General features: G+C 42.1%; 3 protein-coding genes across 3 annotated transcripts; all 3 read right to left on the bottom strand.

Moving 5' to 3' along the window:
- Window positions 1-298: 298 nt before the first annotated feature.
- LOC120066203 (vacuolar protein sorting-associated protein 4A-like) lies at window positions 299-20,029 on the bottom strand. Its single transcript, XM_039017401.1, has 11 exons — window positions 19,741-20,029; window positions 6,629-6,740; window positions 6,324-6,468; window positions 6,077-6,138; window positions 5,850-5,969; window positions 5,558-5,714; window positions 5,262-5,410; window positions 4,969-5,050; window positions 3,986-4,205; window positions 3,727-3,867; window positions 299-1,626 (listed from the first exon to the last, which is right to left on the bottom strand). Exons 1-11 carry the CDS (start codon window positions 19,759-19,761, stop codon window positions 1,525-1,527), a joined length of 1,311 nt encoding a protein of 436 aa, XP_038873329.1. The 5' UTR covers window positions 19,762-20,029; the 3' UTR covers window positions 299-1,524.
- Window positions 20,030-20,302: 273 nt separating this feature from the next.
- Window positions 20,303-31,835, bottom strand: LOC120066202 (beta-2-syntrophin-like). The gene is made up of 7 exons (XM_039017400.1): window positions 30,962-31,835; window positions 25,377-25,587; window positions 24,922-25,129; window positions 24,100-24,242; window positions 23,703-23,899; window positions 22,159-22,349; window positions 20,303-22,053 (listed from the first exon to the last, which is right to left on the bottom strand). Exons 1-7 carry the CDS (start codon window positions 31,677-31,679, stop codon window positions 21,961-21,963), a joined length of 1,761 nt encoding a protein of 586 aa, XP_038873328.1. The 5' UTR covers window positions 31,680-31,835; the 3' UTR covers window positions 20,303-21,960.
- Window positions 31,836-32,896: 1,061 nt separating this feature from the next.
- On the bottom strand, window positions 32,897-50,792 carry LOC120066201 (protein spire homolog 2-like). Its single transcript, XM_039017398.1, has 16 exons — window positions 50,747-50,792; window positions 50,112-50,625; window positions 47,578-47,621; window positions 46,998-47,381; window positions 46,807-46,881; window positions 44,830-44,994; window positions 44,574-44,660; window positions 42,366-42,486; window positions 37,850-38,016; window positions 37,527-37,743; window positions 36,210-36,337; window positions 35,944-36,081; window positions 35,786-35,853; window positions 35,566-35,593; window positions 34,090-34,187; window positions 32,897-33,664 (listed from the first exon to the last, which is right to left on the bottom strand). Exons 2-16 carry the CDS (start codon window positions 50,404-50,406, stop codon window positions 33,421-33,423), a joined length of 2,259 nt encoding a protein of 752 aa, XP_038873326.1. The 5' UTR covers window positions 50,407-50,625; window positions 50,747-50,792; the 3' UTR covers window positions 32,897-33,420.
- Between the last annotated feature and the right edge of the window lie 7,669 nt (window positions 50,793-58,461).

Raw genomic sequence — 58,461 nt, 5'->3', positions numbered from 1 at the left:
AGGATTTGTTATGCTTTATTCATGTGTATATATCCTTTTTTAATCCTTTGAATATTGTAGTTTAATTATAATAAACTTTAAATTAATATTTGTGTGGAATGTTCACATCAATTGGAAAAGCAGTATGTATTTGTTAAATTATTACTTGATTAAAAAGTTGTGGACAAAAATGTGGGTAGAAAATAATAAGGAAAGGGTGTAAATATTAGCCGGTGATCTATATTATAACGGGGATAATAAAAAGTTAAAATTGAATCATGAAAAGCACATCTTGTTCTTTTTTAATTCAGGTTTTATTAAGTCAGGGTAACTTGGTTATCATAGCTACATGTAACAGGAGTGAGATCCCCTTGGGACCAGAACTGACTTAAGTATTACTGAACCGATACCCCCATCTATACAGAGACACAGCAATACTATTATGACAACAGTATTGGAACAATATGATAGTGTCTGTTGTGGAAATATTATTTTCAATGTTCAAATCCAGAAATACAAATATGCTCATCCCCATCTTCACTCACATGTCAACAGAGAAATACTAAAATGTAAACACCTCCCCCACTCAACAACTGACAAGATAAAATATAATAAAATAAATAATCATAAATAGTGTAAGTAACACTACTTGTAACATAGGGACAGCTCTAGTGGGGATTGGGAGAGGTGGCAACACTGGAGCAGCAATGGTCAGTCAATACTCAATAAATTAAAAAGCAAACAGAGAAATCATACACATAAAAGACATACATTAAGACTGACACATTGAATAAAAGACATGTATGCACTTACACACGAGAGACAAGAAAACAATGAAACATGTAATTGTTCAAAAGTGCTTCAATACCTCTCGTTCATAATTATTAACTTCAAATAACTTAAAAAAGTGCAAAATGGCGGAGAAATAAATAGTCTTTCTGTCTTCAGGACTGCAATAGTGAATGATCGGAGGGAAATAATATACTGTACATGAAGTTAAAATGCTCCATCACTCTTGCCAATGCAGGTTAGTCAAACTTGGTCGTTTGAATGGGGCTCGAGAGAAGAATTGGCAGGTGTGGTGGTAATTCTAACCAAAAGGAGAGAGACTGTATTCTTCAACTTCATTATAAGATTAGCCAAAATGAAGCAATCAATAACAACCACTCAATCAGTGCATCGTTAGGAAAGCGCAATGAACAGAGTTGTATCTCTCCTCTTATAGAAAAAGTACAACCTATTTTGTCTACGTGGCAGTTTAGCAGATGTGCAGAAACAGGCCCTGGGAACAGAGATATAAAACGTAATTTAGCTCGTCTGTGTAGATCAAGATAGCTGATATCGCCACCACTCTGTTCCTCCCTGCTCTTCCCACTAAGTCACACAAGACAAGTCTGTATCAGTAAAAAAACTAACATATAACAATAGACAAATCTCGATGTAAAACAGCATAGTATGTCTAATTAAACAGTATAGTATGTAATTCATATTTCATTTCCACCACACAGGGTAAGGAGTTGTTAAGCTCCAGATGACAAGGCTCTCTCAACCCTCCTGTCCAAAGTCCTCTGTGAACTTCCTGACCTTGAACAAGTCCTCCGTGTTGACTGTGGGGCGCGTGGTGGACAGGGACCGCAGCATGTCAGACTGGAGGGCAGAGGACACAAAGCAGATAACAAACCATTAGCACTGTTCACACACAGCGGACAAACATATGAGCATGGTTTAGCATTTGTATAAATGTGTAATACCTCAATGTGTATGTTGAAAAACAGCATGTATGCATGAACAGAATGTGACTGAACATTGTGAGTGGCTCTAAATTATTGTATTTTCTTTTAGATACAGTCAATATTGGGCCTATATTAATTTCCAGCTACATTTGAATCATAGAAACTGATATTTTGAACGCTAGAAACTAACCCTATAAAGACATTTGTTTATTATAAAAAGCAAAAATGTTGATACAAAAACCTGTAATTGAAGTTACGGTCATTTTGTAATATTAGGTTTCTACACTGTGTTAAAGCACTACCACTACCACTACCCATTACATTGTACACTGTTTCTTTAAGAGCTTCAAGTTCATTGCTATAACATGATCAGGGCCAGTTGTTTTGGTTGGTTTTTGTGTTTCTTTTCTTTGACTGGTATTTCCAGCATTATCCACTAGGTTTGCTGCAGGTAGAACATCCTAGGAAATGGACATTAATTAATGGTCAATTAATCAATAAATCGGCCTGCCTGGTTGTGTGTAAATGTTTGGTGGGGGGGGATCACCTAAGCCAGGGGAGGCGTAGCTCTATGAATCTCATATTGCTCAAATGAACAGCAAACCTGGTTTCAAAAAACAGATATAGCAACAACTCAAGGCACAACTCCTCTCCCCTATTTATCAAATATATTTTGTGTGTATGTATTGATATAGTGTATAGGCTATGTGTGCCATTTTTAAATGTATGTAGTTCTGTCCTTGAGCTGTTCTTGTCTATTAATGTTCTGAATTATGTCATGTTTCATGTTTGTGTGGACCCCAGGAAGAGTAGCTGCGGCATTCGCAGCAGCTAATGGGGATCCTAATAAAATACCAAATACCTAAATGTAGACTAGCCTACCGGCACTGTATCTGTGAGCTGTTGGCAAGAGTGCACGTGCCAATACCATAGTAGGCACATTTTATATTTTGGGACAAAACTATCAGAAGACTAGAAAATTCAAATTTTACCTTCGATTGTTATTCAGTACATGAACACTTTACCAAAAAGGACATTTTGTCTGCAATATGTCATAAGGCACTGATTTTTATCCACAACAAGTCTGTTTGGTGGAAACACTACTGGTGGGAACATTTTATTTATGCAGATTTTAGAATATTCGCATGAAAATCCATTGTCAAATGGATAGAAACCTAGCTAATCCCTCTCCCTTTAAACTGCTAATCCCTCTCCCTTTAAACTGCCCCTAATTGACAAATGTTTTACTACAACTTCCAAGTCCATTGGAGAGGATCAGCTTGAGCAAAGTGAGGTGTAGAATCACTGATCTACAAATAATATTCCCTGACAAATAGGCTTTGTGCAATTAAGATTCATAGAGCTCCGCCTTCCCTGGCTTAGGCGATCCCCCACCAAACACTCACGCAATTAAAGAACATTTCTTAAGATTTGTTACCTGCAGCAAACCTAGTGGATAATGCTGGCATTACTGGTAAAAAAAACACAAAAATACAAACTGGCACTAGTTATGATCACTGATTTCCTGAAGAAGATATCTATCCCCTTTCCTTTCTTTCTGTGCCCCCAAATGTATGGATATACTGGAAATTAAGTAACCAGGTTATTAGCTAGCTAATGAGGTTAAAACAAATTCCCGCGAGTGGTTTTGGAACAGCCCGCTAAATGGTTTATGAATGTATAGCCAATTCACGATCGGAAGAAAAAAACATTGCGTTTGTAATATGGATCATATCTTTTTACCTGTTTACCTTTTTACAATCCGTTTTCCCTGTAGCAGTGGTGCAACCGTGACAGTAACAAATCTGCACTCACTCACTTTCTCTCTCGGGCACTCGAAAACAACGGTACAGCAAAGCCTTATCAATACAACAACTATTATCCGGGTGACAATTCATCAAGATGCACATCGCTCCCAAAATAAAATATCAGGTTGCATAGCAAAATATTTAGGAGCATATGTGACCAAAATGGTCACACTTCAGAGCCCTGGTTGTGGATGTGTGCTTGATACCATGCAGACGATGGGCTCCAGCAGCTTGTCGCTAGGCACTTCCATCCAGGTCATCTCTATGGCAGCTGGGTCCCCAGGCGAACACGGGGTCAGAAGGTCATCCACCATCAATTGACTGTTGGCACGGGACGCCCCTCGAACCTAGAATAGCATAACAAACAAACTATCTTAAATAGTCTTAATAGTAGGGAAAGAGATACACCTTTAATGTGGTGTACATGAGTCGACTACAATGGAGTTACTATATCAAGTGTATAACCTTTTTGAAGTGTGTGGCTGACTGCACTTTCCTGACAGGCTGCATGAGGGCATCTCGTACAATGATGCTGATGTCAGCCCCAGAGTAGCCTTCTGTCTTTTTGGCAAGCTGACGAAGGTCTGCGTCACTCAGGCTGTGGGGCGTGTTGCCCAGGTGCAGGCGGAACATCTGGGACCTAGCAGGCTCCTCTGGGAGAGGGATGTAGATACGCTTCTCAAACCTGACGGTGACATAATGTACTGATGAGAATGCTTGATGATTACTTTATTGCATCTGTTAGTATGGTGATTTTTCAGTAGCATATTGTGAAATAATAATGTAATGAAACAGAATACTTATGACTATAGCCTGGTGGGTGCTGATATAATCTATATAATGAATGTACTTGTGACTGCAGCCTGGTAGGGGCCCCCATTATTTTTTTAACCAAACTTTCACAGTTGCACCACAAATATAATAGGTTAAGTGATTTGTAGAGTGTTAAATGATTTGTAGTGGCGGGAAAAAGCCTGCCTCAAAGAAAGAACTTAGGGTGGGAAACAATAGTGGCCAAAGCCAAAAAGAGTTAATTTACATAGAGAGAAGTGACTATGTATGTAATGTAAGGATGAAACTGTATAAAAGGAGTGTGCTGTTGCTGGGAAAAACAGTTGATCCGTGGACCAGCTCGGCTTGTTACATTTGAATTCACAAGTTCCGGTATCTGAGAAATATTATTGGACCAATATTTCTACGACATTAGGAAATTATTTTAGCTTGAACAATACAAAACCAAAAAAATCCAATTTTGGGTGCTTATCTATTGTTCTACAAACATTTCAAGAAAAATCCAGGGCTGGTCTTCCACTCAATGGAATCTACATGAATAGGTACACACAGTTTCAGCAAATATTCAGGCTTTATCATTACTTCTGTGAATATGTTAAACAACAAACCTATGTCCCATCCCAACTTGACCCTGTCCTCCTATTTTGACCACTGACCTTCTGCGGATGGCAGCATCCAGAACCCAGGGAATGTTAGTGGCCCCAAGGGTAAGGATTCCATCATTGTTGTTGCCCACACCTGTCAATCAGAGAGGAGGAATGAGAACTCTATATAAGCCTGTTGCTCATATGGAACGTGCATTGAATCGGAAAGGTTCAAGTCAACTGATGGAGAGGATTAAGTCTGATGGAGAGGATTAAGTCTTCTCTGATGAGGTGTTTGTTTGGTCTGAAGTGTAATAGCTGTCTTGGCAGATGGTGGGGAGTGGGTGTAGTGACTAATCTCTCACCTTGCATCTGTACCAGGAACTCTGTCTTGATCCGCCGGGCTGCCTCACTCTCATTCTCATTCCTGGAGCCACAGAGCGAGTCCACCTCGTCAATAAAGATGATGGAGGGCTTGTGCTGGCGGGCAAGATCAAACAGGTTCTTCACCAGTCTGACGGATGGAGAGAGAAAGAGAGGCACAAACATTTCACAGGACACATGAGTATGAGTGAGAAAAAATGGATCTAATCAGTTGTGGATGCATGCATAATGGGGATTTACACAAACAGTAGAATTACAAATAAAAATTATGTCTCACTTCTCACTCTCTCCAAGCCACTTGGACATGAGGTCTGATGATGACACAGAGAAGAAGGTGGAGTTGTTGGCTTCTGTGGCTACTGCTTTGGCCAGGTAAGACTTTCCTGTCCCAGGGGGTCCAAAGAGTAGAATCCCTCTCCATGGAGTGCGTTTGCCTGCAACCAGAGACAAATTCAAGCATAACGAACAAATAGACAGAATACACATACAGTAGTATATCGTTATGGTGACACGTCCACACAGAAGATAGTGAGAAAGATGATGTTTGGGAGAAATAAAGACATTCTAACCTGTGAAGAGGTGAGGGAATTTAATGGGCAAGATTACGGCTTCCTTCAAGGCCTCCTTAGCTCCCTCTAGTCCAGCCACATCGTTCCACCGGACATTGGGCTTTTCCATTACAATGGCACCTGTACCAGGACAAGAATCAGTGAAGCATCTAAGTTAATTTCCTTCATGTACATGAGAGACACAGTTTAGACAGCCGACATGTGAAAGAGGAGATAAACACACTCACCCATTAGTTGCTCTTGCAGTTTCTTTCTCTCTGGATTTTCACCCTCGCTGTCACTGTCACTCCTAGAAGGAATATACATTTCTAAATGTGAAACAAACTATTTGGTGCTGGTGACTGTGTGGCCCTTGTCATTGTCTGCAATGCATGCATGCACAGTTTTTATGATCTATTTTCAAAGTGTTATTTCCTAGGTATGCTTTTGTTAATGCAGGACAGTGTCTGTGTGAACAAATGTGTGACAACTTACTTATCATTACTCTGTGCTTCCTTGACAGGCTTCTTCCCCGCTTTGTCTTTGTTCTTCAAGTAATCTTTGAGTTTCTCTGCCCGGTCTAGGTACTGCATACACTTCCCACGTATGCTCTCCTTTGCCTTGTCACTGTGTGCATCATCTGTAGAAAATAAATAAAAAAACATTACTTTTTAACCACCTTCCATCCATTAAGTATTTTCTAAATCAATGTTTACCTCCCAAAAACACAAGCTATGTTCCCCTCTGCACACTTAAAAAAATTGGACTGCGGCCAGTAGAAGATGACATTTTACACTCACACTTGACAGCATGCAGGAAGTACTCCACTGCATGCTGGTAAAGGCGCAAAGCCTCCTCATAGTTCTTGTTCTTATCCTCCTCTGTGGCTTTGGTCACAAGATCTATCGCTTTCTGCGTAAAAGAAGAGAAAGGAAGGGATGAAAGATATACATGAAAACATCATGGTAGAGTCCAGTAACTGTGATAAGTAAAAGCTGACATTAACAGACAACAGTGGAGGCTGCTGAGGGGAGGACGGCTCATAATAATGGCCGGTATGGCGTGAATGGAATGGGTTCAAACACATGGTTTTCATGTGTTTGATACCATTCCATTCACGCCATTCCAGCCATTACTTCATTCCAGCCATTATTATGAGCCGTCCTCCCCTCAGCAGCCTCAACTGACAGAGAAGTAATTACCTACCAGCCTAATACTTATAATAAATAGACTTGACAATCCATTAAGGACATCATTGCCTAAGTATCAGTAGCTGAGAAATCCCAACTCTCCATGTACAAGTACAACGCATTTGAGTGGCGACAAGTGTGGGCGGACTGGTGCTCCGACTACATTGAGTCACTGTCAGTCGATACTTACTAGCTGTAAAAATCTTAAAGCCTTACTGTGTACTTATGTTTGTCCTGTGTAAAGAGGCATTTCTATGTTTGCTGAAACCCATACTTTTAATAAATCTTTGGTCAAATAGAACCATTGACTGTTTTCTCATTTCTGTTGCTCCAAGGCTGCATTTACACAGGCAGCCCAATTCAGATTTTCCCCCCACTAATTAGTCTTTTGACCAAGCACATCAGATCTGGGGCGGCAGGTAGCCTGGCGGTTAATTGGGTCAGTAACCGAAAGGTCGCTGATTCGAATCCCTGAGCAAGGTGGAAAGATCTACCGTTCTGCCCTTGAGCAAGGCAGTTAACCCCGACAACATCTGCCTGCGCCGTGGATGTCGATTAAGGCAGCCCCCCGCACCTCTCTGATTAAGAGGGGTTGGGTTAAATGCATTCAGTTGTGCAACTGACTAGGTATCCCCTTTATTTTCACATCAGATCTTTTTCAGAGCTGACCTGATTGGTCAACAGACCAATTAGTGAATAAAAGATCAGAATTTCGCTATCTGTGTAAATGCAGCATAAAATGGCAACTCAGCGCAAATGCATGTGCCAGTTGAATATCAGATTACATAGGCCTACGTCTACAAATACTCATTGTCCAAATGAGGAAACAGTCGGTGGCTGTATTTGACAAACGTTTTATTAAAAAATATGGATTTCAGCAGACAAAAAAAGCCCAGACTTTACACAAAACAAACATAGAAACAATAGTAAGAATTTAAGATTTTGTACTCGTCGCCACTCAACTTCCTTGTACTTGTACAGTGCCTTCAGAAAATATTCATACACCTTGACTTTTTCCACATTTTATTGTGCTACTTTCTGAATTAAAAATGGATTAACTAGACTTTTTTTTATCACCAATTTACACACAACCCCATAATGTCAAAGTAAAAAACATTTTTTAGGGTATACTTGGCCTTGTGTTTTAGGTTATTGTCCTGCTGAAAGGTGACTGTCTCCCAGTGTCTGTTGGAAAGCAGACTGAACCAGGTTTTCCTCTAGGATTTGGCCTGTGTTTAGCTCTATTCCGTTTATTTTTATTTAAAAAAAACCTCCCTAGTGCTAGCCGATGACAAGCATACCCATAACATGATACAACCACTCCCATGCTTGAAAATATGAGAGTGGTACTCAGTGATGTGTTGTGTTGGATTTGCCCCATACATAACGCTTTGTATTCAGTCCATAATAAAGTGAATTTTTTGCAGTTTCACTTTAGTGCTCTATTGCGAACAGGATGCATGTTTTTGAATATTTGTTATTCTGTACAGGCTTCCTTCTTTTCGCTCTGTCATTTAGGTTAGTATTGTGGAGTAACTACACTGTTGTTGATCCATCCTCAGTTTTCTCCTGTCACAGCCATTAAACTCTGTAACTGTTTTAAAGTCACCTGGCCTAATGGTGAAATCTCTGAGCGGTTTCCTTCCTCTCCAGCAACTTAGTTAGGATGGAAGTCTGTATCTTTGTAGTGACTGGGTGTATTGATACACCATCCAAAGTATAATTAATAACTTCACCATGCTCAAAGGGATATTCAATGTCTGCTTTTTTTAACCAATTGGTTCCCTTCTTTGTGAGGCATTGGAAAACCTCCCTGGTCTTTGTGGTTGAATCAGTGTTTGAAATTCCCTGCTCGACTGAGGGACCTTATAGATAATTGTATGTGTGGGGTACAGAGATGAGGTAGTCATTCAAAAATCATGTTAAAACTATTATTACACACACAGAGTGAGTCCATGCAACTTATTATGTGACTTGTTAAGCACATGTTTACTCCTGAAGTTATTTAGGCTTGCAATAACAAAGGGGTTGTATACTTATTGACTCAAGACAGTTCAGCTTTTTTTTTTAAATTATGAATTTGTAAACATCTCTAAAAACATCATTGCACTTTGACATTGTGGGGTATTGTGTGTATGCCTGTGACACAACATCTCAATTTAATACATTTTAAATTCAGGCTGCAATACGATAAAATGTAGAAAAAGTCAAGGGGCGTTAATACATTCTAAAGGCACTGTACGTGGAGAGTTGAGATTTCTCAGCTTAAGTAACAGTTACATGTGTCACCGACAACAAGTGTAGCTAGCTAGTTACCTAGCTAGATTAAACACTCTATGGTTGGTAGCTAATAATGTACAATTCAATAACAGCTAACCCATTCATCGACGCTAACTACCTTTAGCGCCTATTGACGATAGTATCTTCTGGCCGGGGAAGTTTTAATAAGAGCTCCAACGCTCATTCTGAACGTTAAAACGCAGAACTTGCAGTACGGTTTTGGAAACAAGGAATTTATCTTTCACATCAGCAAGAAATTATAATAAAAAATTGTTAAATTACTACACCTTTATAGGGTTAGGGTTCCCACACGCCCGTATTTCCATGTTACGGCGCTTGTTTACGGAAAACAGACGGAAGATAAGAGGCATATCTGTCCTAATTAACGTTAATTATCTGCGTCTCCGAACACCTGTGTTTAAATGGAAGACGGACGCCAAAAACATGTCACTGAAAAATACTGTTGGCTAGAACTAAGTTAAAACCGGTTAAAACAGTGTACATTAAGTGTATATTTTGCATTTGTGACATTATTTTGATGTGATATGTAAGTAGAGGGGTTTATGTTTCCATAACCGTACCAAAAATGAGAATCGATTCACGGTTAGATGCAGTATTCGGCTGTTTTGGCTGCCAGAGCCAATTCGACTCTAAACAGAACATGTAAGGTCCTTGGACTATAAAAAGTTAGGCTACTTTAGTCCATTATTGGGCTAAATAACAGCATACAATTTAACTGGTAACTAACACTAACTATAAGTTTAACTTATGTGGCTAGCAAGCTACACAATACATTGGTATATACAGCCTGAAACTAATGCCTGCAAAATCGTGTTAATATTCCTTACAAGCCAGAATGTTGAATACAATAACATTTTTATTTACTCTTGTTGGTTTTCTGTGCGGTTTGTCCTTCAGCTGTACGAAATTTGAGACTAAAGGTCCACAGGAAAATATTGTTTACCAGACTTTTTAGAGAGCCTGTAGGTACAGTGGGGAGAACAAGTATTTGATACACTGCCGATTTTGCAGGTTTTCCTACTTAAAAAAGCATGTAGAGGTCTGTAATTTTTTATCATATGTACACTTCAACTGTGAGACACGGAATCTAAAACAAAAATCCAGAAAATCACATTTGTATGATTTTTAAGTAATTAATTTGCATTTTATTGCATAACATAAGTATACGTATAAGTATTTGATACATCAGAAAAGCAGAACTTAATATTTGGTACAGAAACCTTTATTTGCAATTACAGAGATCATACGTTTCCTGTAGTTCTTGACCAGGTTTGCACACACTGCAGCAGGGATTTTGGCCCACTCCTCCATACAGACCTTCTCCAGATCCTTCAGGTTTCGGGGCTGTCACTGGGCAATACGGACTTTCAGCTCCCTCCAAAGATTTTCTATTGGGTTCAGGTCTGGAGACTGGCTAGGCCACTCCAGGACCTTGAGATGCTTCTTACGGAGGAACTCCTTAGTTGCCCTGGCTGTGTGTTTCGGGTCGTTGTCATGCTGGAAGACCCAGCCACGACCCATCTTCAATGCTCTTACTGAGGGAAGGAGGTTGTTGGCCAAGATCTCGCGATACATGGCCCCATCCATCCTCCCCTCAATACGGTGCAGTCGTCCTGTCCCCTTTGCAGAAAAGCATCCCCAAAGAATGATGTTTCCACCTCCATGCTTCACGGTTGGGATGGTGTTCTTGGGGATGTACTCATCCTTCTTCTTCCTCCAAACACGGCGAGTGGAGTTTAGACCAAAAAGCTATATTTTTGTCTCATCAGACCACATGACCTTCTCCCATTCCTCCTCTGGATCATCCAGATGGTCATTGGCAAACTTCAGACGGGCCTGGACATGCGCTGGCTTGAGCAGGGGGACCTTGCGTGTGCTGCAGGATTTTAATCCATGACGGCGTAGTGTGTTACTAATGGTTTTCTTTGAGACTGTGGTCCCAGCTCTCTTCAGGTCATTGACCAGGTCCTGCCGTGTAGTTCTGGGCTGATCCCTCACCTTCCTCATGATCATTGATGCCCCACGAGGTGAGATCTTGCATAGAGCCCCAGACCGAGGGTGATTGACCGTCATCTTGAACTTCTTCCATTTTCTAATAATTGTGCCAACAGTTTTATACAGGTAACGAGTTCAAACAGGTGCAGATAATACAGGTAATGAGTGGAGAACAGGAGGGCTTCTTAAAGAAAAACAAACAGGTCTGTGAGAGCCGGAATTCTTACTGGTTGGTAGGTGATCAAATACTTATGTCATGCAATAAAATGCAAATTAATTACTTAATCATACAATGTGATTGTCTGGATTTTTGTTTTAGATTCCGTCTCTCACAGTTGAAGTGTACCTATGATAAAAATTACAGACCTCTACATGCTTTGTAAGTAGGAAAACCTGCAAAATCGGCAGTGTATCAAATACTTGTTCTCCCCACTGTATATGGTTCAATAGCTATTGAACCAAGCATACCATGACAATGAAAATGGTATATTCTGAATCAGGGGATGATGGAGAAGAATCCCAACTTTTTTTGTGGGGGAATTTTAGATTTTTTTGAAAGAAAATTCAAACACAAAAAATGTGCCTTGATTCAGAATTTACCATAAGATAAGATGGCACCGATGGAGATTGTCGAAATCTTACGTGCGCCAACCCGACTTTGTTATTTTGTGACTATTTTTGTGTTTATCCTTACTTTTTTTGTGTAGAAAGCTCACACCATTATCACCTATGACCGCCAAGTACTTTTAAACTACGAATCGACAGCTGCAAACCTCAACTTCGACATTGATTTTGGCTCCTACTTCAACTCAGCTGTTTCGTTGTTTACACCGGACCCTACTCCATTGTTCGGGCTACCCAAGTGACGCAAGCGAGGGCTACAGTCCTTGTTAGACGCAAAAAAAAATCATCCGGCACTCCCCTCTGTTTTATTGGCAAATGTCCAGTCACTTGAGAACAAGATGGATGAGCTCCGTTTGAGAGTTTCCTACCAACGGGACTTGAAAAGCTGTACTATTCTATGCTTTTAAGAAACTTGGCTGACGGGCGATATGGACATAAAAGTCTAGGGTTTCTCCATGCTTTGTCGTGACCAGACAGCGGACTCTGGCAAAATCAAAGGGGGAGAAGTGGGCCTCTTCATAAACAACTGGTGCGCTGCTTCAAGTGTGAAGGAACTCACAAGCTTTTGCTTACGTGAGCTTTCATCTGTAATCATCACTGCTGTCTACTGTCGTGGAAAATTGCAAGATTATGTTATAATGATTGTAAGATTATGTTATAATGCTTCTATTGCATTATAATGGTTGTTTTTATTCGACAGAATAGAGTATTGTGTGTGTGTTCCACTGAGGATGGGCCTCTATGAGATAGCACTGACAGAGGAGACTTACGATGTCTTTGGGTGATAAAACCTAAAGAACATTCCAGAGAACATGAGCTAATGGTTCTGTTCTATGCCGTACCAGGGAGAGACGGTTCCCTTTTGGAGTAAGGGGGCCAGACACTGGTCTTATACAATGAAAACTGTTGACACAGCAGTAACTGTCTGCTATGTTTAATAGATATCTTTCATACAAATCTTAACCTTTGTGAACTGTTCCTAAGATCTGTGGTTCGTTAGTGTAAGTAAGAGAGGGGTGTATCTTGGCTATAAAATATTTTTGTACTTTTCTGTTGGTACTTCTCAACGGTTCATTAGAAATAGTGAATTGTTGAAGGTCAAACGCTATTGCAAAGTTTATTATTATTAAAGATGTAGTTTAAGTATAACTCTGACTGGTGTGTAGTTTGTAACGCTACTCATTTGGTAAAGCAGAAATATGCCACCACACTACATCCCACCACAAAACGAGAATAGCACTAAGTAGGCACTCAAAGAGCTGTACAGGGCCATAAACAAGCAAGAAAACGCACAACCAGAGGCAGTGGGCGGAGACTTTAACATGGGAATCCTAAAATGCATTTTACCCCACTTTTACCAATATGTCTCCTGCGCCACAAGAGGCGCTAACAATCTGGGCAACTTTTACTCTACCTAGAGAAATGTATACAAGGCCCTCCCTCGCCCTCCCTTTGGCAAACCAGGCCATGACTCCATACTCCTTCCTGTTTACAAGCAAAAACTCAAACAGGAAATACCAGTGACGCACTCAGTACGGAATTGGTCCGACAAAAGCTGACGCTAAGGTACAAGACTTCTTCGCTAGCACAGACTGGAATATGTTCAGGGATTCATCCGATAACATTGAGGAGTTTACCATATCAGTCACGGACTTCATCAATAAGTGCATCGACAACGTCGTCCCCACAGTGACCATATGTACGTAAACTCACCAAAAGCAAGGATTACAGGCAGTATTAAGGAAGTTAGAGGTAGTTTTGCCAGCCAATGCTAAATACCGCAATGACTGCACTCACATCTGTAACCATGAAATGCTTTGAAAGGCTGGTCATGGCACACATCAACACCATCATCCCAGACACCCTAGGCCAACTCCAATTTGAATACCGCCCCAACAGATCCACAGATGACACAATCTCTATTGAACACAGAGAAATACCTACAGTACATTCGGAAAGTATTCAGACCACTTCCCTTCTTCCAAACTTTGTTAAGTTACAGCCTTGTTCTAAAACGGATTACATTATATTTTTCCTCGTCACTCTACACACAATGCCCCACAATGACAAAGTGAAAACAGTTTTTTTTTTGTTTTTTTTGTAACGTAAGTATTCAGACCCTTTGCTTTGAGACTCGAAATTGAGCTCAGGTGCATCCTGTTTCCATTGATCATCCTTGAGATGATTCTACAACTTGATTGGAGTCCACCTGTGGTAAATTCAATTGATTTGACATGATTTGGAAAGGCACACACCTGTCTATATTTGTTAGTTAGTTGTTGACAGTGCATGTCAGAGCAAAAACCAAGGCATGAGGTAAAAGGAATTGTCCGTAAGCTTGTGACAGGATTGTGAAAGGATTGTGTCAAGGCACAGATCTGGGGAAGGGTATCCAAACATTTCTGCAGCATTGAAGGTCCCCAAGAACACAGTGGCCTCCATCATTCTTAAATGGAAGAAGTTTGGAAGCACCAAGACTCTTCATAGAGCTGGCCGCCCGGCTAAACTGAGCAACTGTGGTAAAAAGGTGACGAGAACCTGATGGTCACTCTGACAGAGCTCTGGAGTTCCTCTGTGGAGATGGGAGAATCTTGCAGAAGGACAACCATCTCTTCAGCACTCCACCAATCAGGCCTTTCTGGTAGAGTGGCCAGAGGGAAGCCACTCCTCAGTAAAAGGCACATGACAGGCCCGATAGGAGTTTTCCAAAAGGCACCTAAAGGACTCTCAGACCATGAAAAACAAGATTCATTGGTCTGATGAAACCAAGATTGAACGCTTTGGCATGATTGCCAAGCATCACGTCTGGAGGAAACCTGGCTCCATCCCTACGGTGAAGCATGGTGGTGGCAGCATCATGCTGTGGGGATGTTTTACAGCGACAGGAACTGAGAGACTAGTCAGGATCGAGGGAAAGACGAACGGAGCAAAGCACAGAGCGAGATCCTTGATGAAAACCTGCTCCAAAGCACTCAAGACCTCAGACTGGGGCGAAGGTTCACCTTCCAACAGGACAACGACCCTAAGCATACAGCCAAAACAACGCAGGAGTGGCTTCGGGACAAGTCTCAATGTCCTTGAGTGGCCCAGCCAGAGCCTGGACTTGAACCAGATCGAACATCTCTGGAGAGATCTGAAAATAGCTGTGCAGCGACACTCCCCATTCAAACTAACAGAGCTTGAGAGGATCTGCAGAGAAGAATGGGAGAAACTCCCCAAATACAGGTGTGCCACGCTTGTATCATCATACCCAAGAAGACTTGAGGCTGTAATCGCTGCCAAAGGTGATTCAACAAAGTACTGAGTAAAGGGTCCGAATACTTATGTAAATGTGATATTATTATTATATATATTTTTTTTTACATATATATACATTTGCAGACATTTCTAAAAACATGTTTTTGCTTCATCATTATTGGGTATTGTGTGTAAACAATTGAATTAATTTTAGAATAAGGCTGTAACGTAAAACAAAATGTGGAAAAAGTCAAGGGGTCTGAATAGTTTCCGAATGCAATGTATGTGAGAAAAATGTCCATTGAATAATGCACACTGCTCTCTCCCACCTGGACAATAGGAATACCTACTGTACGTGAGAATACTGTTCATTGACTAAAGCTCAGCGTTCAACACCATAGTCTCCTCCAAGCTATCCCCAAGCTCGGGACCCTGGGACTGAACACCTCCCTCTTCAACTGGATCCTGGACTTTCTGACGGCCATCCCCAGGTGGTGAGGGTAGGTAACACCACATCTGCCACGCTGACCCTCAACACGGAGGCCCCTCAGGGGTGTGTGCTTAGGCTCCTCCTGTACTCCCTTTTCACCCACAACTGTGTGGCCACACACAACTCCAACACCATCATCAAGTTTGCTGACAACACGACGGTGGTAGGCCTGATCGCCAACAACAATGTGAGAGCCTACAGGGAGGAAGTCGAAGACCCTGCAGTGTAGTGACAGGACAACAACCTCTCCCTCAGCAAGACAAAGGAGCTGATCGTAGACTACAGGAAACAGAGGGGCGAGCACGACCCCATCCACATCGACAGAGCTGTAGTGGAGCGGGTTGAGAGCTTCAAGTTCCTCCGTGTCCACATCACTAAGGATCTATCATGGTACACACAACACAGTCGTGAAGAAGGCGCGACAGCGCCTCTTTTTCCTTCAGGTGTATGTTAAGATTTGGCATGGCCTCTCAGATCCTCAAAAAGTTATACAGCTGCACCATTGAGAGCATCTCGACTAGCTGCATCACCGCTTGGTATGGCAATTGCACCACCCTTGATCGCAAGGCACTACAGAGAGTGGTGCGGACAGCCCAGTACATCACATGGGCCGATCTCCCTGCCATCCAGGACCTCTATACCAGGAGGTGTCAGAGGAAGGCATGGAAAATTGTCAGGACCCCAGCCACAGCCTGTTCACTCTGCTACCACATGGCAAGTGGTACCGTTGAACCAAGTCTGGACCAAAAGGCACCTGGGGTCGTTCCACCTCAAAAAGCACAAGAAAGAGGATTTCGACACACACCATCTCAGATTGTTCTGAAATGTTTTTTGTTGTTGTTAGAAACAAAAACAAAAACAATTAACATTCCTGCCTAATTTAAAAAATATATATAATTCGATTTCTGAGAAATTAAGCAAATTGATTGCACCCAAATTGTTCATTTTAATTAATAGGATAATATAACAATAATATATTACCTAACATACGATTTGGACCAAACTTTTTTCTAACAATGAGTTAGACATGAGGAATCCAAAGAAACGGCCAAAAGCCACCCACGAACCCTTCACACCCCATGCCAATCCCACCCCACCAATGAGTATACAATCTCAGTTTTCTATGTCTGAAATGTAGTATGGAGCTTCGGCTCGGAATATTGTTTCTTCATCCTATGTAATGTATTTCCAGTGAATTTGGTGAGTTTTTCCCCCCCTGTTCTGAGAAATTAGTCATTGTTAAGTCAGTTAGGTTTTTGTCCCATCCTACATCCGGATATTACCAGGTTCTGACCACTAGATGGTGCTGTTCTAGGCGATTTATTTTTTAAATACCCCCCCCACCCACTTTAAAGGGCTAGTTCACTCAAATTACATATTGCTTTGACAGCAATCCATGCGTTGGTTTTATTGTCCACTGTTTTTCAAATGCTAACTTTTTAGCATTTGTAGCACAAATCCGATGCAAGTCATTAGCTAGGTTTCCATCCAATTGGCGACAGATTTTCATGCGAATATTCTAAAATCTGCATAAAAACAATATGCACATTTTCCCAACAGAGATGTGTTTCCATCAAATTGACTTGTTGCGGATAAAAGGATGTGTGTGATGACATAGTGTACATAAAAATAACTTGCAGTTAAATTCTCATGTACCGAATAAAAACTACAAGTTAAATGGGTTTCCATCATATTTTCAACTGTACTGATTGTTTTGTCATAAAAAACGGTGTGTTATATTATATATTGAATGTGGCCATTCTGGTCTAGGAACGTGTACTCTAGCCACCAGCTCGCAGATACAGTGGGAATAGCGTGCATGATGAGATTATTACGGACAAAAGAGCGAGATTCTTTTTATTTGCCAAACGGCAGCCAAGCATCGATCAGCATGTCACCAGAATAAGACCCTCAATATTTATTGGAAAGGAGCATCAAGCTCATCACCGTGCACTTTCACCACTCTGTGAAGTTCATCATAACTTATTTAATCAGTAGCCTAATAAACTGCATGCTTTCCCCAGTCGTAGTGGGAGGACCACACAACATACATTGCGTGAATCCAAGTTTACTTCGATATGGTTATTATATGAATATTTGCGCATAAAGGTGTTTCCAACGCAATTTCTCACATAAGTAATTTTACCAACACAAAAAGATCCCATCTGGTCTAGCGTATTTTGGAAAGTTTCCTGACAAATTTCCATCAGCCCTGTCCTGACATTTTTTATCCAACATGTACTTTACTCGCATAAAATGGTTGGATGGAAACCTGGTTAATGGTACCTATATAAACTTTTTACACTTCCTGTCCAAATCATCCTGAAGTATCTGAAAATGTATTGTGTTACTCAATTATGTATTTCTGTCTATAATAAAGCCCTTTTGTTGTGAAAAACTCATTCTGATTGGCTGGGCCTGGCTGCCAAGTGGGTGGGCTTATGCCCTCCCAGGCTCACTCATGGTTGCATCCCTGCCCAGTCATGTGAAATCCATAGATTAGGGCCTAATGCATTTATTTATATTGACTGATTTCCTTATATGAACTGTAACTCAGTAAAATCTTTGAAATTGTTGCCTTTTGCGTTTATATTTCTGTTCAGTATATATAGAAAATAAATCTCCTTCTGGTGCTCCTTACATTCTGTTTGTTGCCTAATGTTTTTAAAGTTGGGAGCAGTGTGTGTAGGTCATGTGTTTTTGCAGGAGAAAGTGGTGTGTGTGTGTTTATTTGAGAAAGGGAGACAGAGAGAGTGTGTGAGGGAGGGAGAGTGTGTGTGTTTTAAAGAGTAAAGAAGGTTTCATTCAGTGTTTTCCCCTTACTGCCACAATGACATGCAGATCATTATGCATGTATATTCCTTCCTCCTATTCCTCCAGCCAAATCACAGGTAGGCCTTTGCAAATATGAGCAAATCAGCCATTCTATGCACCATTCTGTTATTGTAAACAGTGTGAAGTTAAATTCAATATGTGCTGTATTGAGTAGAAGTGTGAATATCAGTGACAGGTTTTTTGTGTAGCCTAGCAAATGCGCATAACGTTTCGAAAACGGGAACAAGCATTGGGGCGAACAGAAAGCTAAGTAACTCAATTTTCCCCCCGTGGTATCGCGATACTACTCACTATCGTGATACTACTCGGTATTATGATACTTGGCCTGGTATCAAATCCTTAGGAAAATGTTGGTATTGTGACAACACACACACACTCCCTACATTTGCTGATGCAGCTCTGTTATTATCTATCTTGATTGCCTAGTCATTTTAACCCCTACCTACATATTACCTCAACTACCTTGTACCCCCTGCACATTGACTCGTGACTGGTCAATTGCTATTTACTGTGTTACTATTTTCTATTTATATTTGCCAATTTTCTTACTTTTTAAACTCTGCATTGTTGGGAAAGGACTAAGTAAGCATTTCACGGTAGTCTACACGTGTTGTATTCAACTCCAGAGTGGTGCAGCGGTCTAAGGCACTGCATCTCAATGCTAGAGGCGTCACTACAGACCCTGGTTGGGAGTCCCATAGGGCGGCGCACAATTGGCCCAGCGTTGTCTGGGCTAGGGTTTGGCTGGGGTAGGCCCTCATTTTAAATAAGAATTTATTCTTAACCGACTTGCCTAGTTAAATAAAGGTTAAATGTGACAAATAAAATTGTATTTAATTTAGTGTTTTCATTGTCATGGCATAGTTGGTTCAATAACAATTGACGAGAGAAGACCGAATATCCAATATAAAACTAACTTTACCTGGGTGCTGAACCGTCCATATAACTACCTACCCGCTCTCAGAAAAAGTCGGGTAAACAATATTTTGCTGTAGATATTTTTGTTTAAAATTTCAAGCAGCTGAAAGACAAACCGACAAATGTCATTTTATATAACATTCTGGCTTGTAAGTCTTGTAATTTACACGATTTGCAGACATTAGATTCAGGCTGTATATAACAATTAGTTGTATTACAGCCTGGTTAATCACACTACACATAATGAATGCAGTATTAGCACATCAATGGTGAGAGATTATGTTTACACAGTTATCATTAGATAACTAGCTAGCTAACCTACCTGTAATGTTGACGTTGTCATTTCATCTCACTCTGCACTCCACCCAAATTCCTGTCTCTGATGCTAATTCAAGTTACCTTTCAAAATATGTTTGCAATATTTTCAGAGGGGAGGTTGCTGCATGACTAAGGTTAACTACGCTTGCCTCTTTCTGTGACAGCCGCGGTTTTCACTAGTTACCACAGCCAAAGTCATCATTGGCTATATATCGTAAAAATGCATTTTTGGTCTTAATTTAGGGTTAGGAATAAGGTTAGCAGTGTGGTTAGGTTTAAAATCAGATTTTAAGAAGATACATTGTAGAAATAAACGGGGTTTAGCCATTACTTTGTGGCTGTGGTAACTACTGACGACCCCCCAACAACTACCATAGACATGAGAATGTCTGCATCTCTCGAAAGAGAGAGAAAAAAAGAAGTTCTGCCGCCTAGCGGACATGGAGTCAGGGGAAAAAATGAGGGTAGGAAGGGAACAGTTATTTCGAAATCTTTGTAATTTTTACCCCGTGTGGTTTTCTAAACCAGTTCTTTCCACTGTAATGATCAGACAACAAAACCATCTGTTACAGCTGGGCATTAACAGGTTTTATTCTTATAGATATTTACATTTTATATTATTACATTTTCATACATTGCATATATATTTTAGAGTGCAGGCTTGGAAGTCTAAAATACTTAGCATAACAGGTTTGCCGCAGCAATGTTTCTTCAATGCTGTCCTGCTAAATGATTGTGTCAAACGCAAGCTACCACAGATACATTTGGTTCAACACTCTTTCTTGAATAAGAATGCTTTGCAATAACAGTACATTGCTCAAAACAAAATGGAAGACAAAGATATGATAAACATTTAAAAAACAATGTTTGACAGATCTGTATTGATACCTACCAATTATTAAAAGTACAGAGACTGAAGTGGGATGGAGTTCAGACATACAATTGGCAGCATCAACTAGGCCCCACTTACAGTATCTGCTTACATATTAAGTCAAGCTGGGGGATCATGTGGTCAAGCAGGGTCCGAATAAGAGCCATGACATAATGTAGCAATCAGAGCCAGAGGTAACATACAGCATGATAAGCTTACACAGGGATAAAACAAAAATAATTGCATCCTATTTGTGCTATTAAAAGTATCCAAAGCTTTTACTAACTGGACCTGAAGCCTGTTTTGAAGATGAGACAGAGAGAGAAGGCTTGAGACAAATGAGCCATAATGCAGCTGAAATGACATTTTCCCAGATATAGTGCTGAATGAACATCTTTGAACGTTCTTTAAGTATTTTGCTTATTTTAATTATGTAATATGACCATGATGGAGTATATGGGCAAAAACATGACCCAGACCCCTCAGGGACTTTACTGTGGATGCCTATTGACAGTACATCTGATGTTTGCATGGTGTGTATGAGGGACTTCCACAGGAAACACAGAAAAAGAAGAGAGCAGAACGGCAGAGAAGCTTAGGTATGACCTCATATCATGAACTCTAATAGAAAGACTTGGCTTAAGGCCAATGCAGAACGGAATGGTAAAGGGAAGTGGTGTTCTCAGGCAGCATGGGACAATGGTTTGGCGGTGTGGCTAGCCTACTGGAGGGCAGGGTGACTTTGAGGCAGGTAACATAGGGGTTACTGGTGTCACACCGTGATTTTGTAAATGCTCCAAAATAAGATCACTTTTTCCATAGTCAAGTCATGCTAAACATAGGATATACATACAAAAGAATAAACAATACAGAAATAACATGTTTACAGTATAAGAATAATACTATTGCTGTGCATGTTTAACGCTTACTTTGCTTTAAAACCTATTAGCTTTTGAAGACAAATAACTTTTACACAATAAAAATAGCATTTATGACTACATGTAACAAGGCACAGTTGGCAATCCTGATTATAAGTAATTTTAGATAATGTGCTAGATTATCTGTTTTTGGGTAACATGCACTATAAAGCCAACACAAATGCAAAAGTATAAACCCATTCACACTGGCAGTATGCTCTTGGTCATTTACACTCAATCAACAACTTGCAAACCCAATCGCATTTACACATACTCAGATGAACAAATACATACTCTGTTCTTCACAAAAAGCACTCATTCACCTGACAAGAACATAGTACATGCATAAAAAGAGCACATATACATTGGAATGCTTGTGATGAATGATGCATAGTAAAAAGAGGAATATTTATTGATGTGCCTGACCCCAGCCTCTTCACGTCAGCAGGCCCAGACGAGACAGTTTGGCCGACAGGAAGGAATGAAGAACAAACACCACGGGCTTGGGGCCAGAGTGCAGGTCAAACACCTAAAAAGACAAAGACCAGATAAAACAGTAGATCAATCATTACATTGAATGGACTATTAGACCATTACACTCTGAAATGCACTAATGTGTCCAACAGCCATGTACCATTTCGCCCTCTGGACCTCCAAAGTCCAGGTAAAGGTTGCGGATCCCATCGTCTGTGGACATCTTGAGCTTCTCGAAGGGGTATCTGAAGAGCACAGTGCCCACTGCAGGTTCCCTTGACTCCCGGGTCACAGTGAAGCCCTTCTCATAATGAAGCGTGAGGCGAACGTCCTGCCTGTTCAGCATGCAACCTGAGGGACAGAGGAGAGGGTGAGAACTTTGTGTGTGTGTGTGTGTGTGTGAGAGAAAGTCTGAATATGTTTGTGTTGCAGTGGAATAGGGAATGAAGACTCAACGTGAGTGGAAACATTCCCCCTTCTTTTACCATTGAACAGTAGTTTTTTTTTAACATTAACTTTTTTCTGTCACCACTTCCTGTATCACAGTGAGAAGTGAATCATGCGATTCCAAAGCCTCACTCAATAATATATACAGATAGTTAAACAAACCAACGTTATACATACATCCACTCACCAATGTTAGAAATACAGACCACAGGAGGTTGGTGGCACCTTAAAGTTAAAGTTTTAAGTTCCTCGACGTACACATCACGGACAAACTGAGATGGTCCACCCACACAGACAGCGTGGTGAAGAAGGCGCAACAGCGCCTCAGGAGGCTGAAGAAATTTGGCTTGTCACCTAAAACTCTCACAAACTTCTACAGATGCACAATCGAGAGCATCCTGTCGGGCTGTATCACCGCCTGGTACAGCAACTGCACCGCCTTCAACCGCAAGGCTCTCCAGAGGGTAGTACGGTCTTCACAACGCATCACCAGGGGTAAACTACCTGCCCTCCAGGACACCTACAGCACCCGATGTCTCAGAATGCCAAAACGATCATCAAGGACAACAACCACCCGAGCCACTGCCTGTTCACCCCGCTATCATCCAGAAGGCGAGGTCAGTATAGGTGCATCAAAGCTGGGACTGAGAGACTGAAAAACAGCTTCTATCTCAAGGCCATCAGATAGTTAAACAACCATCATTAACATAGAGAGGCTGCTGCCAACATACAGACTCAAATCACTGGCCACTTTAATAAATGGATGTAATAATGGTATCACTAGTCACTTTAAATAATGCCACTAATTATGTTTACATATCCTACATTACTCATCTCATATGTATATACTGTATTTCATACCATCTATTGCATCTTGCCTATGTCGCACGGCCATTGCGCATCCATATATTTATATGTACATATTCTTATTCCATCCCCTTACATTGTGTGTATAAGGTAGTCGTTGTGAATTTGTTAGATTACTTGTTAGATATTAATGCACTGTCGGACTAGAAGCACAAGCATTTCGCTACACTCGCATTAACATCTGCTAACCATGTGTATGTGACCAATAAAATTTGATTTGATTTAATTGGCGAGGACGGGTTCGTGGTAATGGCTGGAGCAGAATTAGTAGAACGGTGTCAAATATATCAAACACATGGTTTCCAGGTGTCATTCCATTTGCTCCGTTCCAGCCATTATTATGAGCCGTCCTCCCCTCAGCAGCCTCCACTGATACAGACATACACTCACCAATGGAGATCTCCTTAATCAGTTCTGCAGCGGCATGCCCCCCCTGCACCAGCGCCCGGGTCCACGAGGACAGGTCCCAGTGCGTCTCCACCCGGAACACATGGGATTCGATGCCTCGCCCTGTACCTGTCCGAGTGGCAAACACCAGGTCTGCCCCCTGCGCCGGGGAACTGCGGGCACTGCCAGAGTGCACCAGTCTACATAGAAACGGGTACACACCAAACAAGGTCAGCTCATCGTTTGCTCCTCCCACGAGTGATCTTTATCAAGTTAAGTGATTCATAAGTTATGATAACAAAACGGCAACACATCACAGAGTGAAAGAGGCAGAGAGAGAAAAAGACAAAGAGAGATACAACCTACATTCTAATGCCGTCTGGCCAACCTGTTGACATACCTTGTGGCGAGAAGTGGGTGTGTGAGCAGGGGTGTGGACCATGCTTCACGGTTCCATGGGACTGATTCAAACAGCAGGATATCTTTCTCTGTCAGTGCCATGACGATTGGTCGGAACTGGTGCCGCCCACCATCCAACTGGACCTACACCATAAAGAAAGAGAGACAGCATGAGAGAAGGTGTCAAAGTTCTTATGTCATTACTGATAAGGTTTTCCATGTCTGTTTGTGTAGGTGTGTGTGTGTCATGCTAGGTGGGCCCAGAATAAATAGTTAATGCAACGGCAGCTTCCTGTGGTTTTCTGTCTCAAAGTACTTCCTGTCAACCCCCAACAAGGCCAACTAAACAACCCTGCACAGACAATATCCATACATTAAAACAGGCGTACCGACACGACACCACTACCCGCTTTGTGGACTATTTGCTGCTTTCATTTTGTTCAGCTGTTACCCTCTTTTCCCTATTGTTCAAATTTCTTCAATGTTGTTCTCTATTGTTCTTTTAAATGATGTGTACCCATGTGAAATGAATTTCAAATAAATTCTGATTTGTTTATGATTTGCACAGCAAAAGTATAAGACGGCACATTTAAAAGACTACAGAATATCACAACAAGCATACAGTGACCATCTATAAAACAGAACTCTTTACAGTACACATGCAGTAATGTACACGACTGAACAACAAAACACAATATTGTATGTGTGCATCTGTACATAAGTGTATTTCACAACAGCATACAGTACTTTTTAGTATAATTTAGTTATTTTTATATAATGTTTTGTTTATGTAATTTATTCTGAAGGCCTATGAGTGTAGTACCTGTTCTGCCAGCCAGCTGATGTGTTTGAGTTGGGGGTGTGACCCCGTGGTGATGGAGCCCAGGTAGGAGTTGATGTGGGCCAAAGTCTGGGGCAGCAGGGAAGCAATGTTGGTGTGGATGGCTGTGAACCAGGAGTGGGCGCTGGGGCTGTCCTTACAGCGCAGCACCATCGTATGTTGGCCATCAGGAGAGTGCAGTTCCAAGAGCCTGTAGGCGTCAACAGTACTCATCATCATAGTGTCTAGTTGTGTTCATTTTTTTCTGTTTGGTTTTAATTTGTAATTTTATGCACTTCAAGATTATTCTGTATAATGAAAACCAATTTACAAAATGCAAGAAATGATTAATTTCAATGATTAATTCTTATCATTATCTTACTAAACATACCAAACCAACACTCCCCTCCTCCTCCTCTTTGTATTCTCTCTCACCCCCCACCCCCCACAGGTCTTACCTGTTCTCCAGGTCAGGTATAGTCAGGTTCCTGCTGATGAAGCACATTTTGAGGGGGATGACCTTTCGGTCCTTGGCCCCGCTGTGTTTGGGGGACCCCGAGTCCTCACTGCCACTGAAGTTGGGGGATTGAGGACGCACCCCATCCCACGGTAGGTCTGCTACCAAGGACGGCTTCTTAAACAGTGGGGAAACCGCCCTGATATATTTCACTACAGAAACACAGAAAAATTAAATAAACAGTGATTAAATATGCATGGACCTCAAGTTGTAAAAAAGTGTGTCCAAAAGAAACACAAGATTGATCATATATTTCAGACAGTGGTTGAAAAAGTTTCACCGCTCAATTAAAGAGTAATAAATGTTTTATATGGACGTATTAGTCTCTTGTTGAGTTGCTCTGAGTAGGAGAGTTGGTGGGGCAGTTGTGTGCTTAGCAGGTCAGCTCCTTGGAGAATAATGGTTTTGACTGAAATCATGGATTCAGTTTCCAAATTTGGTCCCGTGGCCCATTCCACCTCTCACACATTCTCTTTCCCTCTCTCTTCCTTTAGTGCTCTGGGTCGCTCTGCTCTGACTGAGAAACTCAAAACGAGTAGCTGAAGAGACAAGGTCATTGTTGGATGTAGGCGAGGATTAGGCTTGTGAAAGTAATTGGCCCAAATATCTGCTAGTGCAAGTATGGGCGGACTGTGGGTGTGTGCAATTTGACAGAAGGAGGGAAGTAATGGTAAGGCACTGTGCCAAGGATTGGAACCTATTTCCAAGTCCCTGCTAACCACACTGCTCTTACTAACAGTGTCAGTGAATATGTCTGCTTAATCAAGTCTTTTGGAGTGTATGTGTGTGCATGCATGTTTTAGAAAGTGGCTGGCCTTCTGGACATGGGCCAGAGCATGACTAGAAACCACCTAACCCCAACCCTGAAGAGATCAAGATGGGCAGAGCTGCCTACAGTTATACAGCGCAATCCTGATGTAGCAAAGTATAAATTACACCGAGTGTCATATGTCCAATACACACAGCCACATGAAGTAGTGAAAAAATGTGAGAAGTAGTGAATGACAACTCTAGATTCAATGTAATGAATAGATTTACTGTAAAGATGCTCAGTCAAGACTTCCAGCCACAATATCACTGCAGTGTTCCAGTGTGGTTATAAATGCCATGGTACGTTTAAGTACAGGCTTGGTCTCTGTCTCATTCCTCCGTTCCCACTGTACTGTAGCTCTGGTACATCTTTACGGATACGCTTTAGCCATCACAGGTTGAAGAATAGGTGACAAAAAAACATTATGACACTGGCTCACACTCAGAGGAAAGATACATGTTGGAGGCTTACCACACCATCTCCATGTATCAATACTCTGCTTGAGTGAGTGCAGACTGCAGTTTGGGCTAGTTGTGTATTATGGCAGTGTTTTCTGATGAACTAAACAAGGAAAAGGTTTATCCCAGTCCCACCATGGCATTAAACCTTTGTGAAAAGTTCAGAGTCAGATAGTTGGTTCCAGAAGCTGCTCTTGCTGTCCCTCGCTGGCGCCGTTTAAAGATCTCATTAGAGCTGTTAGCTACCGTTCTGCTTTTAATTAGGGCAGTACACAGAGGTGTGCGTGTGTGTGTGTTTGAGAGAAAGAGATGGGACTGTCTCCCTAGAGGTGCCATCACACATAGCTAGAGCTCATTTTTCCTCCTTCCCTCTATACCTATATGGCCACAGCAATGCAGAGGAATGAGACAGAGGAGGAAGGGGAGAGCTGGAGGTATCTGACTGACTCCAACTCATTAGTTGGCTGAAGGAGTTGAGGTTCAAACCCATGGTCTGTTGTGTACCCCCCCCCCCCCCCCCCCCCATGGTTTGATCATGCACACATTTGCTCTTCTCTTCTTGTAGACTTCACCCGGGTATTGCTTTATGTGCCTGGCTACACCCCAGACCCTGACCACTGTTTTTCTTCTGACCACAATCCTCCTGTGGTTTGTCCATCTCTACCTTCCTCTCCTCCCCACTAACGTCTTTCTCTCCCCCTGCCCCAGACTGTGTGCTGCCAGGCCTTTAATGAGAACAGTGTGTCAGACTCCACAGGTGGGGAGGGGGTTTGTAGAAGGCTCTGGAGAGGTTCCTTTCAAATATACAGTACCAGTCAAAAGTTTGGACACACCTACTAATTCAAGGGTTTTTCTTTATTTTTACTATTTCCTACATTGTAGAATAATAGTGAAAACTATGAAATAACATCAAAACTATGAAATAACACATATGGAATCATGTAGTAACCAAAATAAATTGTCAAACAAATCAAAATATATTTTCAATGTTAGATTCTTCAAAAGTAGCCACCCTTTGCCTTGATGACAGCATTGCATACTCTTGGCATTCTCTCAACCAGCTTCACGATGAATGCTTTTCCAACAGTCTTGAAGGAGTTCCTACATATGCTGAGCACTTGTTGGCTGTTTTTCCTTCACTCTGCAGTCCAACTCATCCCAATTGGGTTGAGATCAGGTGATTGTGGAGGCCAGGTCATCTGATGCAGCACTCTCCATCACTCTCCTTCTTGATCAAATAGCCTTTACACAGCCTGGAGGTGAGTTGGGTCATTGCCCTGTAGAAAAACAATTGACAATCCCACTAAGCGCAAACCAGATGGGATGGCGTATCGCTGCAGAATGCTGTGGTAGTCATGCAGATTAAGTGTGCCTTGAATAACAAATAAAACCACAGTGTCACCAGCAAAGCACCCCTACACCATCACACCTCCTCCTCCTCCATGCTTCACAGTAGGAACCACACTTGCGGAAATCATCCGTTCACCTTCTCTGCGTCTCACAAGGACGCGACGGTTGGAACCAAAAATCTCAAATTTGGACTCATCAGACCAAAGGACAGATTTCCACCAGTCTAATATCCATTGCTCGTGTTTCTTGGCCCAAGCACGTCTCTTCTTCTTATTGGTGTCCTTTAGTAGTGGTTTCTATGCAGCAATTCGACCATGAAGGCCTGATTTATACGGTCTCTTCTTAACAGTTGATGTTGAGATTTGTCTGTTACTTGAACTCTGTGAAGCAATTATTTCAGCTGCAATCTGAGGTGCAGTTAACTCTAATGAACTTTTCCTGTGCAGCAGAGGTAACTCTGGGTCTTCCATTCCTGTGGCGGTCCCCATAAGAGCCAGTTTCATCATAGCGCTTGATGGTTTTTGCGACTGCATTTGAACAAACTTGGAAAGTTCTTGACATTTTCTGGATTGACTGACCTGCATGTCTTAAAGTATTGATGGACTGTCATTTCTCTTTGATTATTTGAGCTGTTCTTGCCATAATATGGACTTGGTATTTTACCAAATAGGGTTATCTTCTGTATACCACCTCTACCTTGTCACAACACAACGGATTGGCTCAAACGCATTAAGGAAAGAAATTCCACAAATTAACCATTAACAAGGCACACCTGTTAATTGAAATGCATTCCAGGTGACTACCTCATGAAGCTGGCTGAGAGAATGCCAAGAGTGTGCAAAACTGTCATCAAGGCAAAGGGTGGCTACTTTGAAGAATCTAAAATATATTTTGATTTGTTTAACACTTGTTTTGTTACTACATGATTCCATATGTGTTATTTCATAGTTTTGATGTAATCACTATTATTCTACAATGTAGAAAATAGTAAAAATTAAGAAAAATCCTGGATTGAATAGGTGTGTCCAAACTTTTGACTGGTACTGTACATATCTGGCCTAATTTAAAAAAGCCCCCCTGTGCTGCTCCCCTTCAAAACACACAAACCTGGCCCCTTCCTCACCTCTGTTCACCCTGACCTGGATCACAAAAGGAGGGCATGGAAATTAGTGGAAACAGTGTATATATCCAGTATGTGGATCTTTTTACACAAACACTATACACAATGTGCATGCTGCTACACTGTTCCTGCAATGAATCCCACATAAACAAATATCTTAGCTAAGTAGGTTATATTCAGATATTTCTGTGGTTATCCATTTCTGTTTACAAACACAAACAACTTGAGAGAGATAGAGAAAGGAGAGCAAATGTGCTTGTTCCACTGATATTAATGAAAACCGGTAGTGTTACAACATTAACCTGGATTCACACTTCTATATGTGGTGGCCTTTTTTATGCTTTGACTCATAGTGCATTGCATACTCAAGTGAAATGTTCAATGGTCAGTAAGTTTTGGTTTGTGAACAACAGAAAATAACTAACTCTCTCTAATTGGGCCTGTCCCCATTTTATGACTAGAGTCTGTCTCTTTGTACGGTTTTAATTCTTCCTTTTAACCGGACAATGGTCTCCTCCTCTATCCACCAATAAGCAGGCAAACTAAACACAGACAGCCATGATCCAATTGAATAATGTTATTCAGATATTACATTTCCATTACCGTGGGCTCATATTTATTAGGAAAAGCTAAATGAAGTAGCTATTGTATTTGTTAGAAACACAACATTCATGCCTGTGTGAGAGTTTTATGCAGGTTTTGGAAGCCACTAATTGCCCTAATGTCTAGGGTTTATGTATTGTGTACATCACATAGTGGTCTGGAAATTGAAATCTAATTTCGACCTTGTCCATATGTGGTTAGGCCTATGGGAGTCTTCAGAAGATGAGGAGGAAAATGCAGACAGATTGGAATGGGGGCCCTTTTACTAAAGTCACAACTCACTCCCTGTCAGTCTAACAAACATTGACAGGGAACTGGCACATTCCTTAAACAAATTCCTAGGTTCCTCAGTGGAGAGACAGAGATTACACAAACTCTTATTTTGGACTATTAGGCCTATTTGAGATGAGAAGCAGAAAAGATTAAGCCTACTTTATTTTGGGGGTTATAGTGAGACCTCATTTGACGAAATGAGAAACTGTGTCACATAAACCAACTCTCTACACCCAGCCTTATTTAGTATTCATAAAGGGTTAATTTCCAAAGCATTAAGCCTAACCACCACACAGTGCATTTCAGCCCCTGACCAGTTGTTTCCAACCCCCAGGGCTTCACACCAAAGTGCTCCAAAATCAATATAAGAACACACAAACATGATGATTAACTGTTCTAGCCTACAATGACTTATCTAAAATAATGCACTGCCACATACAATGTAGCTAATTTTGTAACCACTGTTCTTACTTTTCTGTTTACAATAGGCCTAATGAGTCAGTGGCGGTCAGTGGAGTGTGAACTGGGTTTACATTGTAGCCTATAGCTATGTGCTGTAGTCTGGCAATGTACTAGAAAGGAAACATTGTAGTCTAAAGCTTGGCCTGAATCCTGCCTAAATTTTTAAAAATTGAAAAAGTATCCTGGGCATCAATAAATTCAACATACTGAATGTTCATCATCCAACTGGCTGTTCGTGATCTTCTTTTATTTAGGTCTGTGTCTATTTCCTGACTGTCAAATACATGCAATACTTGGCCCACAGCTCCATAGTAGGCCTTCATCAAGAACGAAGCAGAATAAAGTTTTATTTTGCTATCAAGCGCACATTGTTTAGGGTACTAGGACTGGTTGAGGCAGCTGTCAGACTGACTGGCCTCAAATCCCCGCTATTGCGTTTGAAAACTTACCCTCAAGCGTAACCTCTTTCCCGGCCTTTTTTAGAGCCTGCACCGCTAGATCATGCGTAGCCTCCCTGAGGTCATTTCCATTGACTGACAGTATCGCGTCACCGACCCGAAGAGCTCGACTCTGATCAGCTGCAAGTCCGGGAAAGATCTTGGATATTAGGATGGGCATTCGGTTTTCCCGACCCCCCTTGATGCTGACCCCCAACCCGCCCGACTCTTGTTTTACAACTCGAACTTTGCGCACAGCTTCCGATGCGCAGGATTCCAAATTGATGTTAGTTTCGCCATGCCTGGAACTGAAGCTAGATCCAGGACTACCGTAACTGGACCCCGGGCTGCCAAAATCAGAGTTCGTACCGTTATCACGATTATACTTGCTAGAGCCTGGGCTAAAACCTTCGTAGTGACCCCTGTGGATGCCCCCGTGCGCTGGGCTACTGCTTCGTCCTAGCGCACCATGGTTCGGATGTTGTTCTGGGTTCGAGATTTGACCATGGTTCGAATTTCCCGAAGTTAACCCTGGGTCGTTTCCGTTTGATATTCCATTTCGTAGGTCCGCTGAACTGTTGCAATGCAAGTTGTTCGCGTGCCCGCTTATCTCTGCTTCGGCCGTTAATGTGAAAGTCTCGCTGGTCAATTCGCCCGCTACCCGAATCCAGCGGTCCTGGAGCAAAAGGTCTAATTGACCATTTTTGTCCGCTCGTGTCCAGAGAGCCATCCTGTAAATCCGGGGCGGGTTTCAGACTAAACTCATGATGAACTTTTTCTTCTTTTCAGAGTGCGTACCCAAGCGCTAGCCTACCCTACATTTGACACACCCACTTACGCACAGATTGTGGAAACTGAAGGGAAAAAGTTGCCTCTGACGTACTCTCTCCCTTATTATTGAGCGCGCTTAAACCCGCTGTCTGTGGCGTGAAAACTTGGAGCCAGACGACAGAAACAGCCAATACATTCAATAGTGTGTGATTGGACCTTAAATTACTTATTCATGAAAGGCGGGGTTTAAAAAATTCCCGACAGGCTTAGCTTTACTTTTTATGTTCTGTTGACCAGTCCATCTCCCTTCTCAATATAGTGGTCTATTAGAAAGGGAAAGGGGAAAGTGGGATACCTCGTCAGTTGTACAACTGAATGCCTTCAACTGAAATGTGTTTTCCGCATTTAACCCATCCCCTCTAAATCAGAGAGGTGCGGGGGCTGCCTTAATCGACATCCACGTCTTCGGCGCTCCGGGAACAGGGGGTTAAATGCCTTGCTCAGGGATTTGATCCAGTAACCTTTCGGTTAGTGGCCCAACGCTCTAACCACTACTATCTATTACACTGTAACAGACACTTCCTCATATAGGTGTATCTAAAGGTTTAATGAACGATCATAGTGTTTTAACATGTAGGCTACCGCATGCTATTAGTGAAGAATTTCTCTGACCTTTTACCCTATCTAACAAAGCTTTAGATCTTCACATGGTCACTCAAGGTCAACAGGGAAACTAGGCTTCAACAGTTATATAGAAATATACAGTATAATGCTTACTTAGCCTTCTATGGAAGGATGGACAGATCCACACTGTAGACATAGTACTTCATGGTTACATTAGATTTATTGCAGTTGAGGTTTACTTAGTGTTTAGAAAATTAGAGCAGATCTCACAGGACCATCGAGGGTGAGAGAGGGGGCTTAATGTCATTCTGAAGCAGCAGAGATAGACGGCTGGGGTCCAGTCCAGTGTGGTGCCAACAGGACAGGTCTCTCTTAGGATCTCTTTTACCCAGACCTGACCTTTACTAGTCCTCTCAGACCCGGTTACATTCAAACAGTCGTACAGACAATGTCACCATGCATCATTAAGTTGGACCACAGACAATCCTAGCACATTTCAACAATTATTGTCATAGTGAAATACTCTTCTATTGAGCTTGCCATAGTGTTGTTTTAACATTCCAGAAAAAAAATCTGGTGTTCTAAGAAGGTGTGTCAAGGTGCGTTTACAGTTAAAATGTGTTATTTTGGTTTTTCATAACTACAACAAGGCAACTAGGGAGCTAAATGTTTAGCCTAAACCAAACTCTTGGCTCCTACAGTAGATATATCTCCTTTTTCCAATCATCCTTACCTCTTCCTCTCTCACCTATTTCCTCCTCCCTCTGTTTTGCCTCCCCTCTCTGCTTGCCCTCCACTTCTTCCTTACGTCCTCTCTCTCAGTTTCAGCTGTGCATCAGACCAGTGAGTGAAGTAATCACTGGTGTGATGAGGCAGACTTATTGTTGTTCCTAGGCCATATCCTCCTATGAACCTCCACAGTGGAGTGGGGGAGGAACAACCCTTAACAAGCACTTCAGCAGGGTGAGGGGATACTTGCAGGTTAGGGGGAATGGTGGGGTATTTGAGTAGGCTAGTAGTGCAGCACAGGTGCAACCCTGCTAAGGAGGCGCAGGAAAAACCAACAGTCGATCTATTCACTTGTTCTTCCTCTTCAAGGTGGGCGGATGTGGTGATGCATGAGGTTGGGGGTGTGTCTTGGGCGTAACACTCTCCCTCTTGGGAGTGTTGTTGAGGATGTCCAGGCTCTTGCGACTGGACGAGATGACATCAGCCACAAACTTGGTGCAGTCCGCACAGACATCCCGCAGGCTGCAGCCATGGGTGTACAGGTGGGGGAACTCCTCCTCCACAGACCGGCGGGAGAGAGTACGCAGAGATCTGTGGAGAGGGAGACAGGTGTTATAACCCTTCAGTGGAGTGCTCTGAGTATATAACATGACCAGGAACACTCTAATCAGGTCGCATTGGCCTGGAGTTTTTCCCGGTCAGGGCACATGGTTTGGAACAACTCTAGGCCCTACCCATCTATAATGGCCTAAAGGGGGACATTAAAGACTGACTGCGGAGCAATCAGATGGGTAATTATTACATAATGGCTACTTCGAGATCTGAGTGAAATGGAGGAGTTACATAACAAATGCTGAGAAATCTAGAGGATGGCAAGTGATTGGATTAAGCATGTGAGTTACTATTGGCTGGGGTGAGCCAAGACTTCCTCTGCTGAGGTAAAGAGATCCAGTTCAGTGGCCATGAAGTAACTCAAATAGACTGAAAGATATACTGTACAGGCAAACAAGACTCACTTGTAGACCTCACTCTTGCGACCATGGCTCTTTGGGCTGCTGTGAAAGCCCACAGTGTAGACTGGGATGTGGGCCATCTTCTTGGAAGGAATCTTCATCTGTGGCAAAGGGTGAGGGAAAATAGATAGTTAAAATGGGCATGGGTGAGGAGGAAGAGGAAGAGGAGGAGGAGTAGGACATTTGAAGAACTGAGAGAGATCATATATCTGCAGGAGAAAGTGAAGAGGAAATGGCAGACTTAATATGATTAGGAAATATGAGATAAGACAGAGCTGCGAGAATGAGGGAGAAACAATGTCACAAAGCATCAACCTCAACAGAACCTCACAGCACAATCACAAACTATACTGAACAAAAAAAATAAACACAACATGTAAAGTGTTGGTCCCATGTTTCATGAGCTGGATTAAAAGAACCCAGAAATGTTCTCTATCACAAAAAGCTTATTTTTCTGAAATGTTGTGCACAAATTTATTTACATCCTTGTTAGTGAGCATTTCTCCTTTGCCAAGAAAATCCATCCACCTGACAGGTGTGGTATGTCAAGAAGCTGAATAAACAGCATGATCATTACACAAGTGCACCTTGTGCTGGGGACAATAAAAGGCCACTCTAAAATTTGCAGTTTTGTCACACAACGCCACAGATGTCTTAAGTTTTGAGGGAGTGTCAAATTGGCATGCTGATTGCAGGAATGTCCACCAGAGCTGTTGCCAGATAATTTAATGTTAATTTCTCTACCATAAGCTGCCTCCAACGTTGTTTTAGAGAATTTGGCAGTATATCCAACCGGGCTCACAACCGCAGACCACATGTATCCACGCCAGCTCAGTACCTCCACATCCAGCTTCTTCACCTGCGGGATCATCTGAGACCAGCCACCCGGACATCTGATGAAACTGAGGAGTATTTCTGTCTGTAATAAAGCCCTTTTGTGGGGAAAAACTCATTCTGATTGGCTGGGCCTGGCTCCCCAGTGGGTGGACCTATGCCCCTCCAGGCCCACCCATGGCCCCGCCCCTGCCGTCATGTGAAATCCATATATTAGGGCCTAATGAATTTATTTCATTTGACTGACTTCCTTATATGAAATGTAACTCAGTAAAACCGTTGAAATTGTTGCATGTTGCGTTTACATTTTTGTTCAGTATATATTCAGAACCATGAACTTACAAAACAGAAACAGCAAAGACAAACCACAATCTCACACGACAAACTACAACAGCACAGACCTAAAACCTATTTAGCACAGAAACACAAATGGTCTGATGACTGAGGCACAAATTAAAATAATTGACATGATTAAATGCACAGAATAATATTATGAGCCACCACAGAACATATTTTGCTCGTCTAATGATATATACTGTATATTGAATACAAACCACATTAGCAGAAAGAACTGTGAAAACATTACACATTCCAAAAACATGAATTTGCATTTACACTGTCAAAGAGGAAGGGGATGTAGGATACCTTTGCACTGCAGGATCCACAGACAGACCTGAAGGAGAGAGAAGCACAGGGACAGAGCTAAGAATCCCCCGAATTACACTGCCAACAACACATATGGCGCTATTCAATCAAACCCACAATGGTATGTAAAAAGTAACATTATTCTTGTTCTTCTTGACCAAGTTTAAATTAATTGAATATAGTGTTATTTCAAAAGGCGCATGTACTAATGTTTACTGACCTTTTACAGAGCAGGCAGGTGGATGGCCAGGAAAAGAGGGGGAATTTAATTCTGCAGCAACAGCACACCTGGGAGACACATACATATACTATCGATAAAACCTCGCTCATAAGGCTTTGAGAGAACAATATGAAAGGATATGACGTAACTGCCTGTACCTTGCCTCTCCTCAGATTGTCATACAGTTCCTTGTTCTGGAGGTACTTCTCCATCTCTGCTTTCACCAGCACACGACGCACATTGATGACCTCATCGACTGTTAAGGCAAGACTCTCCACTGGGTGACTGAATTCCTCCTTCACAGGGATATAGAGAGGGGTTGAGTAGGTAGAGAGGAGATTGCATAGATTAGTCAGGTCAGGTTGAAGTGGAGCACCCAGGGGAAGCAGTGTGGAGAGGTGATCAAAGACAATGGGCCACTCACCATCCACTTGGGTTTATAGCCACCCCGAGAGCTGGAGCCAGTCTCTGCCCCTTCTGTGGTCTCATCCACTGAGCTGAGAGAGATACGGGCAGGGGAGAGGGGCACCCAGCCTGGCACAGGAAGAGGGGCTTGGAACAGGGAGATGGAGACAGACAGACGAATAGGAAGAAAGCTTTGAATCACAGTCCATGATGTTCTTCTATTGAGTCAGAGCTCTGAACATCCAAAGCTGTAGGTTAAAAATGAGCCGTCAATGAAATAAATTAGTGGTGACATCTAGTGTTTTTATCTGTCTGTTTTTGGTGGAGTATAACGCATGTAGGAACACTTGCAAGGAGATCACAGCAGATCCTTTTTTGACATTCAAGAGGGGAACTAAATTGGGGTCGGAGTAAATAAAAATGAGGCTAGGTATTAGTAGTAAGACTTTGTATGTGATGTAACCTCTAAGACTAAATAAGTGCCAATGTCTTCTTTATGCTAAATGTAAAGGAAGCAGAAGCGAGGACTAACCCTGTGACATGGCTGTAGACTCCTATGGGGTTTAACCACAGCCAAGTCTTACGGTTAGACCAAGGACCATTCAACTAGAAAACAACAGCAGGCTAAATGTAGGCTAATGTAAATCAGCTGCTCATCACTACATTTTGGACAAGTCTGTGATGAGAAAGGGTTGACATTCCCCTAGAACAGTGGTGACAACTCACTGAACCCCCATTTGTTTTTGTTCTCTCCTACTATGGTCAAAACCAGGTCAAAACCAACTCAGTCGGCTTGTGGTTACAGAGTCCACCCTGAGATTGGAAGGTTGGGAGTTTAATTTGATAGATTGGGGGTAAGGGCCTCCATTCTGGCTAAGGTTTGTGTAAGGAGATGGAGAACTTACTTACTAACTAACTATGGTCAACACATCTCCCTCATCTCACCAATCAAGGGGCGTAAGAAACCAATCAAACCCATTAGCTGTTTTCCTCCTAGCATTTTATGGATCTAGTTCTTATCTGTACAGCTTTATACGTTTATTATATCCATCATGAAGCCCTAAAAAAAACTATTGCATTTTATTTATTTAACATTTAACAGTTTACACCAATGTTTTTTATTTGCAAATATATTATTTTTTTGTCAGGCTTGCTTTTCAACATAAATAAATATTTGACATGGCCAAAATACCAAAATATCTGTTTCATAAACTGATTACAGTCAGTAGCTTAATGACTGGAGCTACAGTATCACATGAATACAGTAAATGTCTCCCTCTGTTGACCAAGACCTGAAACTGTCTGCAGTGAGAGGAGGCTCAGTGAGCATACTGACCTCTGTGCGTGGGGGGTGGCCCAGCCCCTGAGAGCGTGTGTGACCGTGGTCTCTCGCCCCTCCGCAACACAGCCCCTCCCAGATGTGCGGATTCGGACAGTGAGGGGAGAATCTCCCCCCTGAGCTCAGCCAGGTCATGTTCAGAGAAGGAGCGGTCCCGTTTCATGGATGTGGGAAAACTCTCAGCCCGGCAGAGCTCTCCTGGAGACTCCTCATCCTGCAGCAACAACAAGACCGGAGGAGGAGGAAATGGAACATGACTTCTTGTGTGAGAGGCTTAATTGGTAGATGTTGTTGTAGTTATCTTCTCTCTTTCCTCTCACCTCCAAAATACTCATCTCCTCCATCTCCTGAAGAGTAGGAGCTTTGAGCAGAACACGAGGATGAGATGGGGGGCGGGACCTAAGCTCTGAGACTGACAGGTCAATGCAGGAAGTAGATTTGAAATCACACGGGAAGTTGGGTGCCAGACAGGGCAAGGAGCCAAACGCTGGGGAATGAAACACAACACACAAACACTGAACTCTCAAACACATTTAGAATACATGCCACGCTAGGTAGATGCTACGTGTATGGGTCGTTCTTGAATCGCGGTGGTATTTGCATCCCTTGCCTTTGCAACCATGAAAAACACTTAAAGGACAAATAGTCCAATCAAATTGTATTTATACTTATGGGCCCTTCCCAACAATGCAGAGAAAGAAAATAGATAAATAATAGAAAAGTAAAACATGTAATAACAAAAGTAATAAATAACTTGGCTATATACACAGGGTATCATTACCAAGTCGATGTGCAGGGGTATGAGGTAATTGAGATAGATATGTACATATAAAAGGAATAAAGTGACTAGGCAACAGGATAGATAATAAACAGTAGCAGCAACGTATGTGATGTGTAAAACAAATAGTTAGTGCATAAAGGGTTTAATGCAGATAGTCCGGGTAGCTATTTGGTTAACTACAGTGGAGGCTGCTGAGGGGTGGACAGCTCATAATAATGGCTAGAACGGAGCAAATGGAATGGCATCAAACCATGTGTTTGATGTTTTTGATACCATTCTACTTATTCTGATCCAGCCATTACCACAAGCCCATCCTCCCAAATTAAGGTGCCACCAGCCTCCGGTGGTTAACTATTTAACTAATTATTTTCAAAGTCTTATGGCTTGGGGTATAAGCTGTTCAGGGTCCTGTTGATTCCAGATTTGGTGCATCGGTACCACTTGCAGTGTGGTAGCAGAGAAAACAGTCTATGACTAGGGTGGCTGGAGTCTTTGATCATTTTTACGGCCTTCCTCTGACACTCCCTGGTATAGAGGTCCTGGATGGCAGGGAGCTTGGCCCAGTACGCACTACCCTCTGTAGTGCCTTGCGGTCAGATGCCAAGCAGTTGCCATACCAAGCGGTGATGCAGTGGATCAAGATGCTCTCAATGGTGCAGCTGTAGAACGTTTTGAGGATCTGAGGGCCCATGCAAAACCTTTTCAGCCTCCTGAGGGGGAAGAGGCTTTATCGTGCCCTCTTCACGACTGTGTTGGTGTGTGTGTAGCATGAAAGATCCTTAGTGATATGGGCACGAAGTTCTCGACCAGCTCCACTACAGCCCCGTCAATATGAATGGGGGAGTGCTCGGCCCTCTGTTTCCTGGAGTCCACGATCAGCTCCTTCGTCTCACTGACGTTGAGGGAGAGGTTGCGTGCGTGGCCACACAGTTGTGGGTGAATAAGGAGCCCTGAGGGGCCCCCCTGTTGAGGGTCAGTGTGGCAGACGTGTTGTTGCCTACCCTTACCACCTGGGAGCAGCCCGTCAGGAAGTCCAGTTGCAGAGTAAGGTGTTCAGTCCCAGGGTCCTTAGCTTACTGATGAGCTTGGAGGGCACTATGGTGTTGAACGCTGGGCTGTAGTCATTGAACAGCATTCTCACATAGGTGTTCCTTTTGTCCAGGTGGGAGAGGGCAGTGTGGAGTGCAATAGAGATCGCATCATCTGTGGATCTGTTGGGACAGTATGCAAATTGGAGTGGGTCCAGTGTGTCTGGGATGATGGTGTTGATGTGAGCTGGGAGATTTGGTGTCACTTTTACCTTTTTAAACATGCTGGCTGGAGTTTTACTGTTATCTATTGCCATGGAAGGAGAGTTGTGACATAGGCTGAGTGGGACTCTGTTAAATAGTATTTCATGGCTTTCAAAGCATTTCATGGCTACAGATGTGAGTGCTACGGGGCAATAGTCATTTAAACATGTTACCCTGGTGTTCTTGGGCACAGGGACTATGGTGGTCTGCTTGAAACATGTAGGTATTACAGACTGAGTCAGGGAGAGGGTGAAAATATCAGTGAAGACACTTACCAGTTACACATCATACATGTTTTTGTTTTATATTGAACTATTGAACAAATCATTAAGAGTCTATTGACGCACCCCTGCATCAATCTAAGTAACAATTTGAAAAATCTGAAGATATTTCTTTTGCCTGGGCTGTGTCTCAATCCATCACATCCACATCTGCGGGCGAAGGTGGCCGAATTACAGCGGTGTTTGTCAGACCATGAGAAATCTCGAAAATCGCTCTCCTCACGAAAACAAAAATAAGGAGTTAAATGTGTCAAAAAAAACTATTTCCTGAGCTTTCTTAAAAACACTTCAATAGCTTATTCCTCATGATTTATTTTTCGACTGTCTTTTTTGCCATTTATGAATGTGTTATTCAATGCGTTTCTATGGGCTATAGTAGTAAAGGCCAAATCCATGGTATGACCATCTTAAAACAACTCCATAGCTTAGTTTTTTTTAAGAAAAAAAATATATATAAAAAGAATTTCGCTACACCCGCAATAATATCTGCTAAACACGTGTACGTGACCGATAAAATGTGATTATATATTTTTTTAAAGGATTGATGACCTTGGTGTTACTACTCCTCCTGGAGTGTTACTACTCCTCCTGGAGTGTTACTACTCCTCCCGGAGTGTTACTACTCCTCCCGGAGTGTTACTACTCCTCCCGGAGTGTTACTCTTCCTACTGGAGTGTTACTACTCCTCCTGGAGTGTTACTACTCCTACTGGAGTGTTACTACTCCTCCCGGAGTGTTTCTACTCCTACTGTTACTCTTCCTACTGGAGTGTTACTACTCCTCCCGGAGTGTTACTACTCCTCCCGGAGTGTTACTACTCCTACTGGAGTGTTACTACTCCTCCTGGAGTGTTACTACTCCTCCTGGAGTTTTACTACTCCTACTGTTACTATTCCTACTGGAGTGTTACTACTCCTCCTGGAGTGTTACTACTCCTACTGGAGCGGTAGTACTCCTCCTGGAGTTTTACTACTCCTCCTGTTACTACTCCTCCTGGAGTGTTACTACTCCTCCTGGAGTGTTACTACTCCTCCCGGAGTGTTACTATTCCTCCCGGAGTGTTACTATTCCTCCCGGAGTGTTACTAGTCCTCCCGGAGTGTTACTAGTCCTCCCGGAGTGTAACTAGTCCTCCTGGAGTGTAACTAGTCCTCCTGGAGTGTTACTACTCCTACTGGAGTGTTACTACTCCTACTGGAGTGTTACTACTCCTACTGGAGTGTTACTGCTGCTCCTGGAGTGTTACTACTCCTCCTGGAGTGTTACTACTCCTCCTGGGGTGTTACTACTCCTCCTGGGGTGTTACTATTCCTCCTGGAGTGTTACTACTCCTCCTGGAGTGTTACTACTCCTCCTGGAGTGTTACTACTCCTCCTGGAGTGTAACTACTCCTACTGGAGTGTTACTACTCCTCCCGGAGTGTAACTACTCCTACTGGAGTGTTACTACTCCTCCCGGAGTGTAACTACTCCTACTGGAGTGTTACTACTCCTCCCGGAGTGTAACTACTCCTACTGGAGTGTTACTAGTCCTCCTGGAGTGTTACTAGTCCTCCTGGAGTGTTACTACTCCTCCTGGAGTGTTAGTGTTACTACTCCTACTGGAGTGTTACTACTCCTCCTGGAGTTTTACTACTCCTCCTGTTACTATTCCTCCTGGAGTGTTACTACTCCTCCTGGAGTGTTACTACTCCTCCTGGAGTGTTACTACTGCTCCTGGAGTGTTACTACTGCTCCTGGAGTGTTACTACTGCTCCTGGAGTGTTACTAATCCTACTGGAGTGTTACTACTCCTCCTGGAGTGTTACTACTCCTCCTGTTACTATTCCTACTGGAGTGTTACTATTCCTCCTGGAGCGGTACTACTCCTCCTGGACTGTTACTACTCCTCCTGGAGTGTTACTACTCCTCCCGGAGTGTAACTAGTCCTCCCGGAGTGTTACTAGTCCTCCTGGAGTGTTACTAGTCCTCCTGGAGTGTTACTACTCCTACTGGAGTGTTACTACTCCTCCTGTTACTATTCCTCCTGGAGTGTTACTACTCCTCCTGGAGTGTTACTACTCCTCCTCCTGGAGTGTTACTACTCCTCCTCCTGGAGTGTTACTACTCCTCCTCCTGGAGTGTTACTACTCCTACTGGAGTTTTACTACTCCTCCTGTTACTATTCCTACTGGAGTGTTACTACTCCTACTGGAGTTTTACTACTCCTCCTGTTACTATTCCTACTGGAGTGTTACTACTCCTCCTGGAGTGTTACTACTCCTACTGGAGTTTTACTACTCCTACTGGAGGCACAATGTTATCATAATGGTTAAAGAAAATTAAGTCATTAAGCTACCATATTAGTTGATTTAGAATGGGAATATGTACCCAAATACATTTCAATTAAAAACATTTTATTTTTTTTAATTCCAAAATGCCACCATAATTGAAGAACGACCCATATAGTTCTAAGTGTTAATGCACTGGCAGTGATGCCCATACATCTCTTGGAGCCGGGTGGGTCCACAGGCTTCAGTTTGCGCTCCTGTTTGATTTCAGCGAGGACGCGTTCATGAAGGGACTGCTGCTCCTGAGGAGGAGGGGGCAGGTTGCGCTCCGACGCCTAGCATGCAACACAACACACAGGTAGACTGAGAACACAGGAGAAACAAACACAGACACACAGGACCCAGTCTCAGACTGTGTCTCACTGACCAGTCTATGCACAAGGTACTGGCACAGGCACAGTGCAGTCACATCAACAGAAGGGTGACCACATTTAAAATACTCAAATGCAGGATGATTTCGCGGGACATTCGCGGCACAGTGTAGCCTTTTTTTGTCACCCACCGCTCATGGTGTAGTGCTAATGACATCATCATTTCTTACATTTGGATCAACAGATGTAGCCTATTGAATATCATTATAGAATATGCATAAAATGCATCCTCCAATTGCAATGTCTGCCTAATCCCACACATAATGTCTCATGTAAATGATCTATTTTCAATAGGCCTACCCTCAAACAGCAAGTTAGGCATACCTAATTTTCAAAATAGGCCATCATCACTTTCTCGTAAATGAGAATTCTTCACGTTTTACGGTGAAACGTCCAAATCTGCATTGAGTTACTGTTTTGTGAGCACATTAGAGCAGTGTTAACAAACTTTATAGCCTTCCTGTATTCTGATTCAATCATGGAAGTCCAGAGAGGACATATGAATAAAACAATTTAAAATCCCTCATTTTGACATCACAAAATACATTTCTTGTGATCGGGACATAACATTTTTTTGTTGTTGAGATCACCAGATCAACTATAAATAGTAGTGGACTTATTGATGATAGATTGACAGTATGGCTGGGGAGACAGAGCCCATGGTGGATCAGCACATCCATTTTTATTTTGATTAAGGATTAACCCAGGTAGAAATTGCATTATGTCTGTCAGTTATAGATGGCTTCCAGTTTTGGCTCCAATACAATACCATTTTAAAGATGTAAAAGTACGGTTGCACTACTATTTTAAATGGATTGAATCTGGAATGTTCAGTGCAAGAAAAGTTACCACAACTGTGGTTGCAGACCACAAAGTTTACCAGTCTACCATTATAGATTTATTTTAATCTCTTTAATAGTTTTAACGGTGAGGTTGGCTTGTCAATAGCAGCAAAAACAAAGTTACAAACAACAATTAACAAGTAGTACAGAAAAATATAAATAGTAAAACAGGTGAAGTGAATCACATGTTGAGGTTTCTCAATAGTACAGTCTATTTGTCATTTCAGCCATAAATGGTGGGCAAAATGTTGTGGTGCTGAAGGACAGCTCCACCATTCATCCAGCTATAAAAATCAGCTCACTGACCCAACACATACTGTAACATGTGCAGTTTGTTTGGAATTTGTAATTCCTCAGTATGCCATTGTTTGCCTTTCATTGCCAGAGCTTTGATATGAAGGCCCAGGCCTATACACTAGCACATGGCTACCTACAACAGATGTGCTCTAATGAAAGGTCTTAGATCTTTGTAGTCTTTGGTCCACAATGACACTACTGTCAATCTACCATCAATACGTCCACTCCTATTTATAGAGTTTATCTCGTGATCTCAACAAAACAACTTTTGTTATGTCGTGATCTTGAGATAAATAAGTCTTGATCTCGATATAACGAGGGAATAGTTTTTTTATTCATATGTCCTCTCTGGACTTCCATAGTCCTCTCCAAGTTCAGCTGGAATTTAGCCTGAAAGGATTTGAAAAATGTGATTGGTTTACGATAGGCCTATGACATTGCCTACGTCTCGTCTTGCGCTACACATAATGTCAGATCTCAACAACGATTGGAGAAGTGTTTAACCTCACCAGTACTACATCCTTATTATATACATTTGGAGGACCACAATGGAAATAAGTCCCAGACTTTATTGTGTGTTATCCTCGATGATTTTATTCATGTGCATGTATGGCTTTTAAGTTTGTGTGCTTGTTTTTTTAAATGGTCGAATTAATAAACTAAACTAAAATTTGCTCATAAGCCAATGTGACTGCAAGAGACAGGTTGGAATTTCCAACTGAAATATGGGACAAATTAACTTTTTTTTCTTCCAAATTAGTGATGTTTGAATTTGTTGATAAAATGCAGGACTGTCCCGCACATGTGGTCACCCTAGTCAACAGAATAAAATGTAATTGAAGGGACACTCACTGGTTTCAGTGGAGGGCGAGACCTGATGAAGTCCAAAATAAGCTCATGGGCATTTCTTTTCACTCGTGTGGGGATGTCACCATCCTCCTACAGAGAGAAAATGAGTGAGGGAGATACATACAGGAGAAATAACTACTGTCATACATTAATCACTAAATTTCCCATGAAAATGGGTTGAATTATAGGTTGTATAATTCTGTGTTAATTCTGTCTAATCCATTGATCAAGAGTCTATCAGTACCAATACCCAGCTCACCATGACTTTCTGCAGCTGGAACTTGCGGGTGCGGATGTCCTGCATGAGCATCTCAAAGGGTGTGAGGCTGAACTCAGTGGGCAGTGTGTCAAACTCATGCTCCTGCACCTTCTTAAGTTTCACCCCCTGTCTCAGCTCCTTCATCAACTGGACCCAGAGATGAGTCTGAAATACACATATACAGTGCCCTCAGAAAGTATTCATACCCATTTACTTTTTCCACATTTTGTTGTGTTACAGCCTGCATTTAAAATTGATTAAATTGAGATTGTGTCACTGATCTACACACAATACTCCATAATGTCAAAGTGGAATTTTATTTGTAGAAAATGTTCACACAAAAAAACATATAAAAGCTGAAATGTCTACGGTCAATAAGTATTTAACCCCTTTGTTATGGCAAGGCTAAATAAGTGTTGGAGTAAAAATGTGCTTAACAAATTACATAATAACTTGCATGGACTCATTCAGTGTTCAATAATAGTGGTTAACATGATCTCTGTACCCCACATATACAATTATCTGTAAGGTCACTCAAAGATTCAACCACAAAGACCAGGGAGGTTTTTGAATGTCTTGCGATTGATAAAAGTACATTTAAAAAAGTACAAAAATAACAGACGTTGAATATCCCATTGAGCATGGTGAAGTTATGAATTAGGCTTTGGATGGTCTATCAATAAAGAGTCACTACAAAGATACAGGAGTCCTTCCTAACTCAGTTGCAGTTGAGGAAGGAAAACTGCTCAGGAATTTCACCATGAGGCAAATGGAGACTTAAATACAGTTACAGAGTTAAATGAGTGTGACAGGAGAAAACAAAGTATGGATCAACAACATTGTAGTTACTCCACAATAGTAACCTAAATGATAGAGTGAAAAGAAGTGAAAAAAAGAAGCCTGTACAGAATAAAAATATTCCAAAACATGCATTCTGTTTTTCAACATGGCACTTAAGTAATACTGCAAAGAATGTGGCAAAGAAATTAACTTTTTGTCCTGAATACAAATCAAATTTATTTATATAGCCCTTCTTACATCAGCTGATATCTCAAAGTGCTGTACAGAAACCCAGCCTAAAACCCCAAACAGCAAGCAATGCAGGTGTAGAAGCACGGTGGCTAGGAAACAAAGCGTTATGTTTGGGGCAAATCCAACACATCACTGAGTATCACCTCATATTTTCAAGCATGGTGGTGGCTGCTAAGGGTATGCTTGTCATCGGAAAGGACTAAGGAGTTTTTTTAGGATAAAAAGAAATGGAACACAGCTAAACACAGGAAAAATCCTAGAGGAAAACCTGTTTCAGTCTTCATCCCAACAAACACTGGGAGACAAATTCCCCTTTCAGCAGGACACTATCCTAAAGCACAAGGCCAAATCTACACTGGAGTTGCTTACCAAGATGACAGTGAATGTTCCTGCGTGGCCTAGTTGCAATTTTGAATTAAATCTGCTTGAAAGTCTATGGCAAGACTTGAAAATTGCTGTCTAGCAATGATCAACAACCAACTTGAAGAATTAAAAAAATAATAAATAGGCAAATATTGTACAATCCAGGTGTGCAAAGATCTTAGAGACTTTCCTTAGAAACCCTCACAGCTGTAATCGCTGCCAAAGGTGATTCTAACATGTATTGTCTCAGTGGGGTGAATACTTATCTAATCAAGATATACAGTTTTACCGTTTTCTTTTTCATAATTTTTTTAAATAAATGTTATAGCATTATTCTTCCACTTTGACATTATAGTATTTTGTGTAAATCGTTGACCAAAAATGACAATTAAACACATTTTAATTCCACTTTGTAAAACAATCAAATTTGGAAAATGTCAAGGGGTGTGAATACTTTCTGAAGGCAGTGTACACTCACACATAAGCCCTCATGTACCTCGCACACCCCATCAACCCAATGAAAGAACATATCCTCACCTACACACACAGTGACACAGACAACACACAATCCCTGAATCTCACCCAGTCTGTGTGTTTCAGTGCATCGATCTCAGCTTGATCTTCCTGAGGATCCTCTCCATTGATCTTCTTCAGCATCTACAGAGAAATGATAATACACTGATGATAACACAACTATTCAGTTAACAATGACTTCAGAGCTTTACACATGACGGCTCTGTAATCTCTGATATAGAGACAAATCGGGAACATACCTCCTTGGCATTTCGGATTTTGATCAGGAAGGTTTGCAGCTCAAGAGTCTCAACGAACAAGGCTCTGCACACAGCCTGGTAGTGCTCCGGAGCAAGGGCAGGGATTGCCAATCTGGAGGTGCACAGCGTCATCACCTGGCTGAATGTACACACTGGTCTTATAGCCCCCTTTTCTCCCTCCTCTTCCTCTTCCTCCTCCTCCTGTCCACTGTAGCCCTCATCTGTTGTTCCATTGCCACCGCCGGAGTCAGCCTGCAGGCTATGATCACCTCCCGCCATGCGCTCAATGAGCCGCTCCAGCTGAGGACTCAGCTCCCGCTCCTCACTGTCATCCAGTCCCCAGTCTAGGGCCTGGTAGATGGCCATGCCCAGAGACTGAACCAGCTGAGGAAACAGAAGCAAGTGATAGAGGAAATAAATAGGACTGAACAGCTGGAGACCTTGAGGTGGAGGGAAAAGGGCCAGCTCCAAATATGGAGACCGGCAGAGCAGACGTGTCCTTATAGTTGATAAAAGAGGGAAAAGACTGTGACAGTGGGTTGTGTATTACAGGGTGGGGATGAGGGGTTCAGAAACTCACCTGACGCTCTGCGATTGGTGGAAGGGGAGGTCCATCTGTGTCATCTATGAAGACAAGAAAGTAGGCATGCAGCTGCATTACCTCATCAACAAAAACTGTTTTATGCCTGCTCTCCTCCCTGACATGGTCTGGAGATCTCCATTTATTTCACACATTTTTTATACAATATATTCTGTGCTGATCCGAGAAATATTGGCTTTTTAGATCTGAAAAAGGTTATAACTCCATAATATAGCGTTGGGTTACTTTGCATTTCATGGGTCTAAATATGAATAGAAAATATGATATACAGAAGAAAATACAGACAAGATGCATCATTTTCCCACCATTGATCCCTTTATGACTCTAGAATGCGCATTTTTCATTTCACAGTCATTACATTCTATATATCTCATGTGCTGCAGACTCAACTCAGCTAGCCAGTAGCGGCTCAGTTTTCTGTGTGTACAGGGGAGCGCAGGGCTCAGATGTCAGTAATGACACCTGGGAGGCCTGAAACTACACGTTCAGCACAGCAGCCCTGCAGAACCGGAGACTAGTGGAGAGGCCTGGGTGAAGGGTCAGTGCTGCTCTTTCTGTCCAGAACAAAGCACTGAAAGCAGGGCTAGGCCCAGAGAAAATCTAAATATATCCGTGCCGTGGGCAAAGAGTCTGCCTGACACAAAGTGGTAGTACTGTTCTCTTTCAGAGGGTGAAGACATTTCTATTCAAGCCCATCAGAAGCAAAGTAATAGATCCTTTCTGAACCATTAGACAGGTTTCATTATGGCCGGTCAGGTTCATGTAACCAATGACACAGACAGTGTCTCTGAGAGAACATGGAGTCTTTCATCTTGTGCATGTCTGGTGATGATAGTTTCGCTGCGTTTAGACAGGCAGCCCAATTCTGATATTTTTTTCACTAATTGGCCAATCAGATAAGCTCTGAAAAAGATCTGACGTGATTGGTCCAAAGACCAATTTGTGGAAAAAAGATGAGAATTGGACTGCCTGTGTAAACACAGCCTTATTTCTCTTTCAGGCAATGTTTTCAAGATTTCATCTATTTTGGTACTGTTTTATGTCTGCTGGCCCTGTGATTTCTCCCACATTCAAAATATGGACCATATCATCTGTTGCCATGGAAATATGGGGGACAGGAAATGTTCATAAAAAACAGAGGGAGTTAAAAAATAAATACATAATACTATAGGGAAAAGAGAGGGCGGGGGACAGAATATAGAGAGAGTGAGATTACTAGTGACCTCACCAGGTACAATCCAAATATAGATACATCAACTTCCTGGTGACCTCATTCATAATCAGTATAAAACACACCCTTAGTAGGCTAACCTTAACCCTTAACCAACAATACCTGTAGCCAACTTCATTACTCACTCATTTGCCAGGGATAAGTAATTGTGATGACCAGACAGGTTGTGATGTGTGATGTGTGATGAAAGTCCAGAACAACATATGTATTCAACTCTACCCATACAGACCAACTGCATCAATAATGCAATACAATCGTGTCATCAGCAAGGATACATGTACCATACATATGCAGCAATATCCTTTGTTGCGGCCATTAAATTGACTGACTATCTTCTGTAAATGGTCCCATAAATGTAAACAAAAACATCCAAGAAACACCCCTCCTAAGTAAACAACTCCCAAGACAAGATGACCACAGTGACCCTGTAGTGAGCTATCAATAACTGTCTCTGTTATTCATTGTGATTTACATGGTTCTTACATTCTTACATTACATGGTTCTTTATATACTTTTGTCGTTGTTCAATAATAATAAAAACTACAAAGTATTTATATATTTGGGCCTATACAACTCTGTCTCAGCAACTGATCTATAGCCTAAACTATTGGATGAACTATTGTCCAACTTGTTGTGGCATAATTTTACTTGTATTACCTCTTACAAAGTAACCTATTTAAAATGAAATAGAAAATTAGCATAGTGATAAGGTGATTTCATATTTTTCTCTACTTTATGTGTTATTTCCATGGTCACCCTTAATGTTGCAACATTTCGTAATCTACTAGCCTACTATCTTTTTCCACTCCCAATTGTATCCTGTATTTTATCATGTCATGGCCCAGTTAGTTATGCCAGCAACTCTGTTTTTAGAGTTTTGCTTTGGGCCCTTTGGACCCTTTGGATGCTTTAACAGAAACACTTGTGAATGGTAAACTGATTACAAATCTGCACAATATGTCTAAAGTCCAAACCTTATGTAACAAATCGATAAATGGTTGGAATTGCACTGTATGAATAATTGCCAATCCAAGCCATCCCTGTGTGGAGGGAGTGCGACTGACGGATTTATTGTAAATTGCTAATTCAAAACAATATACCATGTTGCGATTATAGCCTACAAATAGGAAATCAATAGCCTATCAAATTCATTGAGCAATAGCTGAAAAGCCTATTCTAAATTATATTGTAGGCTATAGTTTTAATGAAGGTATTTTGGTGCAGCACATGGCAGTCAGGAAGTTAGATAAATAAATAAGATGAGCTAACAGAGCTCTCTTACCTGGTTCTTGCTTTGGGGAAACCGTCCCATCCCTGAGCAGGAGTATAGAGGACGGGTCCTTCACCCGGTAAACTCCACCAGTCACAGTGGCCGGGCGCGGCACTCTCAACCAGCTGCAGTATTGATAACACATCGCCCAAGCCTGCTCCTCGTTTATGGGCTGCTCGTAGGATTTCAACACTTCTTCAAGAGACAGTTCTCTGGGGTCGCTCAGGTCCCGCGCCTCTGCCCGGTCCGTGGGAGCAGACACCCTTGAATCTCCATCCTTGGCGCTTCTGTTTGTTGATCTGGCCATGGCTGCGGTAGGCGACCGATCCCATTACTCCGCCGGCTCTGAGGCCATTATCTGTTCACGCCGGGTTCCTTCCTTCCCCACAGCACGCCAACTCAACTGCCGCAGCTGCGAGTTACCATAACAGTAAACGAAAGCGATCTTTGATCTGCATGAATTTCAATCAGTGCCGAAAGGAGAGGAGGCGGGAGGAGGAAACCTTACGCCAGTGTCGCAATCAACCTGCAAGGAGAAAAAGGGGAAAACTTGTTAAATGTTTGACCACCGACCAGACGTGGTAAACAATGATGAAGAGATACATTAATCTTTAAAGCTTATTGTTATTGAGAGAATAGACCATAACCTTAGGTTTGACAGTCTGGTTCCCCAGATTTTCGGCTCCACTGCAGCGCATCCCAACAGCCGCTGTGCTCCGCCCCTGTCTCACGCATCCTGAGCATTTATTTATTTATTTATTTATTCTTTATTTTACCAGGTAAGTTGACTGAGAACACATTCTCATTTGCAGCGACGACCTGGGGAATAGTTACAGGGGAGAGGAGGGGGATGAATGAGCCAATTGTAAACTGGGGATCATCGAAACAACCCACAAAATATTGAAACCACAATCCTATCAAAGTAGGCTACAGGGCGATCAACAGAAGCAGTGCATCATGCAGAAACTCATTCACGAGATTCAACCCCTATGTAGGCCCAAGGAAATAATAGCCAGCCGACTACAAATAAGAGCTTGTAAAGGGTTTATAAGTAGTTATAGACTGTTCATCATTAGTTAATATAGGATAGTGTAGTTTATAAATCAGTAATAACCTTGTAATAAGCATTGCTTGAAAATGTAATTCATTGACTACAGCTCAGCGTTCAACACTATTGTCCGCTCCAAGCTCATCACCAAGCTTAGGACCCTGGGACAGAACACCTCCCTCTGCAACTGGAAACTGGACTTCCTGAGGAGCCGACTCCAGGTGGTAGGGTAGGCAACATCACCTTTGCCACACTGACCCTCAACAAGGGGGCCCGAAAGAGGTGTGTGCTTAGTCCCCTCCTATTCACCCACGACTGCGTGGCCACATACAACTTCAACACCATCATCAAGTTTGCTGACGACACGATGGTGGTAGGCTTGATCACATCGGACGATGAGACAGGTAGGAGGTGTGGTGGCGGGACAACATCTCCCTCAATGTCAACAAGACCAATGAGCTGATCGTGGACTACAGGAAAGGGGGGACAAGCACGCCCCCATCCATATTAATGGAACTGCACTGGAGCAGGTTGAGAGTTTCAAGTTCCTCAATGTCCAAATCACTAAGGATTTAAAATGGTCCACGCACAGGCACACAGTCGTTAAGAAGGCACAACAGCGCCTCTTCCCCCTCAGGAGGTTGAAATCCTCAAAAGGTTCTACAGCTGCACCATTGAGACCATCTTGACTGGCCTCCTCACTGCTTGGTATGGCAACAGCACTGCCCTCGATCACATCACTGGGGCCGAGCTCCCTGCCATTCAGGTCCTCTATATCAGACGGTGTGAAAGGAGGACCCAGAAAATTGTTAAAAACTCTAGCCACCCAAGCCATAGACTGTTGTTGTGCTATGTTCACTTGAACAGTAATGTGGCGCTACTGTTCTTCTTGTGGGCAAACTCTGTCATCAAAGTCTGGAATTCTCTGGATTTATGGTCCTTTCAAGACTACTGGGAACTCTGAAAAAAAACAAGGTTGAATCAGTGATCTTCAGGTTGAAGCTCCAGAAAGAGGCCCTCTTAACCGAACAGCAGGCAGGGGATGCAACATAGTGATTGCTTTGCAACGCTTGCAGTTAGCCACTGATTACTTCTGAACCACTCATTGTTGAATTTGCAATTTCCGACTTGTTGTGTAATGTTTATGTCCAATGGCTGATGAGCACGGATACGTTTTGTCTATAATTTCACTTCATATGACCCCACGGGGTGAGATCTTGCGTGGAGCCCCAGATCGAGGGAGATTATCAGTGGTCTTGTATGTCTTCCATTTCCTAATAATTGCTCCCACAATTGATTTCTTCAAACCAAGCTGCTTACCTATTGCAGATTCAGTCTTCCCAGCCTGGTGCAGGTCTACAATTTTGTTTCTGGTGTCCTTTGCCAGCTCTTTGGTCTTGGCCATAGTGGAGTTTGGGGTGTGACTGTTTGAGGTTGTGGACAGGTGTCTTTTATACTGATAACAAGTTCAAACAGGTGCCATTAATACAGGTAACGAGTGGAGGACAGAGGAGCCTCTTAAAGAAGAAGTTACAGGTCTGTGAGAGCCAGAAATCTTGCTTGTTTGTAGGTGACCAAATACTTATTTTCCACCATAATTTGCAAATAAATTAATTAAAAATCCTACAATGTGATTTTTTTTAATTTTTCTTTCTCATTTTGTCTGTCATAGGTGAAGTGTACCTATGATGAAAATTACAGGCCTCTCTCATCTTTTTAAGTGGGAGAACTTGCACAATTGGTGGCTGACTAAATACTTTTTTGCCCCACTGTACACGGCTGTGACTTCTAATGTAAATCTATGGACACACCCTTTGTCCACTGCCCTCGCGTTATGCCCTTGGGAGAGTCCCCGCAGCCATATTTGTCGTCAGTCCAAATGATTTGCCAAGAAAGGGAAGTTTGCAATGTAAGCCCCTCAGCCCTCGTTTTTAATGGAGTTTGCGAGAGTATAATTATGTTCCCTTCGGGGCCCCATAATTCAATTCCCTTTGATTGTACATCCGCTAAGAAAAGTCCGCCAAAACGTAAAACCTCCACGTCAATATGGATTCCTTCCTCCCTCGCCCCTTGCCCTGCAAGTGTAAACTCGTCAGACATCATGATACGTCATCAGAAGTGTCCACTTAATTTGAGGACTGAGGGGAGAGGGTGTGTCTGTTTAGTGTTTGGAATGCAGTCTATGTCAGCATCCAAGGGGTCTTGAACTGCCTAGCTCTCCCTGTAGATTCTGTGGTGAGGTAGTGTTCCCATGAGTGACAGAACACTGAGCCAATAACGGCACAACTAGAGAAGATTACCAATGCCTCCGCTCTGCATTTTCAACTGGCTGCCCCTCCAACACAGAAAGTACTGAGCTAGGCTGAAACACCTGCATTTTGGAGCTGCCTTACTCCAGAAAGCAAGAAAGAGACCATGTTTGTATGCGGCTTTATTCACTCAATAAATTAGTTTTACATTGTTTGCAAACTAATATGTGACAGGAATTAATGCCAAAATAACATGCAAAATAGGCAACAACAAAACATTTTGCTTAATGGGTGTGGCGCAAAACAGGTGATGCCTGAATGACAGGTCGCCACTGGCCTTAACCATAACCCTCACCTAACCTAACCCTTACTTTAACCATTTTACATTCCGAAAGAGGTGTGTGCTTACATGGACTTACAAGGGTAAGGTCAATGTTGGGATGTCCCAAGGATCCCTGAAAGCTAGGACAATTGGAAATCCCACTCATGCACAAGGAGCGGTCTTTGCGGGTCATGGCTAGAAGGGATCCAGGTTTTGTCCGAATTCACCTTTCATAGCAAGTTTGAGAACTTATGCAGCAGGTCTGGATAATTCACCTGGTAGGTTGGGAGAATTTGCACTATTGCACTATTGGTTAGAGCCTGTAAGTAAGCATTTCACTGTAAGGTCTACAGCTGTTGTATTCAGCGCATGTGACAAATAAACTTTGATTTGAATTAGGTTAAGGTTTGGAAAATGGTTAGCTAATATGAAAAAGAAAACAAACACTTTTAATGTACATTTGACAAAAGCTGGATTCCATCTAGACATGACAGTCTTTTCGCACTGCTCCGGAGCTCAAAGTCCTTTTCCCTATTCCGCTAAAAATCGCTCAGTGTTCACAGGAAAAAAGAAACTGCTGCTCCAAATTCACTCCGTACATTTTTTGTTAATAAAGATAATTTAACATACACCCCATCTACTTTCGTGACTGTGTACCTTTTGGTTTTGAAGTAGGCTATCGTAATAAGAAGCTTCAACATTTCAACATGTAGGCTATAAATTCGGAAAGTATTCAGACCCGTTGACTTTTTACACATTGTTACATTATAGCCTTATTCTAAAATTAACTAAATAAATTGTATTCCTCATCAATCTACACACAATACCCCATAATTACAAAGCAAAAACAAGTTTTTAGAAATTGTTGCAAATTTATGAACAAAATTAAAAACAGAAATACCTTATTTACATAAGTATTCAGACCCTTTGCTATGAGACTCCAAATGAAGCTCAGGTGCATCCTGTTTCCATTGATCATCCTTGAGGTGTCTCTACAAGTTGATTGAAGTCCACCAGTGTTAAATTCAATTGATTGTACATATTTTGGAAAGGCACACACCTGTTTATATAAGGTCCGACAGTTTGCAGTGCACGTCAGAGCACTGCCAAGAATTGTCCATAGAGCTCAGAGACAGGATTGTGTCGAGGTACAGATCTGTGGAAGGGTTGAAGGTCCCCAAGAACACATTGGCCACCGTCATTCTTAAATGGAAGAAGTTTGGAACCACCAAGACTCTTTCTAGAGCTGGGCGCCCGGCCAAACTGAGCAATCGGGGGAGAAGGGCCTTGGTCAGGGAGGTGACCAAAAACCTGATGGTCACTCTGAAAAAGCTTCAGAGTTCCTCTGTGGAGATGGGAGAACCTTCCAAAAGGACAACCATCTCTGCAGCACTCAACCAATCAGGCCTTTATAGTAGAGTGGCCAGACGGAAGCCACTCCTCAGTAAAAGGCACATGACATCCCGCTTGGAGTTTGCCAAAAGGCACCTAAAGGCCTCTCAGACCATAACAAACAAGATTATCTGGTCTGATGAAACCAAGATTGAACTTTTTGGCCTGAATGCCAAGCATCACGACTGGAGGAAACCTGGCACAATAGGTGAATGTCAATACCTCTCATAAATACAAGTAGTGATGAAGTCAATCTCTCCTCCACTTTAAGCCAGGAGAGATTGACATGCATATTATTAATATTAGCTCTCTGTGTGCATCCAAGGGCCAGCCTTGCTGCCCTGTTCTGAACTAATTGCAATTTTCCTAAGTCCTTTTTTTGTGGCACCTGACCATACGACTGAACAGTAGTCAAGGTGCGACAAAACTAGGGCCTGCCTTGTTGATAGTGTTGTTAAAAAGGCAGAGCATTGCTTTACTATAGACAGACTTCTCCCCATCTAGCTACTACTGCATCAATATGTTTTGACCATGACAGTTTACAATCCAGTGTTACTCCAAGCTGTTTAGTCATCTCAACTTGCTCAATTTCCACATTATGTATTAAAAGATTTAGTTGAGGTTTAGGTTTTAGTGAGTGTTTTGCTCCAAATACAATGCTTTTAGTTTTAGAAATATTTAGGGCTAACTTATTCCTTGCCACCCACTCTGAAACTAACTGCAGCTCTTGGTTGAGTGTTGCAGTCATTTCAGTCGCTGTAGTAGCTGACGTGTATAGTGTTGAGTCATCCGCATACATCGAAACTTGGCTTTACTCAAAGTCAGTGGCATGTCATTAGTAAAAATTGAAAAAAGCAAGGGGCTTAAACAGCTACCCTGGGGAATTCCTGATTCTAACTGGATTATATTTGATAGGCTTCCATTAAAGAACACCCTCTGTTCTGTTAGACAAGTAACTCTTTATCCACATTATAGCAGGGAGTGTAAAGTCATAACACATACGTTTTTCAAGCAGCAGACTATGATCAATAATGGCATAAGCTGCACTTTAGTCTAAGAAGACAGCCCCCACAATCATTTTATCATCAATTTCTCTCAGCCAATCATCAGTCATTTGTGTAGGTGCTGTGCTTGTTGAGTGTCCTTCCCTATAAGCATGCTGAAATTCTGTTGTTAATTTGTTTACTGTAAACTAGCATTGTATCTGGTCAAACACATTTTTTCCCAGAAGTTTACTAAGGGTTGGTAACAGGCTGATTGGTCGGCTATTTGAGCCAGTAAAGGGGGCTTTACTATTCTTGGGTAGCGGAATGACTTTAGCTTCCCTCCAGGCCTGAGGGCACACGCTCTCTAGTAGGCGTAAATTGAAGATGTGGCAAATGGGAGTGGCAATATCGTTTGCTATTATCCTCAGTAATTTTCCATCTAGATTGTCAGACACTGGTGGCTTGTCATTGATGACAGACAACAATAATTCTTTCACCTCTTCCACACTGACTTAACGGAATTCAAAAGTACAATTCTTGTCTTTCATAATTTGGTCCGATATACTTGGATGTGGTGTCAATTTTTGTTGCAGGCATGTCATCCCGAAGTTTGCTTATCTTGCCAATGAAAAAGTCATTAAAGTACTTTGCAATATCATTGGGCTTTGTGATGAATGAGCTGTGGGCCATTCTAATCAAAAATAATTCCACACATACACTACCGGTCAAAAGTTTTAGAACGCCTACTCATTCAAGGGTTTTTCTTTATTTTTACTATTTTCTACATTGTAGAATAAAAGTGAAGACATCAAAACTATGAAATAAAACATATGGAATCATGTAGTATCCAAAAAAAGTGTTAAATCAAAATATATTATATATTTGAGATTCTTCAAATAGCCACCCTTTGCCTTGATGACAGCTTTGCACACTTTTGGTATTTTCTCAACCAGCTTCACCTGAAATTCTTTTCCAACAGTCTTTAAGGAGTTACTATATATGCTGAGCACTTGTTGGCTGCTTTTCCTTCACTCTGCAGTCCAACTCATCCCAATTTGGTTGAGGTCGGGGGATTGTGGATGCCAGGTCATCTGATGCAGCACTCCATCACTCTCTTTCTTGGTAAAATAGCCCTTACACAGCCTGGAGGTGTGTAAAATGGCCAGTAAGGCCATTCTACTGCCAATGTTTGTCTATGGAGATCACATGGCTGTGTGCTCAAATTGATACACCTGTCAGCAATGGGTATTTCAGCAATGGCTGAAATAGCCGAATCCACTAATTTGAATGGGTGTCCACATACTTTTGTATATGTAGTGTAAGTTCAGGAGTAAAAATTTGCTTAACAAGTCACAATAAGTTGCATGGACTCACACTTCGTGCAATAATAGAAATAAAAAAATACCAGTTTAACACTACCTCATCTCTGTACCCAACACATACAATTATCTGTAAGGTCCCTCAGTCAAGCAGTGAATTCCAAACACAGATTTAACCACAAAGACCAGGGATGTTCACAAATGCCTTGCAACGGGCACCTATTGGTAGATGGGTAAAAATGTTTAAAAAAGCATACATTGAATCTCCCTTTGAGGATGATTAAGTTATTCCACTTTGTATGGCGTATCAATACACCAAGTCACTACAAAGATACAGGCATCCTTCCTGACTCCGTTGCCGGAGAGAAAGGAAACCGCTCAGTGCTTTCACCATGAGGCCAATGGGGACTTTAAAACAGTTACATAGTTTAATGGCTGTGATAGGAAAACAACTGAGGATGGATCAACAACATTGTAGTATATTTAATTTAACCTTGATTTAACTAGGCAAGTCAGCTAAGAACAAATTCTTATTTTACAATGACGGCCTACCCCGGCCAAATCCTCCATTAACCTGGACAACGCTGGGCCAATTGTGCGCCGCCCTATGGGACTCCCGATCAGGGCCGGTTGTGATGCAGCCGGGGGTCGAAGCAAGGTATGTAGTGACGCCTCTAGCACCGAGATGCAGTGCCTTAGACCGCTGCGCCACTCAGGAGCCCACAATACTAACCTAAATGACAGAGGGAAAAGAAGGACACCTGTACAGAATACAAAATATTCCAAAATATCCTGAAAAGAAGGAAGCAAAGAAATGAACTATATGTCCTGAATACAAAGCGTTATATTAAGGCCAAATCCATCACAACACATCATTGAGTACCACTTCATATTTTCAAGCATGGTGGCTGCATCATGTTATGAGTATACTCGTTATCGAGGGACTAGGGAGTTTTTTTAGGATAAAAATAAACAGAATAGAGCAAGGCACAGGCAAAAATCTGTGGAAATCTGAGGAAAACCTGGTTCATTCTGTTTTCCAACAG

This window comes from Salvelinus namaycush, chromosome 21 (genome assembly GCF_016432855.1).
Source record: "Salvelinus namaycush isolate Seneca chromosome 21, SaNama_1.0, whole genome shotgun sequence".
In the NCBI taxonomy this organism is placed as follows: domain Eukaryota; kingdom Metazoa; phylum Chordata; class Actinopteri; order Salmoniformes; family Salmonidae; genus Salvelinus; species Salvelinus namaycush.
This window is presented reverse-complemented; position numbering and strand designations above follow the sequence as displayed.

Coding starts and splice junctions, on each gene's coding strand:
- LOC120066203 (XM_039017401.1), bottom strand. CDS start 19,761: ATGACAACGTCAACATTACAG. Junction 5,970..6,076: donor ACTGCAAGAGCAACTAATGG/GTGAGTGTGTTT, acceptor GTCCTGGTACAG/GTGCCATTGTAATGGAAAAG. Junction 1,627..3,726: donor TGGAGCCCATCGTCTGCATG/GTATCAAGCACA, acceptor TCTGCCCTCCAG/TCTGACATGCTGCGGTCCCT.
- LOC120066202 (XM_039017400.1), bottom strand. CDS start 31,679: ATGGCTCTCTGGACACGAGCGGACAAAAATGGTCAATTAGACCTTTTG. Junction 24,243..24,921: donor TCAGCTGGCTGGCAGAACAG/GTACTACACTCA, acceptor TTTATGGTGTAG/GTCCAGTTGGATGGTGGGCG. Junction 23,900..24,099: donor CACCCACTTCTCGCCACAAG/GTATGTCAACAG, acceptor GTTTCTATGTAG/ACTGGTGCACTCTGGCAGTG.
- LOC120066201 (XM_039017398.1), bottom strand. CDS start 50,406: ATGGCCAGATCAACAAACAGAAGCGCCAAGGATGGAGATTCAAGGGTG. Junction 47,382..47,577: donor CACCAATCGCAGAGCGTCAG/GTGAGTTTCTGA, acceptor CTGTTTCCTCAG/CTGGTTCAGTCTCTGGGCAT. Junction 34,188..35,565: donor GTGGATCCTGCAGTGCAAAG/GTATCCTACATC, acceptor CCTTTGCCACAG/ATGAAGATTCCTTCCAAGAA.